Genomic DNA, 72089 nt, shown 5'->3' with positions numbered 1-72089 from the left:
TCAAATTCACATTGCAACTCCCTTATATACCCTCTGTTTTTTTGTTCTCTCAGCCATCTTTCATAAAACCATGCTCTCAACACTGCACCACAGTAAATAATTTAATCCAACATGCTTGTTTTACGTCACATCCAACATCCTGAACTCATTTTCTTTAAAACCTCCCTTCCCACCACTTCTTCTCCCCACTCCTCCTGCTTTCGAGTAGTTAAACATCCTCTAGGTGAATTTTTGTTTACAGCTGGCAAAGAAGGCAGAAGAGCGGCATCCATCACCTCAAACAAAGTTTTCCTCATCAACAAAGGAAACTCAACCTAGTTATCTAGATTTTCTTTTTTACCCACCTTTCTCTTGGTGCCTCTCCTGATCTCTCTTAGAGTAGTCAAATCAGAGAGACAGAAAGTAGTAGTGGTCTCCATGGGCTGGGACGAGAGAGCCATGGGGAGTTAGTGTCTCATGGGTAAGGAGGTTCCGTTTGGGAAGATGAAAAAGCTCTGGAGATGGATAATGGTCATGGTTGCACAATAGTGTGAATATACTTAACGCCACTGTACACTTAAAGATGGTTTAAATAAATTTTTATATCGTGTATATTTTACCACAATAAAAAACCCCAGAAAACTTGCTTTAGTTCCCATGTGGAAGGAAGTTTGAGAGCTGAACTGTGAGGTTTGAAGGCACTGGTAGCTGTTCAAGTTCTGTGGCGGTCACCGGATGGATGGCGGCTATCCCTGGACTCTTCTAGCACCTCCCTCAAACAATTAAACAGGAATGAGAACAATTAAACATGTGTTTTGTTGTAGGCCAGACACAAATTCCCTAGTGTGCTTCTTAAGGTGTCTCGAAACTGGGCCTTAGCCTAGGAGACAGGAGGAGAGCATGGCTCCAGTCCATCTGAAGTCAGCATTGCCCAATGTCTAAAGCAGTGCTTGGTAACTCTCACTACAATCCAAATTAGCTGGGGCCTTGCAGATGCCTGAGGCCCCCATCCTCAGGGAATCTCATTTAATTAGTCTGGAAGAGAGCCCAGACATCAGTATTTTAAAAAACTCTCTCAGTGATTCTAACATGCAGAGTTAAGAGCCACTGTTTAGAGAAGACATACACTAAGGTGTAACGCTATTGGTTACCTTTTCTTCTGGATTTAAGAAAAGAATAAGTTCTATGTTTCTCATTAGGTAAAGCCAAATCTTTATACTGTAAGAGGTCATAACTGGGACAAGCTTGGTCATAGACGTGAAACAAATACGTGCCCACGATTTGCCCATGTTGGGATGTCAGGGGGATTTCTGGAGGAAGGAGGAAGATGCGAAGAGCAGAGCTGGGGGCTGAGAAAGTAGTGTGGCTCCTGCACGAGTTCCCCAGGGGCCAGCACACCACTGCTTCACAGCAGAGGGGAAGACACCTTGCTGCTGTCCCCCAAGACCCCATCACAAAATGACTCCCGGGCACGAGAAATTTCCCAAGTCAAGAGGGAGAAAAGAATCGTGTTCTGGGTAGTCCTGTTTGTGCCAATTTTATCTTATCATGTTAAGATGCACCATGTTTCACATGTAACTAAGAAAGAAAAAAATACGGTCACTATTGAAACAACACAACATTTTCAGATCACATAGATTTATTTAATACCTATTGCAAGAACTCTTTTTTTGTTTTTTTAAAGATTTTCTTTTTTCCTTTTTCTCCCCAAAGCCCCCTGGTACATAGTTGTGTATTTTTAGTTGGGGGTGCTTCCAGTTGTGGCATGTGGGATGCCGCCTTAGCATGGCTTGATGAGTGGTGCTATGTCCACGCTCAGGATCCGAACCGGTGAAACCCTGGGATGCTGAAGGCAGCGTGCGAACTCAACCACTCAGCCCTGGGGCCGGCCCCTGAGAGAACTCTGGGACTTACTTACATAGAGATTATCATCTCATATCATTCTCGCGCTTACACGAGAAGAGGAATAGAAACAAATTAGTTAAATTCTTAAACCTTCTTCACATACAGAGTATGATCATCTGACTAATATTTTCGACTCAAAGCTGTCAACGTCCATGTTTTTCTGCACACAAGGTCATCCCCTGGGCCACCAAGAGGAGACCACTGGTGAACAGAACTTCTTAAAGAGGGCTCTGCTGTAGTCTCCAGGACTCTCTCTCCAGTCTATGACCCCCACTCAGCGAGATATGATTCTTGCTTCCCTCACCGCCTCTGGAGGTGTCGGTGGAAGGTGTGCAGACTTCAGCTGGACTCACATTCCTTCCTCAAACGCACTTAAACGTTTGGTTGACTGCAACAGCGAGCTCTTCGTCTAGTCACCACATCAGGAATAACCAAGTGTCCTGGAATGACAACTCATGGGCAGGCGATGGCAGCCACGTCCCCCAGTCTCCTGGCCTGCAGTGATTATGAGATGTCATCAGCAGCAACGTGCATCCTGATTTCAGAGATAGGAAAATGTGAAAGGAAATGTGTATTTCAAATTGGCAAACTATGGTATTAATATCCACCATTAATGGATGCCCATTGTGGGTCAGACATGATGTTAAAATTATAGAGGTGATATAATTCACTCATAATAACCTCAAAGGTGCACATTATTATATTACTTTATAGAAGGGTAAACTGAAGCTCAGAGAGGCTAAAAAACTCATCCAAGTCACGTTGCTAAAAAGAAGCATGAACAGAATTTGTACTAAGGGCTGAGTAGTTGTAAGACCTGTGTCTTTCCACTGGACCACGGTGCCTAACACTTGTCAGTGGATGCGAATGTGGGAAACAGAACCTGACCTTCAAGAAGAGGAGACTGTAGGGTGCCAGGACCACACTCAGCGGGGCGGTGCTCCGGATGGGACTCTAGCCCCAGCAGGGCACTGGGGGGCCAAGTAAAATGATCCAAAGAAAGCAAGTGCCAGGAGAGAGACCGCAGTCCAGGTTCATCACATCCGACCCCAGGCTCAACTCCTTCATCCATCGAGCCCTGGCAAGGAGTGCTCAGGACTGGGCCTGCTGGAGGGCCCTTATGGGAGTGAAGGCCAGCTCAGAAGAACAGGGAAGATGGTACGGGGGTGGAGGTACCGACTCACCTTCTTGGTTTCTTATGTGGCACAGGATGATAGGAAGATCTCCATTTAATGCAGTTGAAAATTACTTGGAAGGAACAAGAACACTTTCAGGCTGGTCCTTCACTCTGACTCCCCCGGCCAACAAAGAAGTGCCATCGGTCAGAGGTCTGAGTGGGTGAGAGGTCTGAGTAGGCAGATCCACTGCGCCGAGTGTGATGCGGTGCCAAGGAGGAACCATCGGGTTTTTCTTCAGTAGCTTAACGAAAGTTGAAAATTAAGAAGACAAACGGAGCTATTAATACTGTCACATTATACATGCAGATGCCCATGGAGAATGAGAATGCCTCATCTGCGCTTGAAGACTGCTGAAGGAGTCCTGATTTGGTTCAAACGCTGGGACGGAAAAGGATCTGCCTTAACTCCATTCTTGGTTCTTAAAGCTCCTGGGAAAGGAGCAAACTTGGTGGTTAAGGATAAGAAAGGACGTGAAGACAGCGGAGCCTCAGTTTATCAGGTCCTTCCCTTATGTTTCTACCCAGTGGAGACTGGATATCATCTGCTTGTGAGAAGAAGGAAAGAAAAGAGTTATTTAAAGTCCACTGATAATTATAATACTTAATATTTACAAACACTTATTGTATGCCAGGCACTGTCCTAAACACTTGGCATCTATTAGTTCCTAAAATCTCTGTGAGCCCAATATTATAACCCCCATTTTATGGATTTGAAAACCTTGACTCTGAAAGATTGAATAATTTGCCCAAGCCCATATGGCTAGGAATGATGAGAGGCAGGGCTGGGATCTGAACTCCAGCATCTACATTCTTAATAACACAACAAATAAACTCAATTATTACACATTGCAATTATTTTCATTACAGCTTCTCTCCTGGAAATTTATATTTGTATAGCATTTTAAGCTATTTGTGAAACCAATTTGATTTATTATAAGTTTGATGAATTTTTACAAATATACATACCTGTGTAACCAGTGCCATAATCAAAATATGGAATATCTACATCACCATAAAAAGTCCCCTTACACTACTTTGCAGTCAGTCCCCAGGCGACCACTGCTTTCTGTCACTGTAGATGAGTTTAGTAGTTTCTAGAATTTAACACAAATGTAGTCATGCAGCACATGTTCTTTTGGATCTGGCTTCTTTTGCTCATCGTAATGTTAGTGAAATTCATCCATGCTGTTGAGTGTAAGTGGTTCATTCTTTTTTTATGCTGAGTAGTATTCCAAGGTATGGACATACCATAATTTGTTCATACATTCACCTGTTGCTGGGCCTGTGGGTTGTTTTCAGGGTCTGGCTGTTTGAAATAAAGTTGCAATGAACTTTAGGTACAAGTCTTTGTGTTGCTCTAGGATAAATACCCAGGAGCGAGATGGCTGAATCATTTGGTAAGTGTATGTACCCTTTTTCTTTATGAGAAACTGGCAAACTGTTTCCAAAGTGATTGCCTCTTTCTACATTTTCACCAGCTGTGTATCAGAGTTCTAGTTTCTCCAAATCCTTGCCAACACTTAGGATCTTAATTTTAGCTATTCTTATCGGTGTGCAGAGGTAACTCACTGTGTTTTTAAAATTTGAGTTTCCCTAGTAACTAACGATGCTGCACACATTTTCACATGCTTATTGACCATTTGTTTATCTTCTTTTGTGACATCTGTTCCAATCTGTTATTTGCTCCCCCCTTTTTAAATTTAAGTCCTTTGTCAGATATATGTATTGTGAATATTTTCTTTTATCCTGTGGTTTGCCTTTTTGTTTTCAAGAATTAGAGATTTTAAATTTTGATAAGGTTAAATTTATCGTATTTTTCCATTTGTGTCTATTTTTCCTTCCCTCTTCTAAAGTTGCAAAGATATTTCCCTATGGTTACTTCTAGAAATTTTACAGTTTTAGGTTTTACATTTAGGTCTATGATCCATTTTGAGTTAATTTTTGTATTTGACGGAAGATATGGTTGAAGTTCATTATTTTGCACATGAACCTTCGGTGGTTCTGTGACCATTTGTTAAAAACACAGAGCACAATCTTCACAACATTGACTTGCCCTGGCACCTTTGTGTGGGCCTATCTTTGGACCCACTTCTCTGTTCCATTGATCTATTTGTCCTTCCTTATGCCAGCACCAGGCTGTCTGGGTTACTGTAGTGTTACCATAAATCATAACACTTTATAGTTTACAAATGTCTTTTGCAGGTAATAGTAGTGTCCCAGCCTCTCCATTTCCTCATAGGATACTGATGACAAATGATCCATCCCAGGTCACACCACTGGGAAATGGCAGTCAGAAGCTGAGTCCTGGTCTAAGACTCCAACTGCAGGGCTCTCACCCCCAGCAGACAGGTCTCCTAGAATTCTGCAGTAAAACTGCAGGGTTAGACTGAATTCTTGAAGCTGAAAGCCTGGAATTCTGTTTAACAATACCCAAAAAACTTCAGTCAGCACCAGAGTGGAAATCACGCACTAATTGGAGTTCAATGATGCAGATAATATGGAATGGAGCACACTGTCGACAGAAAGCTCTCTCCAGCAGCTGAGGCATTTCCTCTACGTTTCAGCACTAGCAGCAGAACCCAAAACAAAGAAGGTAAGAGAGGGAAGCTGTTGGGCAAATGGCGTTCCATGTATCTATGCTTTTCATATCTACCTGCCATCGTCTTTCCTGACGCCATCTTTGAAAAACCCAGACCACGGCAGAATTCATTGCTAGTGGTCTTCATTAAAACTAAGACTCACAAAGAGGTCTTGTGTGCTCCTGAGTAAGGGGCCAGTTGGACCAGCAACCATTGCTAACGAGCGTCTGCGAATGCGTCCTCAGCTTTGGGAGGAAAGTCATTCTATTCCTATTCCATGCCAATGCCCTAAACATTACATTTGGCTAAATGGTTTAAAAAGTTGATACTGCTTAAGAAATAACCACAGCAACTGAAGAAGAATCCATTTTTTCCTTCAGTGCTTAATCTTGAAAAGAAATGGCTAACAAAAAAGATTCTGTTAAGGAGATATAGTTAGGATTGATCCCATTTCCTGAAAAAAATTCCTGTATATCATCATCATATTTTTAGGCAATTAAAACAAACAAGAAACTCACCTATTTACAAGTGAATGATCAAGTTTCTATATAAACATCTCATCAACGTAGGTAGCCTGTAACTTCAAAATTAACTCAATAATTCTATTTAGTTCTGGTTTCAAGTAACCAAATCCTTGGGAACACCATGGGAGAAAAATACATAGGAACCAATTCCACTATTTTTTTCAAGAGAATTTGATATTTTCACTACTTATGATGCATAACACTGCTTAAATTCAAGAGTAAACTGTATAATGAGTTACGTAAATTAAAGAATGATTCCAGGGACTGGCCCCGTGGCTGAGTGGTTAAGTTCACACACTCCATTTTGGTGGCCCAGGGTTTCACCAGTTCATATCCTGGGTGTAGACCTAGCACTGCTCATCAAGCCACGCTGAGGTGGTGGCCCACACTGCAGAATTAGAAGGACCTACAAGTAGGATATACAACTATGTGCTGGGGGGCTTTGGGGAGAAGATTTAAAAAAAAAGGAACATTGGCAACAGATGTGTTTGAGAAAATTCAAGAAAGGGGCAAAACAGGAGAAATTTCAAATTCAAAGATCAATTCATAGGGTTTTTTTTTTTTCTGTTTTAAAACATGTCAGGTTTTAATTGACTCATTAACACATCCTATGATTTAAAAGGGTAAAATCCTGATGAGGAAGATGCCACAGAGGATATCAACACACATTATGAGACCATCAGAATGGGAAGGACACAGCGCAGCCTAGCTCTCATTTTAGAGATGAAGAAACTGAGGTGCAGCCTGATGAAGTGAGGACGATCTAGGTGTCCCGTCTTGAGTGGGCAGAGGGGAATTTCAGGTGGGGGTGGGGAAGGAATGAATAGGGAGAAGGAAAGTTGCCAAATTTAGTGAGTAGCAATAAAAGGAGTTAAGTTTGCAAATTTAGGGCAAGGGATACCTCAGTGTGCCTTGTGGGGAGACAAAGAAAAAAGAATGTAGAATGTTTTGTGTTTTTGCAACTAAGAAAGTGAGGTAAGCCAAGAACACAGTGGGCATGTCAACAACTAGGGTAAAGTCCTTAGTAGCGGTCAGACTGGGCATAACCCACCTTTGCTCATTATAACAATAGGTTACATTAGAATGAAGGAGAAAAAGCAATGTAAAGTGATGTTAAAGTTCACTGAGAAGGAGCAACATTTGCCTTACTTAGCTCCCTGCACCTTGGGGGGAAACCAGGGAAGAGTTTGGGAGGGCTTTGTGCCAGCACAGAATGAGATTACAAAAGGAAGAATTTGACTGATGGATAAGAGTGGACTTGAGTTTATGATCCAAGAATTCTCAGGACCTAGCCTCCTTGCACATAAGTGGGACCGTGTGGTCTGTTCCAGCCAATGGACCATGAGTACAAGTGCCAAGGTAAGACTACAATGACCCCATGTGACTTGCTAGCTATCTCTTCCTCTTCTGAGGGGGTCATGGAGCCAGGAGATGGGTCAGGACACAGGGAATTAAAGAAGCCAGATCACTCTGTCTCCAATCAAGGTGGGTCATCCTTAAGAGTCAGTGGACTTTGCATGAAGGAGAAATAAACACTATATTTGAACTCACTGTGATTTTGGGGTTGTTTCTTATAGCAGTATGTGCCTCGCCTGACCTGACTACTACAGCCATCTCCTGCAGTTGCGTATCCACACTGTCTTGCCCATTCTACTTAGTAGCACCACTGTCTAAAAGGAACCTTGGTTTGGGAAATTGCAGTCCATTCTCCAGTTGATCCTTGTAAGCTGATTTGGGATTGAGCAATCATAGAAGCCAAAAGGGTGGGTCCCATCAAGAGTGTGCTTGTGGATGTACAATCATCCTACATTTCACTTTGTGAGGTCAGAGGTAAAAGTCAAGCTTTGCTGAAAACAGGAAAGTTCATGACGATTTGGGTGAAAGAAAAGAGATTTTTAGAATCTTTAGGAATCTTTGAAATTTGCTAAAACTGCAAGAGAAATAGCATGAGCGCAATGTTTATGCAGTTCGTGCACTGAAAGGAAGCTGGCGTGGCAGACTAGCGGAGGAGAAACCCAGAGGAACCTACGTGCAACCGCCTTTGGGGGGTCTCTCAGACTTCCTCCCGAAGTGTGCAGTGCAGAAGGTGGGAGGAGCAGCTCTACAGTGGAGAAACCTGACGACTGCTCCCTCAGCCAGGTGCTCAAGGTCAACATCAAGAGTGGTAAATCATGTTCATGGTATACGTTTGATATGATGTGACAAGAACAGCACTTAACCTGCATGGTCTCCCTCCCAATAACCAGAACCCCAGTTTAATCACAGTAAAAACATCAGGCAAATTCAAATTGAGGGACTTTCTACAGAACGCTCCACCAGTACTCCTCAAAACTGTCCAGGTCATCAAAAAATAAGGAAATAAGTCAAGAGGAACCTAAGTAGACATGACCACTAAAGGTAATGTGGGATCCTGGACGGAATGCTGGAAGAGAAAAAGGACGTTAGCGAAAAACTGAGGAAATCAGAACAAAGTCTGCACTTTAGTTCGTAGTAATGTATTGATATTGATTCATTGATAACAGATGTAATCATACTAATCTAAGTTAGAGGGTGAACTGAGCATGAGGTATATGGGAACTCTCTACACCAGCATCTCGATTTTTCTGTAAATCTAAAACTGTTCTAAAAAATAAAGTGTATTAAAAATGAAAAAATAATAAAAGGTAAAAAATTAAAAGGCAATTTTGCCTGAGATAGTCTCTGACGAGCTTGCCGCAGTCATGGCTGATCCTGAGTTTTGCTCTCCTAGGTGCATTTTTCCCTGCTGAAACCAAAGCTGGAGATGGAGATTTTGAGCTGTTGTGCTCCTAGGAGATGTGCATTCCTCCATTTTTTTTTACTGAGTTTATCTTCTCTGCAAAAGTTAACCAAACTCATTTTATTTAATGGAAGTCCAATGATATAGTTAAAAAGAGAAAGGGAAGGAAAAAAATTATTGACTTCAAGAGGTAAATATTTGTTTCCCCATTTTTCCACAAAGGAAACTGGAGCTCACAGAGGTTAAATAAAATATCTCAAAGTTGTAGCTGTCATAAATGACACAGCCAGGGCCTGAGCCCAGGACTGTCTGCTCCAAAACTCCTTCTTTTTCCACTCACTGAGCTGTAGTCGCATGGACAACATGCGGTTGTACGTCCTATTTCCAGACAACGCCAGCCCAGGGGGATGGTAAGTCTGGGCTGGGAAGCAGCTCTGGGAGCGGCCGCTGGAAATGAGCGAGTGGAGCAGACACTAAATAAATAAACAGACGGCCAGGGCTCAGCAGACACAGCCACTTCCTCCCTCACACAGCATCCTCGTCTCTCAGCCGCCCAGTGACATGATTTGCCTCCACTCTTCTTGGTGCTCTTTTCAATCTCCAGGGTGGTTCTCCAAGTTTTACATCTTAAAATTTGTTTAAGAGAACTCACCTGTCCGACAAGCAAGACTAGAGGCGCTCTGGTTGAGATGAGGCTGGTGTGGAGCCCCAAACTCTCGGCCCCTCCTCGGGCGCTAAGCCTACCGCGCCTGGACCCCTAATACAGTGTTGTGTCAAGAACTTCTGGTCTGCTACACTCATGAACACGGGGGGCAGATCGGAGGGGTAGAGAGAAGGGGGTGGCGGGCTCACACTGAGACCCTTATGGGTCCTGTGCAGGGAGCTGCCCTCACAGCAGCCACAGGTGCAGAAATCCATGTGCAAAGGAGAAGCTCTTGGAAACCCTTCAGAAGGCAATGTGTCGGCAACCGGCAGCCCAGGTTTTGCTCAGGATTGGAGCAGATTGGGTCTTTTATTGAGTGCCACCAAAAGAAGATGATTTCAGAACTCCGTTGGAGGTTAAAGACTCTCTTCAGCTGATGCGCAACAGAGAGAACCTGGCCGGGCCAAGGTTTCCCAGTTCCCTGTGGTCCTTGCACTTTCTGGCTCAGGTGGTAATTTTCGTCTTTAACGCTGGAGGTGGTGATTCGTTTGTTCTTGTTTTCACACCTCTTGTTCAGGGTCATCGGTGCAATCCTAACAACCTGTGAGAACCTCGGGGTTTATCAGCTAATCCAGGTTTGTGGGGAGGGGACAAAGACAAAGAGGGAAAGGAAAGAAAAAAGACAAGGGTAGGGGGTGAGGGGAAATAGGGTGCTCTATCCATCTATTTTAGTCCTTTCCAAGTTAACTAAATTCAGTAGTTGACTTGCATCTGTGAAATGGAAAACATGCACTGTAAAAGCTGGGTGGGAGACGAACAAACTTAAGGCGCGAGAGAGCCTGCCTCACAGAGGTTGCGGCTGACGCCTCTCTCACCCCATCGACCCCAGAGCTGTCTCGACAGGCGAATGGCTGGGCGGAAGAAGGGTCTGCCCTCTTTCCCTCCTTCCTCCTGACCTTTCCTCCTCCTCTTTCTCCTTCTCTTCTCCCCTTGCTCCCCCTTTCCCTCCCCCCTTTCTTTGCGCCTGTGATTGGTTTTGAGTCGTTAGATTAATGAGGCAACCCCAGGTAATTCCTCTAGATTAGGCCTTCTTTCTCTGGTCATTCTGTGATGTCAACTTCTGCATTTCTCATTTTCATAAAATAAAATAAATAAATAAATAAATAAAATTAAAATACAATAAAAAGTAAAACAAAAAAAATTGAAAAATAAAGCCAAGTGCGCCCACAGTTTTAGCTTCCCCTCCTCTCCTCCCTGGCTTGCTCATTTCTCTCCGCCTGGCGACCCCTGTCACCATTTTTTGCCTCCATTTCATTGGAATTGTGACTGTCATCTCGATGCAGCCACTGCCCCTGAGTGCTCACCAGAACCTGCCTTTGGAACCGAGCCTCTCTCATCTGGGCCAGAGGCCCCTCCGCAGGGGACGCTCGTGAAGCCCTGTTCTTGGGGGCATGTCGAGAGCTTTCCCTCACTGCAGTCAGAATGGGGGTGTTCTCCCCCGTCTGGAAGAAAGCTCAGGGGAACACAAGGCTGAGAGAAGTGCAACTGGAGCCCCTCTTTTCCAGTTATTCTCTCCTACCCGGCAGACCCCAGGACAGCTGTCAGCTGGGGGCTGGGAGATAATCTGTATCCTGAAACCAGTGCATTTGCTTCTGTTCTCATTGACATCAGGGCCTACTGCCCTGTTTCAGGTATTGTCAGAAGAAGGGAAAAACCACAGAGAAGGCGGAAATTGTGGAAGAAAAGCTTCAACCAACAGTGCAATTAATTAAATGGTAATAAATAATAATTTGAGAAATTAGATATTTTGTGGTTGATTTTTATGGCTTTTAAAATACTATAAGTGGTGGCAAAGAACCCTCCAACATCCAAACCACAAGTCACATTTTGGTTGTGGTTTTCATTCTCTACAAAATACAAAACACTTGGAAAAGATCATTTGAACTGTATTTCCCCACAGAAATTGAAATTCTCTCCTTTCAATAACCTCTGGACAATTTACACACCTTTCTACATTGGAATCAATGTTTCTGCTCGAAGACTTACCTTGGTGATAAGAATGCTAATTTGTGAAAATACCTTACAGTTTTCAGAGCATTTTCACAGACATTGTCTTATTTTATCCCCTTTTTGTTTGGTACGCTGTCCGACTTATGTTCTCAGAAGGGAAAAGGCTTGTCCAACGTCCCTCATCCAGAACATTCCAGGATCTTCTTCATCAGGGCTCAGGAAATGGCAGCCATGGACCAAATCTTACCCACCTCGTGTCTTTGTATGGCATATGAGCTAAGAATGGGTTTTACAGTTTTAAATGGTTGAGGGGAAAAAGAAGAAAAAGATTTTATAAAAGAGCAAAATTATATAAAATTCAAATTTCAGCATCCATAAATGAAGTTTTCTTGGAACTCAGCCAGGTTTACATATTGTTTATGGCTGCCTTCTCGCTACCAGGGCAGAGCTGAGCACTTGCAACAGAGACCACATGGCCTGCAAAGCCTGAACTATTTACTCTCTGACCCTTTACAGAAAAAGTTTGCCAACGCCTGTCCTGGACCAAGGACTTATTCCATCGCACAAGCGCTGTCTTTCCAGAATCCTGGCAGACCCATGGACAAAGGCAAGACCCGCAGGGGTCTGGTTTGTAAGCCCAGTAGAAGAGGCTTAGAAATCAGCTTGCAGTAAGAGGCCTGTCCTCTGCATCCTGAGTGTCTCAGGCCTTCCCCTGCTGAATCGCACGCAGGCGGGGATCCCAGCCTCCTGGCTGCCAGGCAGCTGCCTCCTCCAGGGGGGCTGTTGGAGGTGAGTCCTCACAGGACCTTTGCCAAAATGCAAGGGCAGTATCCCTGCTTCCCCTCCTCCACACCCTCTCCTCCACCTAGGAAGAAGTAGTTCCTTAACTGACGGGCTGTCCTTAGAGTTAGGAAGGGCGAAACATCCCAGCTTAGAGGCTGAGGACACACATGGGGAAGCGAACAACAAAATGCTCCAGTGGTTGCCTGGTTTTTAGTGCAGTTATTTGATTTACTGTTCCGCTGTTCCTGTCTCCCGTTTTCCAGATGCCAGCTCGTGTCTGCTGTAGATAGAGCGATGGGCTTAGGTGGTATGGGGAGGGGTAGAGGGTAGGTGAAGTCAGGCACAGGAGGCTTTCTCTCCTTTCAGCAAAGCCTCATTCATTTTTACTCCTTATTTTTTCTACCTGAGCCCACAAAATCTCCCCTTTTCTGAGAGCCCGTCACATGTCATTCAGTGTAGCTTGAAACAGATGATCTCGTGTACTGTCTCCATAACCCCGTGGTGTTTGTAGACGAGGGAACTGAAACCTGGGTTGTTTAAATTCCTTTCCTGCTGGCGAGCTGGTACCTGATCTCTATAATGCCAACACCTGGCTTTCCCCCCCAACCCCAAGAGCCCCACAAAGTCATCGTGTCCCAGTCACAGGCCTGTTTTCGCTCTGTGACACTCTTGACATCTCTACTGTAGAGAAGCATTTTTCCAAGTGTATTTCCTCGGAGCACCAGTTCCTGGGGCCTTCTAAAGAATCTTTTTAAGAAAATCTGTTTGGGGAACAATGGGCTAAAAAAGCTTAATCAGGTTTCTTTCCTCTAGGACTTCTCAGAGCCTTTATTATGCAGCATTTGCTGCCACTTCCACGTCTAAGATTTTAAGGCATTTTACTTAACCTCTCAGAACCTTAGTTCCCTCGCCCGAAAAATAAGAATAATGCCTGCCTCTTGAAATAGTAAATGCTGTTTCCTTTTCTTTCTGTTTTTGGCCAGGTTCACTAATTTCTATTACATGAAGTGAATTCTAGCAACCAGAAGGGAATCTGAATAACTGCTGCAGAAAAAAAAAAATCATTCCGATAATAAAATCATGCACGTCTGCTAAGAGCAGAGCACAGCACACAGTGTTCATTTGTTGTAATGGTTTTCATAAAGGAAACGAGGTCTCTAAGGCAGAGAAACTCACGGCAACCATTCTGGGGGCAGAACCGCCTCGATGGAAGCGGTTTCGGAGCTGTCGAGCTGCCAAATGCTGCCAGTGCGCCTCTTAGACGCACTCTGAGGGCGACTGTTCTTCCACGAGTGTAGGTCAGGGGTCGGCAAACTTTTTCTCTAAAGGGATAGAGAGTAAATACTTTAGACATCATAGGTCATGCAGACTCTGTTGCAACCGCTCAACTCTGCTGTCCTAGCACAAAAGCGGTCATACGTGAGCAAATGGACATGGCTGTGTGTCCATAAAACTTTATTTACAAAAACAGGTGGCAGGCTGTATTTGGGCCAAGGGCTGTAGTGTGCCAACCCCTGGTCCCGATGCTGGACGTAGGTGGAAAAGGCTTACAGCAAGACATTTTGCTCAGATTTTGAAAAGATTTTTGTTCATTCATTTGTTCTGCAGAACACTCACCATCTTTCAGAGCTAGTATTCTAAAGAACACGAGTTTGGGAAAACAACAGAGCTTTGAGTTTCAGAGTCATTTCCTCAGAAGAGTAGATACTGAAGCCGTAAAGGAGGGGTGACCCGGGGCGAGGGAAAGGGGTCAAGTCTCCAGGGGACTGGGCTTTTGGTCGTGTAAATTCAAGTCCTCAGACAACTGGAAGATGTCCACGACCTGGGACCAGGCAGGCGGCCTGGCCAACCGCTCACAGCAGACAAAGCTGTCTCAAAAGGATTTGTTTTATTCAGTTAGTCAGGAATGTCTGCAAGTAACCAAACCCACCTGAAGACCCTTCGAGAGATGGGAGAACATCAAGATCAAGAGCATGGCCTGTGGAGCCACACTGTCTGGATTCAGGTCATTGTTCCACACTTGCCTTGAGCAAATGGGCTAAAATATCTGTGCCTCAGTTTTCTCAGCTGTAAAATGAGAATATCTAACTCATAGGTAAGAATTCCGTGAGTTACGTTTCAAGTGCTGCTACAGGGGAAACACTATGTAAGAATTGATGCTGGCATTATTCTTGTATTATTATTTGTTTATGCTATTGTTATTTCAGGCCTTACTGAATCTCCTAGCTTCATAAGTGCTAAGAGGTCATTATAAAACTTCTCTCTCCACATTGTTTTCAACTCTTTCTCTTTCTGCTCTCCCACTTTTCTCTCTCTGAGGGCCTGTTTCACTTCATTATGCACATGGCCCATCATGGAAGCCCCGAGCCCCAGCCCACATCCTTCACTATGCCGCCAGCCCACAGACAGCAGACTCGGTCTCTGTGCCCAGCTGTGTAAGGGGCCCACCACCCTGATCTCAGGATCCCTGGAAGAGGTGGCATCTTCTAGTCCTCAATGCTACCCTTTCCATGTCTCTGGGAAGCCCCTGGCCTCCACAGAGGCCTCCATTTCAGCGGGTGGAAATGATGGGCATGTCTGGTGCTGTGTCCTGAGGCTGACTTCACGCCAGGCACAGTGGACACCAGGTCAGGACAGCAGACATTGGCTAGACCCTGAGTCATCAGCGGAGAGGGAATTTCCATTCCACCTAACATCCAGGCTTCCACTGACTCAGGATCTGGACAAGAGGCAGCACACGGGTAAGAGGACCTATGGGTGGGCCTGGGGTGCTTGGGAACTGACACCATGTACAAAAATAACTATAAAACATGGAAGAATTTGCTTATTTCCATCCATCTGCTCACTGGTTCAACAAATATTTATTGAGTGACTTCTAAGTGCCAGGCTAGGGAATATGCATTTTTTATTAAGAGAACAAATACACATATTTTTAAAGAAATGAGGAATATTTTTGTAATTTCAGAGACACTCTCAACTCAGTCCTCTCTATGAATAATTCACTTTTTAATAATTTAATAATAATCCATAGTTTTATAATTTTCCTTTTAAGTCTTGCACATCTTTTGTGACATTCTCTCCTAGGTACCTTACCACTTTCTTGCTGCTGTCATATGTGACAACATTTTTTAAAGTTATGGAACATAATTGTGTTTTGAGTGCCTCATTGTAAGCTGTATCCTTACTGTGTTGCATTCCTCTTCAAGGACATGGAGGCAGATGGACTCACACGTGTAGACGGCTCTGATTTTCATATCCTTGGGTTTGCTTCCTGTTTTTTTGTCTTCTTCATTTCTGTATGTTGTGAGGCAGGGATTCAATTTCAATCTTCAGCTTAACATGCGCCTGAGGAACCATATGAAGTTTATCATAATTACAGGAAAAGTAACAGTAAATATATTCTGAGACATTTATTTAAACTGCTCAAGACCCTATTATTTCAAATTTCTTCAAGATTTTCAAATAGTTGCGCTTGCAAATAAAACTGTATCTGGATAAGTAAGCTATTATTTTACTAGTTATGAATTATTTGCATCTATTTTAAATACTTATATTACTATAGAAAAAATAATTATAATAAAGTGAAAAAAAGTATGTTCTTTGAAGTCATAACTCAGAAAGCATTGTCCAATGGTTGCAGCCTAATAAAATTTTACGTAGAATTCTTAGGACAAAATGAATAATCTCGGAAGTATTACTTTTGCAAACCCCAGTCAAGTTATGTGTGCTAACCTCACATACTTGATGGCAGTCAGGTTGTGTGTGTGGACATGGCATTTGGCTAATTTCTGTCTTTATAAAATTCTACGTTTCTAATTAAACCATGTCAAAAACTTAGAAGAAGTGGGTAAAATGTGAGTTTAATTGAGTGATATTATTTGACTATCTAGAGAGAGAGCCATCCATTGTCAGGATAATTCGTGTATGATATGTAATGGACTTAGAAGGGCGTTTACCGAAGCTGAGAAGTAAGGCCAACTAACCATGAAGAATGGCTAATATCTCCAAATTACGAGACTGTTTAGACAGGACAGTGGTGCCATTGGCGTTTTCATTTTCAGAATGACCGAGTGACATTGTGCAGGATCACTGTTCTTCTCTCCTGCTGGAAATTTTAATCCTCACCTCCTTGAAGATAGGCGTGGTCCATGTGACTTGCTTAAGCCAGTGAAATGTGAGCAGAAGTGGCAATGTCACTTCCAGGTAAAGCATTTCACTCTCTGTCCCTCTTTCCCTGCCTTTCGGGGCAAGGAGGAGCGTCACCAGCCTCTCGTGAGAAACAGCTGCCAGGAGTGCCTCTTGGACATTCAGTGGGCCTGCGTGAACAAGGAAAACACTCTTGTCGATTGAGATGTCAGGTTGTCTGCCCTGCAGCACAGCTCAGGCGCTCTGCATGCTACAGGTATCCACCCTGAGGGTCGGCTGTATGGGGGTCAGGAAATTGAGAAGCAGCAGTCAGGACCCCGGATTTCAGCGTCGAAGATCTTGGGTCTCCCTCTCCTCACACGAATCCTGCCAAACTGGAGGCCGATGGGACTTGCTATCCATTGAAGAAAAACTCACAGTTTGCGGACAAGGATGTGACAGAGAGTGAAGTTATATAACCAAAAGGATTTCATTCCTTAAAACTATAATTTGATCATCTTTCAAGTATTAAAAAAGATCTGTATGCGTACGCACTGTATTATATACCTATAAACATTTGATATGAGCAGCTGTGCATGCTCTGTGCCTTCTATCAACTTCTCTAAGAGCTGTTGGCTCTGGAAAATAGCTGCTTCTCAAAACACAGCTCTGTTCTTAACGCGCCCTTACATCTTACAAGCACCAGTGGCACAGAATTTATCAACAAAAACGCAAAATGTGACATGAATTTAGTGGCTTCCCTTTGAAGCTGGTAAATCTGTCCCCCCTCTTCATACCTCCCATCTCTTGCCTTGAGAGAGCTGTCACTCCACTGGAGACTTTGGCCCTTGGCATTTCTCACCCCTGATACTCTTTTCTGAAGCTCTCACCTTAAATGGCCTCTGTCCTTGCCCTTCTAGAACCCATAGCCTACACACTAAAGCTACCTTCTTCCAACCCTTAGACAAGTAGCCTTGTCTGCTCCCCCAAAAATGAACAAACAGGACCCTTCAAAGCTCGTGGGATCATACCATATCCCTGTCTGATTTGTCAAGGAAGGGAAAATTTGGCTTCCCTTTTCATCTCTCCCTATTTTTCACCCCTGTCCATTCCCCTCTCCTCCTCCACGTTCACGCCTTCACGCTTCATCTCTGCAGGGACTCCCCGCCCACCTGTGTTACTTCTCTGTGCTACAGCTATGCTGCAGGTGGGCACAGAAACACTGGCTGTAACACATAAACAAAGTGGGGGCTGAAATTCAAATAGTCCCAGTTCACAGGATGACAGGAAGAGCAGGAATGGGCGGCTAGGTTCCTCACACCGTACACGCATCGTGGGGGAGACCTCTTGGTGGCCTGCACCAGGACTCTGACCCCACAGGAGACACCAGGCTAAGCGGGCCAAGGAGGACTCGGGGTGTGTTTTTCACTCAAAGCGCTTTTATGAAGCAATAGAGAGAATAAAGTCACTGGCACTAGCAAATACAGTTTTGACTTTTCCTTTAGATGAGGCGAGTCTCAAAGGTTAGGGTCTGATGATGTTGTAGGATTATCTATTTCCTTTTAATTTTTTGTTTCTAAGTATCTAATATTTTTCTAGAAACTTTGATTTGGAATCCAATACACCCCCCATGATTTCTCCAACGCTACAGTTATTATTAACAGCAATGTCATAATAATATCATTTAAGATTTGTGAGTGCTTATTGTTGCTAATAGTTGCATTAGACACTCTAAATTCTCACAGAAATGCCATGAGTCAGGTGCCATGATCTCAGCTTACCAACGAGGAAACAGCCTTTAGAGACAATAAGATTGGGCAAGAGTAACGTCTGTGAACAGTAGAGTGGGGACTCGGTCCTAGGCCACCCCATCTCAGACCCCAGAGCCTTCACCCCAGTGTGTGCCTCTCCTCTGATTCTGCGGCTTTACATGCCTCTTGGAAGAACTTAATATATTTGATCTGGCTCGTCTTGAATTTTTTCTTAGCACCAAAATACAGGAGTGGAACTCAGGCCCTCTGGATCTCGTTCTTTTTCTTTCCATCAGTCCAGGGCCTTTGACTTTCCTGTGATGACAAAATGGTGCTCACAATCACCAGATCTCCAGGAAGAGGAGGCCCACGCTGGGAGGGGTGGCCTGCCGTCACTGCAAACCTGGTTTCCTCACCCAAAATTTGAAGAGTTGGTGGAGCTCATAGGTTCCCTCAGGGGTCTCCTCCAGATGCGAAATCAGGAGGCTCTGCACTCTCTGTGCCTGGCTTTTATGTGGTCTCACCTCCGAATTCAGAGTGACTTCTCTTCAGGCATCTCCCTTTGGTTCAGAGAACATCAACAACATATATAGCATTTGAGGGGCGATTCCAGCAAGAAGACCGGAGTCCTTTACCTTCAATGGCCTAAAAGCTTTTTACTTACACAGCTTTTGAGCCAGTTGAAGTCAGTCCATTCCTGGAAGCTCTCGTCCTCCTTTTTCCCCTAGCTTCGGGCCTGCTGGAGCTAGGAAATTAAGACCTTTGCCTTTGACATTTGGGCCGGGAAAAAGTGAAAACTGATCTAATAATAATTAGTTATGGTTTAATATGCGAGATTGGAGCGTTCTCATTTTTCATTCTGGAGCCTGGTGAGAAAGAGCCAAGGGGAAGGCGAGATTGATGGCAGAGCATAAACCCCTGGAATGTTCCCATGCCAAGAGAAGTAAGTGATCCTCAGGCACCTTCTTGTATCATGTTAAGAGCCCAAGACAGCTCTAAAAGAAGTGGAGAAACCCAGCAAAGGTGGGGGGAGAACAGGGTTTTCTTTATTGTTCTCTTAGGCCAGGCCCCTTGGCACACAAACCTCTGCCCACTCACTTTGTCAAGACTGGTGTCATGCCAGCCTTCCTCTCCAGGCTCCAGGAGGAGGGTTTGGGTTCAGATAACTGGCTCTGGGTAAATAGCAGCTTGTTTTTGTAACACTAGAGATGTATTTACTTTTCACTTAATGAAGCGGAGTGATGTCTTGGATAAGACATGACCCGACACCAACTATAAATATTAAGTCCAAACATTATAGATCAAACTCTTTCCAGAAATTTCCAATTTGTTACTATGTAACATCAGTGTTGATGGTTTTAGTTGCCTTGGGGATATTTCATTAACTTTCTGGAGGGAAAACACTGTGGAATGGAGAAGCAAACGTAAAGACATTCTGGTGTGTGTGTGTGTGTGTGTGTGTGTGTGTACAGCACAGCTGGGATTTGACACGCTCCAGTAAGATCAGCTTGTTTCTCACTGGTGGAAAATTCAGTATGGCCCAGAAAGCTGCAGAGGATCAAGGGTGAATCTATGAATTGGTTGAGCAGGAAAGTGTTAAATAATTCTTCAAGTATCACTCCATTCTAGAAAAGAATGACGATTAGGAGAGAAAAAAAGGCTGTACAGGAGAGGAAAAACAGATGGTGCCTTGCAAAGAATGGTCCTGAAGTTCTTCTTTGTCTCCCGACAGGGCTTAAAATGTCCATCCAGAGTTCGGGCTGAGCACGGAGCAAGCACCCCACTGGGGCCAGGCCAGGGATGGCCGATGACCCAGGTGTGTCAGAAGGCCTGAAGTCTGATGCCCAGTGATGCCTGAGGAAGGCTGGGGGTCAGATGCCGGCAGCCAGGAACATGCATCGGAGGCCAGCAAGGATGCTGAGGCAAGAGCCTACTCTCACCCATCGTGAGTGAGCTGGGGAGGGTCCAGTGAGGAAAACTTTAGCCGAATGGTTCAGCGTAAGGAAATCAGGATAGAACATGTGGGGCTTACCACAGACACCAATAACAGAACACAAAATGTTCATGAATGATTTTTAAAGACTTCACAAAGTTTTAAGCCTTCTCTCTACTACCCTTGTTGTCTCTTCAAGCTTTCTGAACACTTCCCAGGCCCCCCTTTGGCCTGCAGAGACATATGGAACCAAAGGCCACGTCAGGGACAGGCAGCCCACCAGCCCCACTGGGGTCCTTCGATGCCCCTCAGCCTCCAGGGGTCTCTGTAGATTTGAAGATAGTCATGAGCATTTGCCTGAAAGTGAACCGTCTAGTCAGCTCTAACCAACACGGCTCTCACAAGGGAAGAATAGGGGTTAGTGGCTGACATGTGGGATTTCATTCAATTCTGCGATTTTAACATAAGGAAAGAGAGATTCTACTAGGACGTTTAAAAAATAATAACATTTCCCTAAATACCAAAGGGTCCACTGGCAAACTGTTGGTAGATAAAAACCATCCAGCCACTGCAGAGAGGGCGTCCGTCCCGCAGTGTTGGGGGTGCTCCGTCAGCAGGGAGGGCCCAGAGCAGCACAGCACAGATCGTTTTACGTTACTGTGATGTTCCGGGAACACACAGATGTAAGACCTGGTGCAGTGGGTCTCAAACTGGAACAGACATCAGAATCAGCTAGGAGGCTTATAAAAACACAGAGGGTTGGACCCCGGCTGCAGAGTTTCTGTTTCAGTGTGTCTAGGGTGGGGCTTCGAACAAGTTCCCAGGTGCTGCTGCTGCTGCTCCGGGGGCTGTGCTGGAGAACCACTGGCCTAGTGCATTTAGGATAAAGATACACCCTAAAATACAGTTCTATTTACCCATGTCCACACCTGGGTTCTGGCAGGAAATGTAATGGACTCTCATAAAGCCAAGACTTGTTAAGCCGAGTAGAGATCATGGCTGGTAGTGAGAACCAGGTGTTCTGGATTCCTGGGGTGTGCTGCTGGCCGAAATGAACTTGGTCTTGGGAAAAGGGGCGTGAAATACTAGAATGCTAGAGTGGGAAGGGAGCTGGGAGAAAGCATGCTGATTACATATTGACGGCGAGTCAGAGAGCTTTGAATTCCAACTTCAGCCGTGACACTTACCAGCTTTGAAAACTTAGCAAATTGCTTAACCCCTATGCAGTTTCCTCCTCGGCAAAATGGGGACCCTACAAGGCTTGTATTTCAGTCACGATTCTTAGTTACAATCGACTGAAGTCCATTCTGGCTGATTGAAACAGAAAAGGAATTTATTACAAGGATATTGGGTTCTACAGGAAAAACGAAGTTTCACCAATAAATCAACAGTACAGAAAGAAAATAAGAGGATGCTGATGTTGAATGAAAGAGAAATAACAGAAGTAACAACCAAAGGCAACTGGTGGGCTTTATCTGGATCTGGATTCAAGCAAACCCATTGTACCAAGACAACTGGAGAAAGTATCACATGGCTGGGTAGTAGAGGACGTTAAGGAATTACTGTGACTTTTGTTAGGTGTGATGTTGTCATGGAGGGTAGGATTCTTTTAGAGGCCTAGACAGGAGCTATTAGACTCTGGTATTTACAAGTGAAATAACACAGTTTCTGAGATTTGCATTAAAAAAAACTCCAGGGAAAGAAGTCATGGGGTGGGGGGAGCATAGGGGTGTCCAAGAAACAGGATTGGCAAAATGTTGGTTATTGCTATGAGTACATGAGGAGTTTACTTTTCTGTTCTTGTGTGTGTGTGCTGGAAATTATCTATAAAAAGTGTTAAAACAGAAATCAGATTCTCCATGAGGGCTGGGGAACAAGGCTCCAACATGTCTCACCACCGAGGAGAGCTGATTTTATGGGGACATTACTGTCATTGTCATCAAGCCCTGGGTGCTGGAGCTTGCATTGCTAGCAAGGGAGACTGGGACAATGATTATCCGGCATTGTCAAATTCTATAGTGGGAGGTGTCTCTGACACTAAGTCACACAAGGTATGACATTCTCCAAGCTCAGAAAAGACATTCAGGTGGTGGGTGGCCAAAAAAACGAATAATGTCCACAGCAGGCACATGGTGCTCGGCACACGCTGGTGCCCCCTCCATCCCGTCCCTGAGATGTTTCTAAACTTCCATCTGACGTGAGACTTTCTTTCTCAGCATCCTAGATAGCTGGGTCTCCAATCCAAATAATTTGCCAATCTCCTTTTAAATGATCAAATTTATCCAAATACCAGAAAATTAACTCTCCACTTTAAGGTGGAAATTATTCAATTAAGGGACATTCCCAACAACTGGAACAGATTTCTGTATTCTGAGTGTAAAAGCCATCATTTCCAGCCATTGTTCTAAATGCAGCACCTGCAGAACATGTCAAATCCATTTTCTACGTGGGGACTTTTCAGATACTTGAAGATTCTGGTAACATGCCTCATGTGCACCATCCCTCATCCAAGTTCCCTTTTCACCAGATTAAACATATGTAAAGCAGGCCAAAAGCTTAGTCCATAACTTCAGGTGTAGGAGAAGAATGACTTGTTTCTCTAAACTTCAAATTAATTCCTCTTGAGCCCTCTTTCCACCAGTGTTGTGGAAACTTTATCTTAATCAGTGTAAGGTTCCCCCATATATTTCTCTGAGTTGTGCTAAATCCCAAAGGCCTACATAATGCTGAGGCATTTAGCAGGATGGTGGCCTCGTGTCTTTAGAGTCATGTGTTCTGGTAGACACCTCCTAGATATTCACGCCTTCACTCGTCCATCCATCCGTGTGGCCACTCTTTGACAGCCTGCCTAGTACCAAATGCTTTAAACCATGTCCGAGCTCCTCTTCTCCATAAAGACTTCCCTGCTCTGAAAGATATGCTTCCCCTGGACACTGAGCACTACCAAGTCACAGATGGGGATCCCTGACCCGTTGTTGGTGGCCAAGTAATATACCTGCTGAAAGTTCTTAATACATGCTTGATGTTCTGACTCCTAGGAGAGTTTCAAAATAAACAGAGGTTTCAAAGAAACTCTTGAGGTCTGCTAGTTCCCAACTTGATCCACTTTCCATGCCCCTCACCCACTGTGTTCACCGCCTTGCATCACAGACAGCCCCTTCTGAGGGAACAGAAAGCCAAGTGTCTGGACATCCCCAGTGAATTAGGTGATCCAACCTGGCTTCCATTCAACATCCCACATCCCTGGGCCAGCCCATCAGGGCAGAAGCTGCCCCAAAGCAAGATTGCATCAGAATACGTTATTTTGTACCCCTCCATCTTCCCTCCTCCATCCTATTTCCCCCAAAACCCACAGGAGCCCCCGCCAACAGTACTTTATCTACCTATGTCATGGTTGTCTCCGTGATTTTTTATGCTAACCCCTTGGCATGTTGGTTCTGTTCCAGACCCCTTAAGTCCTTTGGTGGTGCGGGCTGAAGTCTTCCTATTCGTAGGTAGGCACACGTCTCTCACCAGTTCCTTCCCTAGGACCTTGGAAGCTTCACATCAGGGTGTAGAACCAAAATTAAATGGAGTCACTTATGTTGGGGACAAAACAGAGGTGGCCAACGCAGGCACATTAAAGAGAAATGAAACTTAACCTTACCTAATGTAAGTTGCGTGAACTTACAGCTCTTTTTAGAAGTCAGCAGAGGCCGCCAGCCAACCCCCCAATGCCAAGTCTGTTCACGCCATCTCTGGACTCCTTGTTCCCCTGACTCAGCTACCCTGATCCAAACAAGGAAGAAGACCAGCTGAAAAACCCAAACAACTTGCACCTTCATCCCAGAAAAACCCCTTAGTCTGTGAGCAATTCAGAACTCATTGCTCCTGCGGTCTTGAGTTTCCCAGCTTGCAGGTTGAACCTCTTGCAATAAACTCATCTTTCTGCTTTGTTTTACTCAGCGTGCTTGGTTTTTGGAAGGGCTTTGTATTCTCACGCCACCTTAAGTTTTCCTCTGCCATCCACCTAGCTATGGGAAAGTAAGCAGGTCTTTAATTTTGGGGTGGGGGTCCAAGTTCCCTGGAATAGGGGCTGAATTATATCAGAACAGTCATTCTAATGAAGGAAAGCAGAAAGCGTTTCCTTGCTGTGTTCCATAGCGCCTACTGAAAACTAGGGCCTTAAAAAATAAGTAATGGTAAAGATCACTTTCAACCAAAAGGAGGTCTCTAATGGAGGGAATTTTAGACAGGCTGTGGGGGAGGAAGACATGTTTTTGAGCAAGTGTCCGCCACATCATTTCACAAAGACGGTTACTTACTTCCTCGGATTGGCTCTGGGAAATGAAGCCTACGTGCTGATCCTGGTCAGACGTGAACGCTGAAAGCTCCTCTACAAACTGGCTTGGGCGTTTTTTTTTTTTAATTGAGTGAGTTTTAAATGTGGCCTTGAGCAATAGACTTATAATAGCTTTGAAAATCAGTCATGGGCTGAAAGAAATCAGAGTAACTTAATGAGAATTATAAACCAGGTCTAAAAGAAATGTGATATGTTCAGCCTTTCTCATCCATGCCAATTTACAGTAGATGCGTATGAACTGAGATTCCGACAAAACGTCTTGACAGGGGCAGGAGCTGCGGCTGTTGGTTCATCATCCCCCGACACCCAGTGCCTCGCAGGGCTTGGCACAGTCGAGGCATGCAATAAATAGTTGTTAAATAAATGGCTGGGGGAAGGAAAGCCTTTTTCTAGATGGCGTGGGTTGGACGTGGTTTCGAAAGGGCAATATTTCATAGGAACCACATGCGCTTCCTTAACACGCTACGGACCTTGCAGACTAACGCCCTCAGTACAATCCCCCACCCCTCAATCACGATTCCAAATCCAAAAGCTCTGGAAACCAAAAGATCTCCGTTCACTTGTTTGGAAGCAAACCTGCCTGACCTGCGGGCTCCTAACAACTTTCACGTAGACCACTCGCTTTGATTATTCAGATCTGTTGCCATCGACCTGATAATATGATTGATTATGGAGGCAGCCCCAGCCTCTGTTGAGGATTCTGGGCAATACACAGTCCATACCAGTTATTGACTTTCTAAAATCTGAAAAAATTATTGATTCGCCAAAACCTCTGACCCCGGGGTTTTGAATGGGGAGCATAGACCTCCAGTCAGGAAGCAAAAGCCTCAAAGACCCGCCCAGGGCGGGTGTGACTGCCGACACCTCGAAGGAGACAAGCCACGGCCATTCTAAAAATGCTCCATCAGCCACAAATTCACCTCTACCAGCGGGCATTCCTCTGTTCAATGCATATTAGACTTTTAACTCTGCTTCAGTTTTTACTGACACATGTTTTTGCATAGAAACCTGTAATGTGATTGTGCCAAGACGGTGCTTGTGGTTTTCCCAGCTTGGGCTGTTTGGGCCAGCTGAGGCGCTGTGGCCATCTGAGTCGAGAGACGCTGGCGGTACAAAACACACTAGATTTCAAAGACGTAGTGAAAGAAAAAGAATGCACTACCTCATTAATAATTTTTTATGTTTTCTATGTTGAAATAATATTTTGGATATATTCAATTAATGCTATATTATTAAAAATAATCTCACAATCTTTTTGGTTTTTGAATGTGGTTAGTAGGACGTTTATCATGACCTGTATGGCCCTCACTCTCTCTCTACTGGGCTGTGAGGCCTCTGAGACATGGGGAGGGGGGCTTGGAGGAGCAGCTGGTGGGAAAGCAGAATCAGTTCCAGCCGCTATGGGCGGTCAGGCCCGACTTCAGGCTGGACGTCAGAGCTGGGAGAGACAAACAGGCCATCTCAGCTGATCTCCTTTCGCCTGTGAAGAGACTGCTCAGGTGGGCCGCTTGTGCTGTTCTCGCTGACCTACCAGAAGTCAAGACTGACGGAGAGGGCCAGGCCGTGGCCTCATCCAGGCTCCTTCCAGAGGTCCCTTTGTCTAACTCATCTGCTTCAAGGAGTCAGTGACCACATGTATTTCCCTCTCAGGAGCATCTGCATTTCTAAAAACTTTTTAAATTAAAAATATATATTCCAGGTAGATAATTTAGAAAACAAAGAAAAGATACAGGAAAAATATTAAATATCCATAATCCTATCACCCCGGAAAAATAATAGCAAAGATTTATGCTGCACTTACTATGCAATAGTTAGCATTTGAACTGCTACACATACTGTATTTCATCAAAACTAAATCACCAATGATTGTAAGATGCAACTCGTCTTTATGGTCGACCAAGAGAAGAGAAAAAGAGCTGTCAATTGGACTCTGACACAATGCCTCCTTGTCACTTAGAATTTCTTTTTTATACTTAGTACAGAAAAAAAAGCTCTTTTAGATTTACTTAGGCATATGGGTACACTATGAATTACTACTCACATGCAGAAAGAGAAAGGTGAGCAAAATGAATAAGGAAGGTATGACCGAACTTTTTCGCATCCAGAGTCCCAACTGCTTTTTGCTAAGTAATCAACATTTGCTTGCTTTCCCCATAATGTCTTCTGTGCTAACAAGAGGTTGGGGATGCAGTATTTCTTGAGGGGAACCGTAAAGGAACTAAAAGTCACTGGTGCTGAGCTCTGAAGCTGGCTTTGCAAATTATGCAGAAATAGTCTACTTTTTGTTCCTGCTTCTAGAACTTTGCAAAACACTCCTGGCTCCACCCCTCCCCCACCTCCTCCCCACAGCCATCTGGTTTCTAGGAATTAAGGGCGATCCACTGTTGTCTCCAGGACTTCCTCCCAAGTGCTGATATCCATTCTGCAAATGTTGTTGCTGGAAATTTGTTGTTGTTGTTGCTGGGAGTTTTGATGTTTTTCCAGGTGTAGGAGTAGCTGAATGACACCTCCCCAACAGCGAACGCGAGACTCCATCAGCTGGGAGACGCGTGGGATTTACAGATGTGTAAACACGTGGAAACGGTGTGCCTCAGAGTCAGTGAAACGGGGTATAACTCGTTTTACTCTCGCAGGAACACGCTTAGACAGTGCTGTTGTGATCACTGTCCCATTCTACAAATGGAAAACTCAGGCACAGAGACGTTCAGCAACTTACTCGGGATCACAGTATTTAATACTTATGAATAAATCTCAGAAGTACCCCTATGTTTCTATGTGTGCTAATGTTTATCATAGCATTTTCTTGCCAACCAGAAAGATCATGTTTCTTGAAAGATCTAGAAGACACTATAAGGAAAAAATGAGGTTATAAGCACTAAAGTTATGAATAAATGTATACAAACTTTATAATATTCCTTATGTTCACTAAAGTAAAACAATGAAGACAGCATATTCTCAATATCTGAATCCTCAACAGTTTTAAGTATACTTTAAAACATTTATTTTACCTGATTGCAGATAAAATGTCTGCTAAGAAGGGCTTTCTTTTTCTGTCTCCCTCCATCCAGATGTTCACAGCTTGTCTGACTTAAGACTCAGAACAACGGAAGATATCCACCTTTTGGACCACCCTACGTGCCTTGAAATGCAGAAGAACTTAGATATTTCAGAATTTTTTTTAAAAAGTGTTTACCTGAATTTAATCTTCCCAGTTTGCCACAGCAGAATTGATGTTTCCCAGCTAGCCCATCTCCAGTACTTGATTACAAAACTTTAAATCAGTTCTGCTTTAGAAGTTTTCTCTTCCCCCATGAAAATTCTGCTTCTGGAGCTCTTTTTAAGCCTTGGAATATTGCACAGCATGTTTTAACAAAGGACAATGTTCTTCATCATTTCTAACCTTAGAATTTTAAGTTGCATGAAATTTCAGCAGGAGAGATTTTTGGACAGTTGTTCTGCCAGTGTTCTCAAATAACACTATGTGAGTAGCTGTTGGATGGATAACAGACCAAAGACAGAAGGCTTGTGAGCTGCGTTTTTTTCTGATGGGGAGGGGTAGGTTACGGAAAGCCTCTACAGGCTGGGTCCGCAGTGGAGAGGAGGACGCAAGGTGAGTACTTCATCCCCACTTCACAGGTGAGGGCAACGGGGGCTGGCGAGGTTGAGTGATGCGCCCGAGGTCACAACCCTGAGCAGTGGAGGGTCTGGGACTGAAAGGCTGCAGCCCACCTCCAGAGTCCCTGATAAGAAAGTAGTGCCGATTAGGGTGAGGAAAAATGAGCCCCAAAGCGTTCCTGAGGGGTGGGAGGGCACTGTACAGAGATTTATTTCTCTGGAAGACAATTTATCAGCATGTGACAATGAGGAAGACTTTGGATCTCACACTCCGCTTTTGAGAATTAGTACCTATCAAATTATCAGGAATGCTGCTCAGAGGTACGTAAATAAGATTGTTCATTATATCATTGTTTAAAATATTGAAAATTTGGAAACAACTTGAATGTCCAATAATCATAATCCAATAAAATTAATTAATGGTACAACCAATAAAATCTCACAGAAAAATGCTTAATGGCATGAAAATCTTTTCATCATATTTTATTGAGAGGGGAAAAACGTACAGGAAAAATAGGGACAGTGTGATCAAACCTGATTTTTTAAATTACGTGGCACTGTAACTCTGCCCTTATTAGGTAATTACCAAAACATCACGGTATTACTCAAAAGTCTTGGTGGAGAGGCCAGCCCCATGGCTAAGTGGTTAAGTTTGCGCAATCTGCTTCGGTGGCCCAGGGTTTCACAGGTTTGGATCCTGGGCGCGGACACGGCACCGCTCACCAGGCCACGCTGAGGTGGTGCCCCACATCCCACAACTAGAAGGACCCACAACTAAAATATACAACTATGTACTGGGGGGCATTGGGGAGAAGAAGGAAAAATTAAAAATAAAATCTTTAAAAAAAAAAAAGTCTTGGTTGCAAGTAACAGAGGCTCAATAAAGAGTGCTCCAGCTCTCTGCTCTTATCGTTCTGCTACTTAACTTTTCTGAGGGATGCTAACAAGACCTCTCAGTGCTAGTCTACTGTGCAGAACACCAGCAGGATGCAGAATGTTTTCGTTCCTTTCCTTCAGTAACAAGTTGAAGATGCTGTGCTTGGTCTGTCCCTTGCCGTTTCTCATAACCTCCGTCCAATCTGTTGACAGGCACTGAGCACTGTCTCTGGGCCCAGCACTGTGTGCAGAAAACATGGAGGAGAGAAAGGAAACCTGTGACTTGGTCTTCAAGGAGTTTACTGTCTCTTTGGGAACACACGATCTGTAGCCACACGTGTGTGCTGGGGTTTGTGGAGGACAGGTAGGAAGCACAAGACTCAGTCCCTGGATTGGAGACATAAATACACAAAGAACCTGAATATTCATGTAACGGGCTCTCTGACCAAATGCCACAATGAGGGCTGTGGCCTGCAGTGCCACGGAAACAGAAGGCAGCAGGCAACATGGAGACAGCGACTGAAAAAGGCTTCCTAGAGCAGGAGAGACGGCTTGGTTGAAAGGATGAGTGGTTGGTGGAGTGAGGCTTTAGGGGAGGATAGAACGCATGCCAAGCAGATGACGGGATGAGTTAAATCAGGACCATGGGTCACGTTGGCTCTCTTAGAACACCCGTCTTAAGTTCTAAACATAACGTTTTATTTGTCTTAACAATCCCTGTGTGCAACAAGAATCCATTATCTTACTCCTGTCACTTGCCTCAGGAATGAGATCGATATTTCTAATATAATAAGAGTTCTTACAAATCAATAAGAAAAATATGAAAGGATTGGGATGATGGATGCTTCACAGAACTAATCAACGGCACTGGGCAACAGAAATAAGTCAGGCTAGGTCAGCCACTGAAGGAGACTTCCTAGATTTGACTGGTAAACCCCAAAATCTAACCAAGTGGGGGATAATTATCTTCTGGTTTTTACTATTCTCTCCTAAAAGTACAAATGCTAAAAGCAACATAGTCAATGGTCAAAACAATATCACTAAGTTTGCAACAGGAGCCATTACCCCAAAAGTCACATTGATGAAATTTGTATTTCTCAATCTTGCTAAGTTGAAAAACAAAAATAAAACACTGGCATAAGAAGAAAATTCTTTATAACTAAGAATAATAAGCTTGTTTATATGTTTCTCAAACTTTCGTTCCTAGTAAATGCATTCATTAATAAAATAGCAGGCATTGTGAAGATTAATAATTGGTTCCAGGCAGTGTGTCAATTTTGTTAACTTCAGGCAACTTTGACTTCTGTCACTTCTCAGATAACAATACTAATTATATTGTTTTCTGGTTTATTTTAACCAATTCAATCGAGTGAACCAAAAAAAAACAAAATCAAAATTTATTTTTGCTACAGGAAGCATATCTGCTTGTTCCTAACGAGGCTGCCACGGCATATTGGTACTAGGAGCAGAGCGGAGCCCCTTCTGGCTCTGGGGGGATCTCAGGCTGACTCCGTTCACCTGCAGACACAGGTGCACCCACCATCATCCCCCTGCCCACACACAAACTCACCCACACAGGTACGCCCACCAGGTGCCCAGGCCCGTGCTCTCCCTCCTGTTACATGCAGAGTGGTGTGAGTGCGTGTGGCAGATTGTATGTGTGGTCACTGATATCCACTCCCCTTCCCTGGGTACGCCATTAAATCAGATTTAGCACAGGATATGCTTTGGCCAATGAAATGTGAACAAAAGTTACACCGGTCGCATCTGGACAGAAGCCTTACAAGACATTTCAGGCTTTGTCACAGTCTGTTTCCCTTTGCCCTGGGCCCAGACAGTGACTAGTGTATCACCCCGGGTCCTCATTGAGAGCACCAGGGCGACAATGGAGCAGAGTGCCCAGCCGTGCACAGTAGATGAGCACTACGAGTGAGACGTAAAGCTCCAGGGAAGTTTGGAGCTACTCACTGTCGCAGCATAACTGAGCCTGTCCAACTAGCTGCTGAACAGGGAGAAAGAAAATCTAGGGGCTCCGATGGGTGTTACTCCTACAAAGCAATCCCTGGCTGATATTCTGGTTCCTCAGTCTCTGAGTCCCACCCAGCACCTGGACACTGAAGCAGAGCCTCCCACTGTGGCCTTTGGGATGGTCCTTGTTCCTCCGCACTCAGTCCCCATTAAACTTGCCTTGTTCTCTCTCAGCCCCACCCACCTGTCTGCTCTCATCACCTTCCTCTTCTCTCATTCCACACGCCCTCCCCCACCTCAAGCCTGGGGCAGTCGTAGAAGTCCTGGGTGAGGCAGAAAGCTTTGCTCCCAGTCATGTTTCCCGAACAACCTCTCTTTGCTGGAGCCTCTGTATTTCCCTGAGGGATCAGGATTTAGGAAGCTAATGCCAAGAGAACAACGTTTTTTTCTGCATTAGCCCTGTGACATCTCTCCCTGAAGGGAGATCACAGAGCTATTTGGATAGAGGACAAATGACACATTGCTTATGATTTCACGATGATTACACTGTCACCGATTTTTGAAACTTCTTCTTTGGAATAACGCCTATGGCACGTTATTTAAAATAACCTTAATTGTGACACACTTTTCTTCTTTGACATTGATTTTTGTTAACAATCTTTCTAACTCTGACCTTCTAGGCCAAATGTGCTGAAAAAAGGGAGTGATCATGGTGGGACATAAATCTACTTGGCAAAAAAATGGGTCAAAAATGGGATGTCATGTTTCTTCAATGCTTATAAATTCTTTCTGGTAACAATAATAAAATAAAATTTAAAAAACCAAGAAAATGTTATGGTGTCAAATGAACATCTCAGACAAACCCGAGCCCCGTGAGAGGATCATCACACATGCAGGCTCGCCACCGTACACCGTGCACAGTGCCCAGCACAGAGTTGTGCTCAGTAAACTGTTGTTGACTGAGTAAGCAAACGAGGACTTCAGGAAGTGAGCAGAAAGGAGAGAAAACTGCCAGCTGGACTCTTGAGAGAAGGTTTCCTACAAGAACACGGACTCCAGCTGAGCTTTGGACGAATGGAGAAGACAGCAAATTAAAGTTGATTCCATCTTTTCCTCACCTTTTGATCAGTTTTTTAAACATGGATTGTCATACATTTCTGGCTTAGTTATGCACATGTGCCATTGCCTAAGTACAAGCCCAGTTCAGACAGATCGCTAAGGATCATTTTGCGTGAACTTCGTTTTGCGCGTGCCCGCTCTCTGTCCCTTACTCTGTTAGAATTGCCACCACATAAGGCCACTTGACAATGGTTTGAGTAAAGTGCTGAAGTCATTTTGTGTCCTCAATTTCTAGTCAGTTCGCTGAGAACAATTTTAGTAAGTTTCCTGTGTGGCCAATGGGGTGCTTTGTTTGGCTAAGTCACACGTACGTCAAAGTTTTATAAAATAAACTCATTTGGAAATCTTGTGACAAACTTTAAGTTTTTAGGATTAACAGAAACATAATGTATGTGTATGTTTGTGTGCCCACATGTGTGCACGCACACCTGCAAGATTATAAAATCTAGCTGTTTTAGAAAACCTTTGTCTTAATTTGCTCTCGGAAGTAGGTAACCAGTCTAGAACTGCCTTTTTCGCCTCTTTTGCAATGCTTTACAAGAAGAATCATGTGACCATCAATTTTGCTTTTTTATTCATTATTTTTTGTGTTACCTTTTTGAGCTCAATTTTGCTTAAAGTCAAATATTCAAAACTTTTTAGAAAGTGCTGTCGTGAATTATCAGCATGCAGGATTCAGTGCAACTATGGTTCTATATTTCCTTCAAGGGGTAATAGAAATTTCACCAACTCCTTTAGCAACACTGAAAATTTGGCCTTACACTTGTGGCACCTGTCACATGATACATTAAATAATCTTCCAAATGTCAGCTGTAAATTTCTCTCTCTGCTAAGACAATGAATGGGCCCAAAATTAGCTAGAAAAAGACAGCTGATCCATCAGGGCTTCTTCAAGGAAGATGCCAGAAAATTGTGATTAATACCATCGTTCCCTCTGGAATTAATTTTCAATTCTCCCATCAGGTATGTTGATGGAAAGCGGTCATACAGTTCTAATAATTGCCTTGGATTCCTGCGCTCTCCTTCATCAGGGCCCCTAATGAAGTCTGAGTTGTAGCCTGGGGTTGATGCCAGACTGGAATGCAGGGAGGCTGAAAGCTGACACCAGTTCAGCCGAGCAAAGGCCCAGCCTGAGGTTGTCTCCATGGTGACCTGGGCATTCTCCTGACGACACATTTACACAGCCGGGTTAAAGTGCTGTGAAAGCAACAGCTGCTGTAAAAACAGTATATTAAATATGTTTAGGACTGTAAAATGTGCATTCTTCTCTGTGGCGTTTCATTTGGGGAAATTCTCAAAGCGCAAAATGTATTTAAAACAGAATTACTAAATGGTGGGATATTTCTTTTGACAAACCTCTATTTTATTCTTGTTTTTGAAAGGAAGTATGAGAAAATTTTTGATGATCCTTTTTTCCTGGCATTTATTTTTTTTTAATTATCTTTTCATACCAAAAAATCCAGCCTAGAACCCTGATCCCTGTGTGCTGACTAATATGTCTGCAATAAGTCACTTAGCAAATAATTTGGGAGAAGAAAAGCTATACGTGGGCCCTGTAACCAAAATAATTTGTCACGCTTCTTACTTGATTTTGTTCTTTTCTACTCACAACGCTTTAGTTTTTCACGCTAACTGATTATTCTGACAGGTATTTAAAAAGAGAAACAACGCATTTTTCAAACAGTCCAAAAAACAATGATTTTTTAATAGAAAGCTTTTTGTTTGTTTGCTTTTTGCAAACCTTGTACCCCCCTATTGATGAAACTGATGCTACACAGATTTTCAACAAAAATAAGTGAAAAAAAAAGAAATTACACATCTTCACAACAGTGAATCCAAGGTCAAATAGTCCTTGGTCTGTTCCCATCTCCACTGGTAATTTAGTGGAAAAACTGCAGTAAATCAATTTTGGTTCTCTACCTGTGTGTGCACATGTCTGTAATAAGAGATGATAAAGGGTACACCTTCATTCATGGGGTCTTGTGAGCCAAGGGCCTGTCAGGTAAGTGTATGGTGGTACCCCTTTCTGTCCCAGACTGCCATCTTGGTTGGATTAAAGGGGGCATCTGCCAATGGCCTCTTGATTTCCTCTGTCATTATACGAGCAGAGCCCAGCATCGGCCAGGGACGTCTGTTCATGTGGTACTCTTCCTGGGGCCTGGAGATGGAGAACACAAGAGTCCATCTATCCTGGCTGTCCATCTATCCTGGCCAAATCATGACAGATCCAGTAAAAGGAATCCTGCGGCATTTCATCCTTGCTTAATTCCATTCAGGGATTGAGCAGAAGGAATCTTTTTTAAAAAAGCATCTGTGGACTCTTTAACCACAGAGAATATTTGCTGGGAATACTTTGCTAAATCAAATGAACCAGGACGTATCTCTTGCCTGGCTACTCTGCCTAACGTAGGTAGCCCTGGGAAATCCAAGAACACGTGACACATTCTCCCTTTCCTTGAAAGTAAGCGCCATAAAATTGGCCTCGTCCCACTGTTTATGAGTAAGGGAAAGGAAGAACATAGCAAAGCTTCTAGAAACACATCTCATAAATAAACGTGGAAGCCAAAGAGGTGCACATCTTGCTTTGTACTCTACTCATGGAGATTTCAAGAAGAAAATCTCCCAGCAAGGCTGACTCTCCCAGCAGGGTGTTCCAACAGTGGGAATGGAATCCCCAGCGAACCCCAAGTCGTAGAAACTCCATGCTCGAGTGTTCATTGGTTCCTTCACCAGGCATCGTGGAGGGTCTACCATGCATCAGGCACTGATCTAGGTTCTGAGAATAGGGCAGCGGGTAAAAAAGGACCAGGTTCTTGCCCTCATGCAGCTTATATTCTAGTGAGGGAGAGTAAATTAAAACTCCATCAACACACACAGGTGTTTCTTCTCAAATAAACTCTCTAGAATGTGATTATTATAGCGTCCTCATTTCAAACAACTTCTTCAGACGAGTTCACCGATTAGCGTTTCCCCTCAAATTCTAAATTATGGTATCTTGAGTAATACTCTAGATAGGTGTTTTGTTTTTATCCCCAGAGAGTCATAACAAGCATAAATATTAATGTTATGTTACAGTAAAACTAGCAAGTAGGTATTAAGAACTGATCTATTAAAAATTGTCTAAATTTAGTATACATGTGAGCACAAAGTGGAGCTTGTTACATTTGAGGCCCTTATAGGAGAGGTTAAAACTCACCTGTTTCCTTAGCTGAATGAACTAATGTTGATAAGTGGATGAACTTAGCAATTGAAGCACGTTGTAGAATTCTGGAACAGAAATTTTGCAGGTAAATTGGACCTGCTCTGATCTTCTCAATCAATCTTGAAGGTGGTTGATATGGACTGCTTTTTGGAAACAAGCTTGGCCAGCTAATTTGTGGCTGGATGGAGCACATACCACCTGAGGGTCACACAACTGGGTGGTTGTGAAGATGTGTAATTTCTTTTTTTTTCACTTATTTTGTTGAGTTCATATTGGTGTATAACACTGTGTAATTTCAGGTGAACATTATTATATCTCAGTTTCTGGATAGACTGCATCATGCTCACCACCAATAGTCTAGTTTTATCTGTCACCACACATATGTGCCCATTTACCCCTTTTGCCCACTCCCCACCTTCTTCCCCTCTGGTAACCACTAATTTGTTCTCTTCATCCATGTGTTTGTTTAGAAGATCTTTAATTCTTAAGGGACACAGTAATCCCAAAGAGGAAGTGTTCTTCACCCTTGAATCTCAAGGTTGTGCTAAGAACAAATTTCTCGTGGTGCGTTTTTCTTTATTTTAAGACTTCCATGTCTTTAACTCAGATACCACGAATTGATCAATAATATCCAATTTACCACTTAAACAATTTTTCCAAATATTTTAGTAGCTTTCCAAAAGATTGATCAGAAGTTGGAGCCCATGCAAAGCACTCATTTGCGTGCATAAACTAATGGATCTTGAGGATAGGTGACTGTATTTAATACCAGATCCTCTGAATTAAAGTTAATGCAGTGCTTTGTTTATGACAAGTGCTGTCTCTCAGAATATGCCTTTGAATAAAGATAAGGTATAATTTTAATAAGTACTATGTTCCACATTTAATACTGTCAAGTATTTTTTTAAGAATCTTTTCCATTCCATAGTCAGGGCAGGTGATAAGATTTTTCTTACTTTCTTACTTTAATGAAGTAATAAAATAAGATTTTTCTTACTTTAAAACAAAGCTCCATTGTCAAGACCATTCTATTTTGAGTTATTTCCTAGGCAAGAAAGGTTAAACTTTTGTACTTTATGAAATAGAAGCACTTTTGAAAAAAGAACAGCTACATCTCTTATATTCCTGATAAGACTACGACATAAAATTTGACTCTGATTAAAAATAAAATCATTTTTGGAGGACAGCCGTGAAATTGAACCTGACAGGTACCTGCCAAGTAATCTCCTTGGGGGCCGTGTCTGCCGTGGTGGTAAGCATCTGAAAAGCCCTCACGATTCCCACATACAGTTAATGTTCCTAGAGGGCCAGGGCATGCAGAGACGGCTTGAGTCTGTGGCTTGTCTCAGAGGTTTGGTTTGGATTTACAGTCCACTCTTAGATGATAGATGTAAATATTTTTTAAATCGCAGTTTCTGGATTTTGGAGGGCAGGGATGGACCACGAAGTCCTGGACTGAAAACCCATGTCCTAAAACTACCCTGCTGGACCAGTTTCAAAATGGAAAGGGACCTCCAGAGGGGGCTTCTAGAATTGCGCCCCTTGGGACTATCTAAACAGACTCTCCCGGTGCAACAGACTTGAGACGGCTGTGGACCAGAAGGCAGGAGATAGAGCTTCTCGAACAGGCTTTCTCATTAGCTGATTGGCTGTGTTTCCTTAGGAAAATTATGTGACTTATCTAGGAGTCTGTTGTCTCATTTGGAAAAGTACGAGTCTGCTGTGCTCCGTTTCAGCCCCTCGCTTCTACACAGGCGGGTGTGGCTCCGGCTCCAGGGCTGGGCCCGCCTCTAGGATCATCGAGCTGCCTGCACTTGGCACAGAGCAGTCTGCCAGCTTCTGAGAGAGGAGCTTCTCCTCTCTTAGTGAATCCTTGTAAACTGTCAACCCAGCAGCAGAGGCGAGCACTATCTGATACCTGTCTGAGCATAGATTTAGGACCTTTCTACATGGGGGAGTCCAATGATCCTTTAAAAGTGAGCCTGAGGAAGAAAGCTCGAAAAGAACATATGCTGCTTTCTCAAAAGCTAATTTTTCCTAAACTATAAAACGTTTCTAGATAGGTCAATTTCACCTATGTAGCAGCTTGTTATTTTGAAATATATACAATTGGCCCCTTATTGTCTAATTCACTCAAGAATTTTTGGATGTAAGTTTTTGTAAGTTTCCAGGGAGCTACCTTGTAGTATAGCCAGTTTCCCAGAACCTAAAGCAAATTAGATTAATCATGCTAGAAACTAAATAGAAGTGCCTTGTTGGGGCCTGTTTGAGCAAGCCCTAATGCTCTCTCCTGTCGGCCAAGGGGAAAAGAGCACCTGGGAGGGCTTAGCTGCCACCCGCCCTGCACGAGAACAGTGATGAGACTCTGAGCCTCAGCGTGGCTTCCTTTCAAGGTGCTCTTCAATTATTCAATCAGATGCCAAAATCTGGTTCTCTTGTGGGAGAAAACAAACAACAGACACAGCTTTCGGTGACTCTCACTTATGGATAAGCGTGATTTTCCAACGCTCGAGCTCAGACTACCAAGGCTTTGTTTTCTTTAACGGTCATCGGGCACAGCTATTTTTGCTCCTCTACCTGACTTGCTGGGCATCTTTCCCCGCCGATCCTGCTGTTCTGCAATTCTGTAGTGCACTGGTCTCTCTGTATGTGCAGGGGTATTTACAAGCCTTGGAGAATGCATGGTCCTGACAGCACCTGACGCTTGATTTGTTGTTGTTGTTGATTTCTTCCTTTGAGCTGCATAAACTCTTCCCACATGTCACAGAGCTGCTGGAGGCGTGCCTCTCATGCCATGTGTTCCTAATCGCCAGCTCCCAGCCTGCTGTTGCACGAGGCTCAGTTGACTCCCAGGCAGTGTCACTTGATCTCTCTCCTGCTCTCACCAGCATTCGGGAACTGAAAATATTTACTTTGTGTTGGCTTGACAAAACCCAGTAAATAGCAACCTTTGCAGGGACCAGAACACACACCAAAGGAGCAGTGGGAGGAAGGTCGAAAGAGCTCCGATTATGCTACAAGAGGGGTTTTCTGAGCTGGGATGCAAAACCAGAGGCAGTTGAGTCTCAGATTTCTTTTGCCTCTAAAGTCAGTATTTACTGACCAGGACTTTGGACCCAAATAAAATATGATCAGCTCCCCATTTTCATTGCTAAGTCTCTTTCTGGGAAAAGTAGCTGAAAAGGATTTTCTGATCGTTTTCTCTATTTCTATTATGAGATTGCTCACTCAATGAATAATTCAATACATTTTTACTGAGCTACCACCATTTTGCAGGCTCTCTTCTGGGTGCTGGAGATTCAATATTGAACAAGAAGACTCTCCAAACTCAAGAAAATAAATCAATACGAATTTCAGATTGAGACAACGGAGATGAAAGAAACAAACTAGGGGATTTGATCGGGAATAACTGCGGAGGCTGGTTCGATAAGGGATGAGAGCAGGCTTTTCCAAGATGCGAATATTTGACTCAAGCCTAAAGGAAAAGAGGAAGCCATGCAAAAACTGGTAGATTTTGTTTAAGGCAGAAGGAACAGGAAATGTAAAGACCTTATTGCGGCAGGAAAGAGCTTCACATGATCAAGAAATGGAAAGGAGTTGGAGCACCAGTGCTGAGTGAGTGAACAGAGTGGGGTAGAAGATGTCTATATCACCATCTCACTCCTGTATTTTTTCAAACTATTGACCCTTAATGCCATTGAATCCATTTTTCATTCTTCCACATGATGCTGCACCCATTTAATCTCCAGGAACATATAACTAATAGTTGATGTAAGCACATGAATTTCTTGAAGTTAAGTAGAAGGAAAATGAAGTGCGGCTAACATCCTCCAAAGTCATAGTGAAGTGGTGAGGCCCAGGGGGCGTGGCGACCCTAGGACACATGGCCACAGAGCAACCTGCTCTAAATCCTAGGTAACTGCATCCTATGTTTCTTTGGAATCCCGGTCTCATGGGAGTCCGAGTCATCAGTGCTCTGCGACTCTCCAAGTGAGCCCAGGGTCAGTGTAAGTGGACTTGACAGTTGACATCACACAAGATGGCAAGTGTAGGGTTGGAGGCTGCTGGTTCTGGCTGGGAGTTCTGACTCTGCCCTTTCTCTCTGTGTCCTTGGGAGAGTAACTTGCCTTCCTGAGCCCCAGCTTCCCTGTCTGTTAAATGGAGATGGTCACACCCAGTTCCTCATAGAGACAACATGAGATAAAATTTTTTAAAAATCTCTAATATAATTTTTAAAACTGCATGGTAACTTTCACATTTCATTAAGTGAATAAAGTCTTATAAATTACAATTACATGCAAATAAGGACTTGGGGCATAACCAACCCAAATGATAGCTTCTGATCTGAGCACTTGTCATTTAAGTCAATTCATTTTAAAAACAGGAATAGTATGTGGGGAAGATGAGCAAAATGCCCTGAGAGCATAGCAGGGAGGATCCCAGTCAGAAAGGAGAACTGCCTCTGACTCTCGGGGTGAGGTTGCTGGGAAAGTAGGGACACAGGCAGATAAGGCCGGCTCAAGCAAGGGCGCCAGGCGCCTGGCAGCTCTCAGGAATTTGGTCTCATGGTCCCCACTGGTCTCCAGCAGCATTTGCTGGTGCAGCCATGCCTGCTGTGATTGCACCCTGGGGGCTCCTTAAAGATTCCTTATGACAGCTTCTGGTGCCACCTATCACATGAGAATCATGCTGACAAACGCCAGGGACCTTGTTACCATTGGGCTCCAGGGGTCTCAGTCTCTTCTTTTGTAAAATGTTGCATGCTCTGAAGAATCATGTGGGTTTCTTCAAACTCCAAGATTAAACACTCTTACAATTCTATGAGTGTAATAGCTTCAGGTACACCTTGCTGTTGTATGTAAGGAATTAGACGGCCCAGAGAAGATAGTTAATTTCTTCTGCTTGTCTTGAGTCAGCCACCAGAAAAAGGGTTTTCTTTGGATTAAGAAAGCAATAGATCTTCCTGTCTTAGAGACTTTAAAACATCAGCTAGATTATTATGCTTCTTTTCCCTGTAAAGTAGAATATTTATTAAAAATTAGAGAATAAATTATTTGGTGGCTAAAGAAGTAACAACACAGGAATATTTTTATAACAAAAATTTATCAAAATACTATGAGGAACGATGTCTATTTGTGTATTTTTTTGCCAATGCATGTGGTTAGCCTTACTGTAATTTTATAATAATTCTTGTCACCTTGTAGTACATATATCTTCTTGTTTTTGTTTTTAAAGGTTGCCTTAGTTCTTCTTGAATTTCTTTACTCTAATATGTGTATTTTGTTTCAAGTTCCACAGAATATGTTGCTTGTATTTTTAATAGAATTACAGTAAATTAATAGATTAATCCAGAGGAAGATTAACATCTTTATGATGTTAGTTTCTTCTCCAAGGACTTGATATACCTTTTCATTAATTTAGGTACTTAGTAACATTTTAGAATTTTTTTTTTTTAAATTTTATTGCAGTAAAATTGGATTCTAACATTATATAGCTTTCAGATGTACATCGTAATATATTTCAAATTCTGTGTAGATTACATCATGTTCACCACCCAAAAACTAATTATAGTCCGTCACCTCACATGTGAGCCTCATCGCCCCTTTTGCCCTCCCCCCTCCCCCCTCCCCCTATGGTAACCACCAATCCAATCTCCGTTGCTATGTGTTCGTTTGTCTTTGCTTTTATCTTCTATTTATGAGTGAATGATACGGTGTTTGACTTTCTCCCTCTGACTTATTTCACTTAACACAATACCCTCAAGGTCCATCCATGTTGTCACAAATGGCTGGATTTCATCACGTCTTATGGCTGAGTAGTATTCCATTGTGTATAAATACCACATCTTCTTTATCCATTTGTCCCTTGATGGGCACCTAGGTTGCTTCCAAGTCTTGGCTATTATGAATAATGCTGCAATGAACATAGGGGTGCACGTATCTTTATGCATTTGTGTTTTCAAGTTCTTTGTATAAATACCCAGCAGTGGGCTAGCTGGATCATATGGTAGATCTATTCTTAATTTTCTGAGGATACTCCATACTGCTTTCCATAGTGGCTGCACCAGTTTGCACTCCCACCAGCAGTGTATGAGGGTTCTTTTCTCTCCACATCCTCTCCAACAACTGTTGTTTCCTGTCTTGTTAATTATAGCCATTCTGACCGGAGTGACGTGATACCTCGTTGTAGTTTTGATTTGCATTTCCCTGATAGCTAATGATGGTGAGCATCTTTTCAGATGCCTGTTTGCCATACATATATCTTCTTTGGAGAAATGTCTGTTCAGATCTTTTGCCCATTTTTTAATTGGGCTGTTGGTTTTTTTGTTGTTGAGGTATATGAGTTCTTTGTATATTTTGGATATTAACCCCTTGTCTGATATATGGTTTGCAAATATCTTCTCCCAATTGTAAGGTTGTCTTTCATTTTGTTGATGGTTTCCTTTGCTGTGCAGAAGCTTTTTGGTTTGATGTAGTCCCATTTGTTCATTTTTTTCTTTTGTTTCCCTTGCCCGGTCAGACATGGTACTTGAAAATATGCTGCTAAGACCAATGTCAAAGAGCATACTGCCTATGTATTCTTCTAGAAGTTTCATGGTTTCAGGTCTTACATTCAAGTCTTTAATCCATTTTGAGTTGATTTTTGTGCATGGTGTAAGGTAATGGGTCTACTTTCATTCTTTTGCGTGTGGCCGTTTAGTTTTCCCAACACCATTTATTGAAGAGACTCTCGAACGGAGAGTCCATACAATGGAATACTCCACTGTATGCTCTTGGGTCCCTTGTCGAATATTAGCTGTCCATAAATGTGTGGGTTTATTTCTGGGCTCTCGATTCTGTTCCATTGATCTGTATGTCTGTTTTTGTGCCAGTACCATGCTGTTTTGATTACTATGACTTTGTAGTATATTTTGAAATCAGGGAGTGTGATACCTCCAGGTTTGTTCTTTTTTCTCAGGAATCCTTTGGCTATTCAGGGTCTTTTGTTGTCCAATATAAATTTTAGGATTCTTTGTTCTATTTCTGTGAAAAATGTTGTTGGAACTTTGATAGGGATTGCGTTGAATCTGTAGATTGCTTTGGGTAGTGTGGACATTTTAACTATGTTAATTCTTCCAATCCAAGAGCACGGAATATCTTTCCATTTCTTTGTGTCTTCTTCAATTTCTTTCAACAATGTTTTACAGTTTTCCATGTACAGATCTTTCACCTCTTTGGTTAAGTGTTTTCCTAGGTATTTTATTCTTTTTTTGCAGTTGTAAATGGGATTGTATTCTTAATTTCTGTTTCTGCTACTTTGTTGTTAGTGTACAGAAATGCAAGTGATTTTTGTATGTTGATTTTGTATCCTGTGACTTGACTGTATTCATTTATTATTTCTAAAAGGTTTTTAGTGGATTCTTTAGGGTTTTCTATATATAAAATCATGTTGTCTGCAAAGAGTGACAATTTCACTTCTTCTTTTCCAATGTGGATCCCTTTTATTTCTTTTTCTTGCCTGATTGCTCTGGCTAGGACTTCCAATACTCTTGTTAAATAAGAGTGGTGACAGTGGGCATCCTTGTCTGGTTCCTGTTCTTAGAGGCATAGCTTTCAGCTTTTCTCCATTGAGAATGATACTAGCTGTGGGTTTGTCATATATGGCCTTTATTATGGTGAGGTATTTTCCTTCTATACCCATTTTATTTAGAGTTTTTATCATAAATGGATGCTGTATCTTGTCAAATGCTTTCTCTGCATCTATTGAGATGGTCATGTGATTTTTATTCTTCATTTTGTTAATGTGGTATATCACGTTGATAGATTTGTGCATGTTGAACCATCTCTGCATCCCTGGAATGAAACCCACTTGATCACGTTGTATGATCTTTTTAATGTATTGTTGTATTCGATTTGCTATCATTTTGTTGAGGATTTTTGCATCGATGTTCATCAGTGATATTGGCCTGTAATTTTCTTTTTTTGTGTTGTTCTTGTCTGGTTTTGGTATCAGGATAATGTTGGCTTCATAGATGGAGTTAGGAAGCTTCCTCTCCTCTTCAATTTTTTTGGAAGAGGTTGAGAAGGGTAGGTATTAAGTATTCTTTGAATGTTTGGTAGAATTCACCAGGAAAGCCATCTGGTCCTGGACTTTTATTTTTTGGGAGGTTTTTGATTGCTGTTTTGATCTCCTTACTGGTGATTGGTCTATTCAAATTCTCAACTTCTTCTTGGTACAGTTTTGGAAAGTTATGTTTCTAAGAATTTATCCATTTCTTCTACATTATCCAATTTGTTGGCGTATAGCTTTTCATGGTATTCTCTTATTATCTTTTGTATTTCTGAGGTGTCTCTTGTAAATTCTCCTCTTTCATTTCTGATTTTATTTATTTGAGGCTTCTCTCTTTTTTTCTTGGTGAGTCTAGCTAAGGGCTTGTCAACTTTGTTTACCTTTTCAAAGAACCAGCTCTTGGTTTCACTAATTTTTTCTATTTTTTTTAAGTCTCTATTTCGTTTATTTCTGCTCTGATTTTTATCATTTCCTTCCTTCCACTGATTTGGGGATTTGTTTGTTCTTCTTTTTCCAGTGCCCTTAGATACATTGTTAGATTGTTTATTTGGGATTTTTCTTCTTTGTTGAGGTAGGCCTGAATTGCTATAAACTTCCCTCTTAGAACCGCTTTTGCTGTATCCCACATATTTTGGCATGTCGTATTCTCATTTTCATTTGTCTCCAGGAATTTTTTAATTTCTCCTTTGATTTCTTCATTGACCCAATCGTTGTTCATAAGCATTGTGTTTAATCTCCACATTTTTGTGGCTTTTCTGGTTTTCTTCCTGTAGTTGATTTCTAGTTTCATAGCTTTGTGGTCAGAAAAGATGTATGCTATTATTTTGATCTTCTTAAATTTATTGAGACTTGTTTTGTGGCCTAATATGTGATCAGTCCTGAAGCATGTTCAATGTGCATTTGAACAGAATGTATATTCTGTGGTTTTTGGATGGAATGTTCTATATGTATCCACTAAGTCCATCTGGTCAAATGTGTCATTTAAGGCCAGTGTTTCCTTATTGATCTTCTGTTTGGATGATCTATCCATTGGTGTAAGTGGAGTGTTAAAGTTCCCTACTATTATTGTGTTACTGTCTATTTCTCCTTTTATGTCTGTTAATAATTGCTTTATATATTTAGGTGCTCCTATGTTGGGTGCATAGATATTTATAGGTGTTATATCTTCTTGTTGGATTGTTCCCTTTACCATTATGTAGTGCCCTTCTTTGTCTCTTGTTACAGTTTTTATTTCAAAGTCTATTTTGTCTGATATAGGTATTGCTATCCCCGCTTTCTTTTCTTTGCCATTTGCATGGAATATATTTTCCCATCCTTTCACTTTCAGTTTGTGAGTGTCTTTAGGTCTGCAGTATGTCTCTTGTATGCACTATATATATATGGGTCTTGTTCCTTTATCCAACTGGCCACCCTATGCCTTTTATCGGAGCATTTAGTCCATTGAAATGTAAAGTAGCTATTGATAAATATGTACTTATTGCAATTTTGTTACTTTTTTTCTGGGTGTTTTAGTAGTTCTTCTCTGTTCCTTTCTTTTTCTCTTGTTCTCTTCCCTTGTGGTTTGATGGCTTTATTTAGTAATATGTTTGATTTCTTTTGTCTTACTTATTTGCTTTCTTATTATAGGTTTCTGATTTGTTATTACCATGAGGAACCTATATAATATTCTATGTATATGACAGTCTATATGGAGTTGATAGACTCTTTAGCTTGACCGCTTTCTAAAAGCTCTACTTTTTCACTCTCCTTCTCCCACATTTTATGTTTTTCAAATCATATGTAATCTCTTGTTTTGTCTGTGTCTATCCATTACTCTCTTATCATTGAAATAGATAATTTTAGTACTTTTGTCTTTTAACCGTCATATTATCTACACAGGTGGTTGATCTGCTACCTTTACTATATTTTTACATATACCAGTGATTTTATTGCCTGATTTTGTGGGGGGAGGGTTTTTTTGATAATTTTTTATCCCTATTTGTAGTCATTCCTTTCCCTCTTAAATAAATCCCTTTAGCATTTCTTGTAGAACTGGTTTCTTCGTGATAAGCTCCTTTAATTTTTGCTTATCTGGAAAGCTCTTTATCTCTCCTTCCAATCTGAATGACAACCTTGATGGATAGACTATTCTTGGCTATAGGTTTCTTCCTTTTAGCACTTTAAATATGTCATGCCATTCTCTTCTCACCTCTAGGGTTTCGGCTGAGAAGTCTGCTGATAGCCTTATGGGCTTTCCTTTGTATGTCACTTGTTGCTTTTCTTTTGCCGCTTTTGGGATTCTCTCTTTATCTTTAATTTTGGACATTTTTATTATAATGTGTCTTGGTGTAGCCCTCTTTGGGCTTATCTTGTTTAGAGCTTGCTGTGATTCTTGTACTTAAATGTCTGTTTCCTTCCTTAGATTAGGAAATTTTTCATCTATTATTTCTTCAAATAAATTTTCTGCCCCTTTGCCTCTCTCTTCTCCTTCTGGGATGCCTATAATACGAATGTTAGTGTGCTTGATATTGTCCCAGAGTTTCCTTAGACTGTTCTTATTCTGTCTAATTCTTTTCCTTTTTTTCTGTTCTGCTTGGGTGATTTCCTCTAGTCTTTCATCTAGCTTGCTGATCCATTCTTCTGTATCCTCTAGTCTGCTATTGAGTCCCTCTAGTGAATTTTTCATTTCCAGGATTGTATTCTTCATTTCTGATTGGTTATTTTTTATGTTTTCCAGTTCTTTGTTTATGAGCTCACTGTGTTCATCCAGTCTTCTCCTAATATCTGTGAGCATCCTTATGAGATTTTGTTTGAACTCTTTGTCAGGTACGTTGCTTATTTCTGTTTCATTTAGTCCTTTTTCTGGGTTTTGTCCTGTTCCCTTGCTTGGAAGGTATTCCTTTGTCTCCTCATTATGCTTCTTTCTCTGTGCTTATATCTATGTATTAGGTGAGTCAGCTATGTCTCCTGATCTTGGAGAAGTGGCCTTATGTAAGAGATGTTTTTTGAGGCCCAGCAGTGCGCTTCCCTCTCATCACCAGTCCAAACGATCCAGGAGTGACCCCTTTGTGGGCTACTTGTGTCCTTCTGCTGTGGCAGGGTTGCTCTTAATGCAGGTACCCAGGGAGTCTAGTCTTTCCTTCCCTGGCCAGCTGATTGTAAATCCATTTTGGGGAGCCTCAGCACCATTGGGTACAAGGTCTAACAGCACAGTCTGGTTGCAGTTTTCTTGTTAATTGGGTAGGTACCCAGTGTAGCTGGTTGCTAGACCCAGGGGCTTACAGTTGCAATAGGCCTCAGGCCTACAAGGCTGTTGTCAGTTCTCTCAGGGGTGCAGCTGAGTGGGGCTGGCCCTAGGCACTGGAGCACTCAACTGTTTCAGGCTTTGGAAGGTGGGGCTGATCCTTTTTATGAGTATTTGTGAAGCACAGGTCTTCTGCTGTTGATAAGCTCACCCCCACCCCCAGGACCACACACACTGTCAACACAGTCCTGGTCCATGCACACTTCCCAACCCTTTGGAGTGTACCCCAGCACCCCACTGCAGAGGGCCCCACCTCTCCATCAATGCCTGCCACAGTTCACCTGGTCCTCACACAGGCTCTACCCCACAAAGGTGGACACACTCACCTGCCTGTAGAGGATCAAGGCACCCAGTCAATGCAGGCTGACAAGTAGCCTGAGGGCTTGCTGTTGGGCCAGGTGGGTCCCTAGGGAAGGCTGCCTGCCCTCACTGAACTGGATTAAATCTTCACTTTAGTGGATGTAGCAGCCCCCTGGACTAACAGGCCAGGGGAAGAACCTCAATGGCATCTGCCAGGGTCTGTGTCAGCATGCCTGGACCAGGTCAGACCAATGACCCCCCACCAATGTCTCAGTCTCCAGAGAGGTCCCTCCTCTCACCAAGATGCCCCCAGAGCCCACCAGGTGAGTCTCTTTTCACCAAAGGACTGTCAGCCTTCTCTCCAGTGATTTTAGGTTGCTGAGACAGGTGAGTTTGTGTGTGGGCCCTTTAAGACCCAGATCTTTTCAGCTTCTGTCCAATAGCTTTTCTGGGGTATTCCCCACTGCAGTTAATAGCCAGTGGAGCCAGATTTAGTAAGACCCTCGTCTCAGTTGTGCTGAGTCTGAAGGATGCTTATAGCAGTATCAGCCCCTGCTCCTGACCTCACTCCTCCAGGGAGGGCTGCACACCTTAGGGTGGCTACCGCCTGGCCAGCTGAAAAACTCTGCTGCTCCTGAAGGTGACGTTTTTGTCTCCAGTAGGAATTTCTCCCCCTTCTGCTTTAGTCAGGACTTTCCCTTGTTGTGGGGGTTCTTTTTATCCAGTTTCCAGTTTTCTATCGAGGGTAATTTTTCCAAAAATAGCTGTAACCTGGTTGTGTTCGTGGGAGGAGATGAGTTCAGAGTCTGCTTATTCCATCATCTCCACAAGATCTCCTAAAATTTCTTTATATTTCTCAATAAAGTTATTGTTAAGTATTTTGTATGTTTATGCTGCTTTGCAAACGAGGCTATCATTATATTTTCCAACCAGTTATCTCTGTATGTGAATTAATGCTGTTAGTTTTGTTAATGAATGTTATGTATATTATGTATATTAATATAAATATACATAATCACATCAATTAATTACATAATAAACATTAATTAATATACATAATATGCATATGCATTATGTATATTAATTAATATTGTGTATATTAATACATAATATACATGCATTATGTATATTAATAATGAATGTATATTAGTTTGGTGGTTGCCCAGCTTACTGAATACATACATATCTTAGTGTATATATCAGATATATACTGATATATACGTATGTATATATGTATGTGTATATATATTAGAATCTAGAAACTATAAATAGCTACCACAAATCAATAAGGAAAAATGTAAAAACCTGATAGAAAATCCAAAACAGGATAGAAGCATGGAGTTCATAAAATAGGAAAACCAAATGGTCAGTAAACATGAAAAATTATTTAACCTCATTAGTAATCAGAGAAATAGTATTATTTTGTGTGCCAATGTGAAAAAGGAGATGTCACTCAGTAACAATAAGGTCTACAAAACCAGATGCTGGCGAGAAGGGGTGAAGGAGGAGCTGCGCTCTCCTGATGTGACTACAGATGCGGACGACCACTCTGAGAGCAATTTGGCAATTCCTGGGACGCTCAGTGCACACCCTCCCCCAACCTCTGTCTTGCAATTCTACTTCTGGGTATAGTTCTTAAAGAAACTCTTGCATCTGCGTGCAAGGGGACGTGGTATAAAAATGTTTAGTGAAGCACAGTATGTGACAGTAAAATCTGTCAAAAATCCAAATGTCCGTTAATGTAGCATCGGGTGACTAAATTATGAAATATGATAGAATACCGCATGGCCACCAGAATGAATGAATTAGATCCATAAATATTGCCTTGGATAACTCTCAGGACAGTGATGAACAAAAAAGCAAAGAACAGAATCTTACATCCTGAATGATGCAATTTGCATGCATCTAAAAAACAGAAAACGATGCTCTTCTAGGGCAAGATTCATGTCGTAAAAGCAGAACACGTGGACGGGAAGAACAACACACCAATGTCCTGACCGTGAGTGCCTCCAGCCACGAGGGAGGGACAAAGGGAAGGGAAGGGAGTAGAGAGGCCAAAGAAAAGGAGAGAGAGAGAAGACTTCAGCTGTAATATTCTCATTTCTTTCATTTAAAATAAAGTGAAGCCCAAATGACAATATGTTAGCGTTTATTGATTGTGAATTTCAGGTATGCAGATGTCTGTTCATCATACCCTGAACCTTTCTGATCATTTGACTTAAAAAAGTGTTTCACGTGCTTGCACTGAGTAGCAGGTAGCCCTCTGCAGCACCCCTGGGAACGTCCCTCGCAGACCCTCTGTGACCACAGGCTTCTGAGCCGGCCCTCTCCCTGCTCTGTCACACTGTCCACTCTAAGGCCCACCTAGCACCTACCACTGTCAGGAAGCGTGCTTTTGGCTTCTTACCTTTCAATCATCGGCCCCCCCCCCCCCACCCCGACCTTTCCATTAGAATGGAAGCTCTAGGAGGGAAAGGCATAGCCAGCCTTCCTCACTGCTCTGCTATAAACTGCAGAGCCGTGGTAGGCACACAGTAGGGACCGTCTGTCGAATGAGTGACTTCCCCACTGCTCTAAGCTACAGAGTTGTGCTGGGCACACAGTAGGGACTGTCTGTTGAATGAGTGACTTCCCCACTGCTCTAAGCTGCAGAGCCACACTGGGCACACAGTAGGGACTGTCTGTTGAATGAGTGACTTCCCCACTGCTATAAGCTACAGAGTCGTGCTGGGCACACAGTAGGGACTATCTGTCGAATGAGTGGCTTCCCCACTGCTATGAGCTTCAGAGCCACACTGGGCACACAGTAGGGACTGTCTGTTGAATGAGTGACATTCCCACTGCTCTGCTCTAAGCTGCAGACCCGTGCTGGGCACACAGTAGGGACTGTCTGTTGAACGAAGGGAAGCTGCGTTGGGAAGCAAAGAGCCGTTTGCTTCCTTGGCTCTTCTATCAGCTTTTGATGCGGCTCCCTGCAGCAGTGCCCAGCTTCCCGTCAGGGTCAAGATGGGAAAGTCTTCTGTTTTCAGAAGGGAATAAAGACGACGTTGCACACTCTTCTTTAATTTTCATATTACCACATTTTTCCTCCTCAAGAAAAAGGTCTTCGAGAAATCGTGCTGTTACATCACTCCAGCTGACCTGACCTCTCTTCCCCGGCCAGGGTCTCCATCATGCCGTGAGGCCTGCTCTGCACAGCGGGCCCCAGCAGAGTCTGGCAGTCACTCAGGACTGTTGCCTAAAGTCCCAAGTATCCTGGCTCTGCTTTTCTCTGAACATTTATAACATATTCATTTAAATGGGGGGTTGGAGGGTGGGTGAAATGGGTGAAGGGGGTCAAAAGGTACCAACTTCTGGTTATAAAACAAGTAAGTCCCGGGGAAGTGATGTACAGTGTGGTGACGGTAGTTAATAACACTGTGTTGTATATTTGAACGTTGCTAAGAGAGTGGATCTTAAAAGCGAGCATCATAAGAAAAAATCTACATATGATGACAGATGTTAATTAAACTTATTGTGGCACTCATTTTACAATATACTCAAATATTGAATCATTTTATGCTGTACACTTGAAATTGATATCATGTTTTTGTCAGTTATATCTCAATTAAAAAATAAGATAAAATAGGAAACTTTTTATAAGCTTAATTCTGCGATTTTTATCTCATAAAACAGAAATCACATATTTGCTAAAAATTGATTATTTTATCAATGTTTGCCTTTACATTATTTTTCGTTACTCTTTATTAAGCTTAGGTGGATGCCCCACTTGTTCCACTTATATTTTTATTTTTAAAATCTTATTTAAAGTGAACCATCTGTATAAAACATTGGACCACTTTTTAAGGATAATATTCTCAAATAAATGAACAACGTCATTATAATAATGATGCCATCAAGATATTTACCCTTTTTATCTCAGTCCCCTAAGATTTGTCTCAAAAACACATGCTAACCAGAGCTCTATCTTTACAAATGCCAATGTGAAGGTACTTTGCATGAAGTGTATAATTTTTCTGGCTTGACCTTTTGTTTTAAATACCAAGTTGTAAAATTGCAAGTAGAAAAAGTAGCATGTGGCTCTTTAAAGCTTTCAGGTGTACAACTGTCCAGTTTCCATTGTCGGGACCATTGTGGTACGTGTTTCTGAAAGACCCTGTCTAGAATTCTCTTCTGGCAGGAGGGAGAACAGACCAGAGCCCACTTGCAACCTGGCCCTGAGCCAGTGAGAATGAGGAAGAGGCTGGAGCAGAAGGGCCATTTGTCTTTGTTATTAGGAAATAAATCAACCTTTGTTTTCCTGGCCAAGCTCAAGGAATGTCATTATTACCAAATAAATTGTGTCGTTACAAATCAATCAAGCCACCTTTCATTTAAATGTGAATCACTTTAATTGTCTAGGCTTCAAGCTTGATTCCACCCCATGGAAACAAATGATTCGATATATAGATCATCCAAACTCTACATTTGGTACCAAATTTTCTACAAAAGCAATTTTTTTTTAGGTTAGTCAACAAACTCACTCATTATTTGATATTCTTTTCTCTTAATGAAAGCGATATCACAAAGCTTTCCTTGTGAGTATAAGATCAACTCGGCATAAAGTTAAAGGCTGTCTTTCTCAGAATATGGCACAAATGACATACTCTGAGAGAGCATGCATGAGGTGTTTATGTCTGATTACCATCTGCCTATGGTAAGACCTATCCTCAAATAGAAATCCGATAAACAGAAATCCGAGGTTATAAGCCTGTTCGGAGGAACTTTCCTGAGACTCAAAGACAGGGTGGCTTGATACCTACTTTCAACGGAGTTTCAATCTACCTTTTGCCGGACAGAGACCTTGTCACTAAAACCGCCCTGGGTCTTCAGCGCTGCTCCGGGCCTCCTTCACAGGGCTGCGATTTCATCAGCGGACCGTTACAGGGCCCTGATGCCGCGCTAACATGCTGCCCATCCGGAGGACGGCCCCTGCCCTCAGCTCTTGCTCCCGGTTCTCACACTGTCCTTTCTCTGTGACCTCTCTCCCACCTCTGACCTCCTCCCCAGTTTTCACCCCTGCTTTAACAATTGATTTATGATGGGCCCATGGAAGGGTCAAGCCCACTTTTATGGTTTGCCTAAAATATTTCTTTTAGAGTGAGCATCAGAAGTGGTCTTCAATCCCCGCTAAACAGTTTCCCCCAGACCTCAAAAGAGCTTCCTTTACGGCCCCTCGCTGCACCTTATTTATATCTTTTGTACTTGGGAAGAGAAACTCATTAAATAAGGCAATTTCGAACTTTTACCAAAATGAATAACTTACGAAAGATGTGGGATTTGGGTTTGGTTTTTTCCCCCAATGAGAATGTGTGTGAATGCAAATATAACTCAGGGTAGGGAGGTGGGAGGAGAAGGAAAGAAAAAGCCACTAAGAAGAATTCCGAGCCCAGGATTCCTTCCTTGGGGATCCGGTTTCCCCGCGCCCCGCGGCGCCCTCGCTGGAGCCTAGAGTGTTGGCCCAGGCCTGCGCCCCGGGCCTCGGCAGCGAATTTCACCCTTTCCTTTAATTTCACTTCAACGTACTAAATAATTGCCAAATTTAAGAATGCTTTTTAAAAACTCTTGCTAATAGAACCGACAAAAAAATTCTTTTGTTCTTTTTACATTTTGAAGATTCTGAAAATAGAAGGAAACTTGAAAGATATAGGGGCTATTTATTTTTAAAATTATGCCCAACCCGAAAGACCAAACAGCGCCTGAAACCGGGAGGGTTGAAGCCAAGGTCTCCGGCCTCGGAGTCAGGGCCGCCTCAGGGTTCTAACTTGGATCGGAACCTCGAACCGAGAGGCTGGGAAACGTGCCCCTCAGCGAGCGTCGTTAAGTGGCACCATATGAGATTTCTATGGCCGGCTTCCCCAAACTTATTGATCTCCCCGCTCCTCGGTCATTAAAAACGTGATTTATCAGTCTGACATTTTTAACAGGGCAAAGCTCAGAGGGTTACTGCGGGGCTTTCTCGCTCCCATGCTGCCTTCGCTGCTGCCAGGCGCGCGCACGCTGGCGAGGGCTCCAAGGCGCGCCCAGAAGCAGCCGGCTTGCTTTTTCTTTTTTTTTTAACCAAATGGCAACCTCTGCATATTTAAAGTGTTTTACACCTATTACATAGCAATGAATTAATTTTTCCCATTTCACTCCTCTCTTTCATGTAAAGCAAGGTGTTCCCCCTAATTAAATGCCGTCATTTTCTTAGTGTGAGTCTTGGCAGGATTCCAGAAGCGAGCAAACTGGAACTGAAGGGTCTGTGTAATCTTAGACAAAAGTGCGGGTCTCCGACCCACTGCCTCCCCAGCCCCGGAAGGAGGCAGCCGCGGACGAGGCGGCTGTCACGCGTGAAACCGCAGATCCAGCCATCTGAGCGTTGTTGACCCGGTGTATGAAAACAGTCCAAATTAAGGCGCCGTGGCCTATATCCCAACTTCCTACTCTTTGTGGTCTTGGGTCTTTGTGAATGGGAACAAATCGCTGTGGCTCCCATCAAATTTAGCTTCATACCTCTGGATTCTGGCTGGTGCCCAGCAGAATTTTGAGGGCAGGGGGTGGTCAAAGGAACGAACGGTGTGGGGTGGATTCCTGCCCCGGATTTGAACCTTCGGTCGCACTAGAGTCGTGCAGCTCTCTTTCCTCCAATTTCTTCCAGTCATGTATATCTAACTTGCATCTGTTTTATTAGTAGGTGCTGGCTAACAGGAGGAAGAGGAGAAGAGGAAGAGAAGAAGTAAGTCTTTTGAGAGAAAGAGCCATGGTTCTTTTGATTTTAGTCCGTTTCGTTAGCCACCACATCATGTAAATGGCACAAACCCAGAACGTCACCCTCATCTGGTCCACAGGCTGTTTAAACCAGAATCCTCCCCTTGGCACTCATTCAGGGGCAGGCACAGGTGCACGGCCAAAGAGATGCTACCAGATGAGAAGAATCTGGTGCAGGTCTCCAATGAGGAGCTCTCCTTTGGACGATTAGTGCTGCATCTGAGAGCCGTTATGATGGGTGTGTTCTGTGATACCCGGCCTGCTCCTGAACTATTTTTGACTGAGACTTCTGGAGCAAAACACGTGGTACCAGTACTCATTTTATGACGGACTGTAAAACGCCTCACGTGCCTTTTACTTCCCGATTCATTTTCCATTTTTACTTCCTTCTGGCCAACAAATGTAATGGACATGTCCGTGGTCACCGTGGGGAAGCAGGTGCTGACCAGACACCTCCCTTCTGCTGCATGGGCCTCCCCCCAGGGGATTCCCCCAGCAGGAGGCTGACCGGCAACGACCCTGTGTCTCAGGGCCAGTGGTAGTTAACACCTGTCGTCCCTTATATCGAATAGCAGCCTCTCTTTTGCTCTCAAAGGTGTCCTGGTTTAGACCCGGATGTGGTCCTCCGTCAAAGGGGCCTTCACAAATGGGAAGTGGGAATAGAATTCCACTTTGGGTTCACATTCTGGCACTTAGTGGGGAAGTATGGCCACAGGGAGGACTAATCGTGTGTCACACGTGTCGGTCATGCAGACCTGAGTTTGATTTTTGGCCCAGTTGACATTCTTTAGATACATGAATTTGGACAAGTTACTTAATCTCAGCCTCAATTTGCTCCCCTGTGAAATGGGAGGATGATAACCGTTTATAACAAATGATTAAAGTCCCCAATATCACTGCTGTAAGACAGAAACTCCATTAATATTTCCTTTCCTTCGTTCCTATCTCCTAAGCTTAGTGGCAAAATTTCAATTCTGAATTATGCCTTTCCAGCTACACATCAATTCTGAAAGAAATAATAAATCTATGGCGTAATGAAGGTCAGAGACTAAACTACTGTTTCCGATTCTGCCACTGACTTGATCCCTGCAAGCTGCTTGCCAGTTGTAAAAGTTTCTAAGAAGTCTGTGTAATGAGGATCATGACAGCCAGAAACAAAGAATATTGAAAGTTGTCTTTTTTCCTTTTTAACAGAACGAGTATTTATCGATCACTTTTTATTAAATTCCACCACTTGTGCCAGGAAGTGTACTATGAGTTAGAAAGAGAGGGATGCCCGTGATCTAAAGTGATTTGACATCTAGTTGGAGAAGTTGTAAATGGACCCAGTGCCACAGGGTTTATCAGCCTCAGCACCACTGACGTTTGGGGCCGGATGATCCTCCGCTGCGGGGGTCGTCCTGTGCTTTGCAGGATGTTTAGCTGCATCCCTGGCCTCCACCCACCAGGTAACAGTAGCACCCCCCATCCCCGGACCAGTTGCGAAGATCAGAATTGTTTCCATTAGGGTCAGCTACATAATTTGCATAAAATGAAAATGTGGGTCCCTTATTCAAAAAGCAGGGGAAATGTGACATTAAAGCTACTAACATATATTTAGTTCTTTCTTTTCTTCCACAGTCTCCCTCTCTCGGCTTGCCATGGTGTTTTTTTAGGTTTCCTATTTAATATCATTCTAACAAGGAAAATAAAAACTATAAATTGTTAGCACGAATTTTACTGTTTATTTTTATATTGCAGAATACCAGTTTTAAGGCAAATATAAGATCATTTATATTATATGCAGAATCACCAAAATTACACAACTCAAATTTTATTCCTGCTAGAAAAGTGAATATACTGCACAAAATAGGTGCTCTTTCCACCCGTACTCTCTGCCTTCAGCTCATTGCTGAGTAGGAAGGACTGCACGGAGAAGAACTTCTGGATTGTTCTCTATTTCCCTCTCCTACATCAGCATTTGCAGGGGGAGTGGTGGGCTAATACAGGGAAGTGACATGAGTAGGAAAGAATATGGTAGGGTTCCTTGGTTATTTCTGTTGCTTAGAATGCCGTTGTCTTCTTTCCGCACTCACAGAAAGTTCTGGTTCAAACAGAAAGTGTGGCCTGTTGGGGCTACACATGCCCCTGCTTCCTCAGTCACAGGTGAAACAGGCTTGACTTGTGGAACTCCCCCTCATGGCAGGCCCACCAGAATTCTGTGCTCATGGGGCATGGTGAGTACTGTATGCCGATGAGGTGGCTAGGAAAGGCGACCACCCGTATGAGGCCCACCTCCTCTGCTCTCACGCATGCTCCATTGTCCCACCAGACCTCACTGACAGAATACAAGTTCAAAGATAAAATTATTAGGAGTTGTAAAGGATGACAGCAGCGCATGAAACTAGGCATGGGGCCCTTCTGAACATGCAGCACTGTGAGAAGATGCATATGTTGCACGTTCATGAAGCTGGTCTTGGGCACCAGACATTACCAAATGTTCCCTGGGGGACAAAATTACCCCCTGTTGAGAACGACTGGGATGCACAACACCGTAGGCTGTGCTTAGGGCCACGGTGAAACAATCCAGTCATAGTGGATTTGAAATGCATTATTGCAGACTGAGAGGAGCAAGGAAATCTTGACCAGAGAGGTAGAATTGAGCAGGATCTTTGAGGACAAAAGTTTGGAAATTCCCTGAGCTCCTTCATTTCTGATATTTCATTTGTTGTCTTTGGCGAAACATGGTTTTGAAGGTGTTTTAAATTTTTTTTTTTTGAGGAAGATTAGTCCTGAGCTAACCTCTTCTTCCTCCATATGTAACCCATCTTCCTCTATATGTAGGATGCCTACCACAGCATGGCTTGCCAAGCGGTGCCATGTCCGCACCCGAGCAACAGAAGTGGAAAGCGCTAACTTAACTGCTGCACCACCAGGCCGGCCCCTTAAATTATTTTTAGTGCATCACATTCACGGAATGTTTTTAATTTTTACCTTAAAGAAAATTTTTTGTCAGTTTGTACAACAGCAATTGAAAAAGAAGTTATAACACAACTTGGTTAGTTGTACTTAGGACGACAAATTCTGAGCAATTCTCCACTTTCCCAGGAGATACACTGCACTGTACAATCCAAGTTTCTGTAGGCGTCGTTGATCATAACACAGAGCAGATGGAGTTGCGCAACCTGCCTCTCTTTACAACTGAAGGGATAATAATTAACATTAGCACAAGAACCCAGGCCGTGCTCAAGGCTGGGCGTGAATATCGAGTAAATAAGTTGAAATATGCATGTGAGAAAATAATCAGATAACTTAAAATAAGCATCCTTTCACCTCTTTGAGGATTTCCTGCTGCACATGAACAGTGGTAGATGAATAGGGGCCTAAATGAGGGTGCAAAATACTCCAGTTTCAATCCCAACTCCCTCCATTTACCTTTCTTCACCTCTGCTTCCTAATTTGTACCAATGGTCATAACCCCGTTCGGTACCCTCACAGGGTTGCATTGCCAGCATTAAATAAAATAGTGTATTAAGGAGCTTTGTTAACTACAAAAAGTATATGATTATTTAGTAGTCTGTTGTTACTAATTACATCAGAACAATCTGAACCACCTACCTGAGTAATCAATTATTTTCTAGACTGTCTCTGAAAAGGCAAGTTGTACGTCTTAGTTAGGATAAGTAATGCTGATTGCTGTAACAAACAACCCTCAAATCTCGGTGGCTTAACACAAATATGTATTTCTCACTCATGTTCCAGTCTGATGCAGGTCAGATGGCTCTCCTGTGTGTTTCTCCTCCAAGCTGTGACTCAGAGACCCAGGCTCCTTCCATCTTATGACAACTCCATCCTCAACACGGGGCCTTCACAAATGCTGTAGCATGGGAATACAGGGTTCATGCAGGGATGTCTACAGCCAGTCCTGGAATAGTGTGCGTAACATCTGCTCACATTCTGTTACCTACAAGGCAATCAAATGGCCTCAAACTAACCTCAAAGGAGACCAGGAAATGAACTCTTTATGTGTGCCTAGCAAGAAGGAATAATATTTGGTAAGAATCCATATACTCTCTGCCACATGTGAGGAATAATATGATGGCTCAGTATAAGAAACAATCTTATTTTTACTTCTTTATGGACTAGATCTCTCCAAGGAAAATCTGACGAGTCATTATTTATCACTTTGAGTAACATTGAGTTAGACTTGGGTTGGAGTCCAGGCTCTGTCCTACTAGATGAGAGTAGTAGTATGTATCTTTGAGCTAGCCTTCGAGGAGAAGTTGATTTCAATGATACTTGACTATACTAATGAAATCAACAATATTGACCATACGTTTATAATATATATTGGTCGCGAAGGTAGATACTACATGGAAACCAGTCGCATACACGCACATACACATATATACTTATCATATATATTTGTGAAACATTTGTGTATTTACCCAACCCCTTATTCCAAGTCCCAGCTCCAAGAACTATAAAGAGCAGGGGAGTCAGACTAACTCCCATAAAACAACAGTGAACAAAACTGGGAAACCCACAATTAGGTGCTGAATTGTAAGGTTCTGACCATAAAGCAGGGGCTGCAAACTCTCAGCCCATCTACCGAATTGATCTCATTTTGTTTGGACCACACAGTATTTGTTTTAAAAGTTTGAACCGACAGTTTAAAAATTGGAAGATTTTACTCCAAACTTCTCTTTGACAAATAGAAAATCTGGCAACACTGGGCTGGCCTTCTCCCACGGTGAAAACCGATGGAGCTGTGCGGTGGCTCGCCCCTTGAGGTGGGCATGCTTCTCCTGTCCGCCACAGGCTCCAGCACTCCCCACGGTGTAGGGAATCATTGACTGCCATTTGTCATGTGATCACAATACTTTTTCCTCTTATTTAAGAAACAATTTCTTTATACTCATAGCTATCAAAATTAGGAAATGAAAAACAAGAAAATCTTGTGTTTCATAAAATATGGAGGAAGCTATCTCTTTGTGGGGTTGAAGAAGGATATTCTTAAACATTTACTGTTCAAAAAGAGTGTGTCTGCATCAAAAAATATAACCTGCACCTGCCTTACATTACCAGCCTGGCCTGGTAACACTCTTTGTTAAAAACCTGCTTTATTGAGATGTAATGTATGTATCAAAAGAATTCACCCATAATAAGTATACAATTAATTCGATAATTTTAGTAAAGTTTTTGAGATGCACAACCATTACGATAATCTAACTTTTTAGAGTGTTTCCAGCCCCTCAGAAGTCCCCTTGAGTCTATTTATAGTCATTCTCTGCTCCCACCCTCAGCCCTAGACGCCACTGACCTGCCTCCCTTCTCTGTTCAAGACACGTTTGAGCTTTCAAATCATGGTCTGTGAGCCACAGGGCGTTCAGAGGAGAAGGACGTGTTCCACCTCACGTAGTAAGAACTGCTTCACAGAGAAGGTGGGATTTCGACAGTTTGTGTAGATGATGACAAAAGGGAAAGGTGTTCTGGGTTACTATCAGTTTTTGCTCACAGCTGTTTGCAACACCAGATTGTTCCATAGAATGATGTCATTAGTGGCCGTAAGATTGGGTAGGTAACTTTTCTTTGAATTTGTGTTATAAAAAGTCAAAATTTGAGGAAAAAAATACACATCACATCATATGACTACATTTACGTTTTTCATTGTTCCTTATCAATAAAACAAATGAAAAATGGATAATATACAATTGAACGTCTCCCAGTGGCCTTTTCTTCTCCTCCCCACCTAGTTGGGGAGCAGAGGGCTTTGAAGACCCAGAGCAAGTCGTCCATCTTCATAGAACTATCAAATGTTACACTAACTCCCAGTAACTCCTGTCTTTTCCGATCTCAAAACATTTATAATCCGCATCCCTCGTTAGAGCAATTCATTGATTTTCTCCTGTGAAAATTTCTCCTGTTGTTTCTTGTGCTATTCCTTTCTTGTCTTTATATAATTTTGTTTGACATGTGTTTATCATGTCACCCTGAAAATCCATTTCCTTAATGTTTAAGGACAATTATAGTTTCTTAGACATTTTTGCATTCTTTGCACAAAACCTTAATCCTCTGCCATTTCTATAGTAGATGTTTAATAAAACTTGTTGAAAAATAAATGTCACTTATGAAGTACACTTAAGGATTATAATTTGGTGATTCTGCAGCTTTAAATGCAATAAAAATAAAATGAATTGGTTGAGTCAATATGGACAGGATTTAGCAAGGAGTTTTTTTCATAGTTGCAATGAAGACCCCTGAAACAGCCCCCAAACAGAGGTTAGTCTGCCCATTTTAGTATCTTAACAACTGAATTAGATCAACTCTTCAATTTAATCCATTGCTCAGAGCTCAGCCATTCAGTCAGTTAAACAAGGAAGTCTGGGCCAGCCACTTTCTATTGCTTTTGTTTGTTTTGTCCTCTTGCTATCTTGGTGTCCCTCTGTGACTTTATTTGTGTCTGTCTACCTTTCCCATCCCCCTCTGAGTCTCTCAATCTCTCTGTCACATCTCTCTCTAACTCTCTCTCTCTCCCCCCTCTTCCTCTCTCCCTCTCTCTCTCTCTTTCCTCTCCCTTTCTCTCCCCTTCTTTCTTCTCTCCTTTACCCCTTTGTCTATTTGCATTTCTGCTGTGGCCTCTGTCTGGTCCTCGATCCTGCTGCCTCTGACAGTGTGAGCAGCCTCCAGGTTCAGGGACATATTCGGAGTGCCAGCACTGGTTTGCCTCACATAGCAAGCTCAGCAAGTCATTTGTGGGTTCAGACTGGGGCATATGAGACATGCAGGCAGCCTTGAACCTCCCCCAGAGATAAGATATTTGTGCTAATAAAGTGAAAAAAAGAAAATGTGAAGAGCAAAAGGAAAAGAGGTAAATTCTCCAAACAGAAAAACTAAAATATTTTAGAACATATGGAAATGCCACATCATAAAATCTTAATCTTTCCTTTGACTCAAATAGAATTTAACGAACCCCATCACTAAGGACATTTACTAAGAAAGAGTCCATCTATTTGAGTAAGCTGCTATTCTTCCGTATGAAAAGTATGTAATGCATCCTTTTTTTATAGACAGCATGATGTTTCTCAAAATGCAAGGAAAACACTTTTTCAAAATCTGTAAAGTCATTCTTTCATGTCAATTTTATAACCTGATTAGAGAAACTACAATTTAAAGAGGACTTATCTTTATTTTTTTCTCCTGCCTCTGATCTTCTTCATCAAGACAACTTGGGACCTTGAATAAAAGATCTCTAAAATATATAACTGTACCTCCCTGGAGAAAAGTAATTATACAGATGTCGCATCCTCACCCCACAACAAGCCTGTCCCCCCAAAACCCTCCAGTTTTCCTCCTGCTTCATATTCATTAATTAGTCTGAGGTTTCCTCCGTGTTTCGTTTACAAAGCCACTTAAACCCACGCACCCATTTAACATATTTATGACCCCCGTTTTCTTTCTGCTCTCTGAGACTGTACCGTAATTGTTCTCTGGACCCGGGGACTGCAGCGAGCCTTCTCTGCTGAAAAGAGACAACATAAAGAAGGAAATGAATGTGTGCGGGTTGAATACCTTCAACAAAACGATTGGGTGCAGCCGGGCCCGCCGCCCTCCTCCCGGGGCACTTTAATTGAGTGCAGCCTCACCCGCTATTGAGTGTATGGGAGACTATTAACTCTTAACAACGCTCCGTCTCAGGTTATTTATTTATTGCTTAAATGATTTGTTATTGCTACTTGAATTTAATACACCCTCTGGGAACCAAGATGGCAGCATCATGTTACAGAAAAACTACAGGTTATTTTAAAACTGTAATTGACGTTTTATGAGAGCCATAAAATCTTTCTGAACAAATAACTTACCATTAGTCAGAAACTTCAGCAGGAGATCTGTAAAATTAAGGGTATGGTAGAACAGTACTGTACTTGTGTGTGTCTGTCTGCACGTGTGCTGGGAGGATGGGGCAGGAGGCAAGCAGGGAAGCAGCAGAGAAACTCCAATTGGTTATTTCACCTTGCTTCCATCCGTCTTGATTTAAACCACCACACTCTGAGTGTGAGGGATCTGGGAAGTGGTGCAAAAGATTCCCAGGAAGGATGAGCTGTATCCGATGAACACGTTTCCGGCGACCAGTCTGGGTGTTTCAGCTTTTGTGCTGTGAATTGGAACCACTTCCCAGCCGGGCAGGGCTGGGGCCTCCTGAGGCCGTGTTGCCCAGCTTAGCTGAGTCACCAGTCATCTCCTGGGGCCACGAGTCCCAATCATACGTGGATTCTTCAGACCTTCATGAGATCTATGAGAACCTGTCATTGAGAGGTTTGAACCATCCCATTTCCTGGCCCAGCAGAGCTTAATATTTTGGCATTGCTTTCAGATAACAGGAAACATTTTGGCTGAAAATCCACAATTCCAAAAACAGTTTGTGTCAGTTTTCTATTTCATGGGATGCTGGATGGATACTGGCGTGTCACCCAGGCCCCTCCCCACGCGCCTGCCCCATCCAGGACTGAGATGCTCCTTCCCCCAGTTGTCCTGAGTGTTGGTCCCAGGAACTGCCTTTGGCAGGGGTAAAGTTGCCTCCCCCAGGTTATGCACTCTTCCTCAAGGTCGCTCAAACCCATCAAGGAAGTACAAATGCCCAGCTTCCTTGCCCCGATTCAGGACAGCTCTGAACAGCCACCCCAGTCCCAGAGCGTCTGTAGGATCAGCTGAGGCCTTGGTTGCAACCACATCGCAGTTCGACTTCTCCCTCTGCACAGCCCTGCTTCCCTCGCCCCCGTACAGATGCTGAACCTGAGAGCACTCTCCAATTAGCCTCTTGCACACTCAGAACATGTGCTGGGGGGAGCCCCACCTAAGACGGCGTCCGCTTTGCCTTCATTGACCCTTTGAACGAAACTGACACCCTCAGGAACCACACACCCGCCAGCCAAAGGAGCCCCAGGGTTGTTTCATAAATTGCATAGGAATGTATTTATCTGGCTTCTAACCTATTTTTGTTCTGATCTCCTCCCTATTGGGTTCCAAAGGCTCAGCTCTGAAACTCCCACCAAATCCTACTCTGGCTCCCAAACTCCAGTCACATTTTTCTCTTGTTTGTACTTGGGCTTTTCCAACTGGCTTTGACTCAGAGCCCCCATCCTGTATCTTGGAGGGGATTTTTGTAACCAACAGTAAGAAGCCCCTCACAATAGTTCCAGATGAGAGAAGAATCCAGCCCCGAATGCTAATTAACTTAATGCTAGTTAAGTCAACTTGCCTAGTTAATGCTGGCCTCCCCTCCCCACTGAGCTGTCCACTCCACCAGGCCTGCCAGCTTTTGAAGGCAAGCATCCCAGATAAAGGGAGATTAGCAACAGTCACGAAATGACACACTATATGCTACTCATGACAGGAGAGCGTGATATTCAGAATCTGTTAGACTAATCTTTTAAAAGTACTAATGTGCTAGGCACTAACCAGAACATAGCATACAAAACTGGATATAAGTGCATAGGCACAGACATAAGTAGCATGACCTAGTCCTTATACTGGATGTGCCTGAATATATAGAACAATACACACAAAAGGAAACTTAGACATTGTCTCTGACACTAACTTCCTCCCCTTTCCCCAGTGTGCACACACACAACCTGTCAAACTTTATTTTCTGCACTGATGGCTTCTGACTACTCTTCTTCAGGACAGAAAACTGCTATACCTATGGAGGCATGTTTCATTGCTAAAGAGCTCTAGTGATCTGAAAGTTCTTTTTAAGGGATGTTTTCAAATGTACCCGAGGCTTATTTTAATCAGGTATGATAAGACACGCAGACAGAAACGACTGTCATGAAAGAAGAAGTTCTTATACTCCTCAATCCCTAGAAACGGGAGGCATGGCACACCATGCAGGGCCACATGGAGAAGCACCAGGGTCAGTAAGGAGGCAGAGGGAGCGAGGGGGAATGTGGGCAAGAATCTTTATTGTGGTTTCCACTGGAAGGAACTGCAGGGTAAGCAGGCTTAGAGTTGGCTAGTTTGAATGACTTCAGGGGGCTCTGGGGCACAGGTGCGTCCCTGGTTGTCAGTACCCGGCCCTGCAGTGAAAGGACAGATGGATAGTGGTCCAGGGTGTGCGAACCCCATAGAGGAGGGGGTTGGGGTGTGGGCTCTGGATTGGCTGGCTTGCACACGAAAGGCATAGTTAGCGCAAATGTTTGCCCCCTCTAGGAGTTAGTTGGCCCCGGGAGGCGCAGTCCCTCCAGTGCCCCACTTGTCAGAGCACCAAATACAGAAATTGGAAGAAATGCTTATTACAAGAGATGAGCTAAAATTGCTTCCCTGTTGGTTCTACCCAAGAGTCCTGGTTCAGACCTCTTGTGCTGTGCAGCAGTAACCTGGATTTCTCTTAACTGCCTCTTAGCTGCTTGAAGTCAATCAGCCTCCTCTCTCTACTCTTCTCTTCCCTCCTGGGCCACGACTGCAAACCACCTCCCCAACTCGTCTCACTCGACAGACACCAATTTCTCCTGCTCTCCTGTGGCCTGCGCATCGCCCAGCGCAGAGTTGGCAACACTCTAGTTACTTGCCAGTGCGTTTCGAGCACTTCCAATTATGTCTATAAGATGCCTTCCTAGAGGGAACGGTTCTCTCAAGGGAAATGTGAATTTGTAATCCTGTAGATACTGAAGATTTTCCTGCCATGGAGGTTCCTCACTGCTTTGTTCTTAATCTATTTTTCATATATTCCACACCTTGTAAATTATTGTTGGTAATCAGTCATTCTCCTATCTGTACTTCGGTGACGTCTTCAAATAAGAAGTAGTAAAAGCAAATTTTCCTTCCACAATCCCCTGCTCCTTTTACACATTTTACACAGTGAGTCATAATAATGTTCACTTGATTCTACTCATAAAATAGTTGTTGCCACTTTATTGTCTAGAAAAGCAACCACAAATCATTAAAAATCTGTGAATTAGTGAAAAACATAAATGCTGAAAGTATTTTGATTAAATGGAAAATGATAGGGCAACCTCAGGAAAAAATTATAGGAAAGTCAATAATGTGTTTTTAGTAACAGAAGATAGAAAAGCCCAAAATGGAGCTTAATCATATGAAGTTTAGGAACAGTGGCAAGGATTTACAGCATTCGTATTTTACACCTTGTGTTGGAGATCTCAGAGCACTTCAGGAAAAAGAAGTAGAAAAAAAAACTACTGACAATAGGACACATTCTCCTCGATGTAGATGCCATTGAACTTTTGGAAAGATAATTGTTGTGCTGGGAGAAGAAACATAAGTCCGTACCCTGCTTGACCTCCCCGTTTGGCCAGCCAGCCCCAAAGACGGTCAGTCTTTGAAGTTCCATCAGCTCAGGGAATTTCAGGAGTGGAGGAAAGCTTCAAGTTGGTGCTTAATGGTTATTCTGCAAGAGGACTAATAAATGGGTAACATTTTAATTTTTTGAAGCTTAGCCCTTTAGGCAGGTCAATAGCTTATTTTGAACTACTGTTTGTTTTCTTATATTTTAAAATTCTCTTTTCTACTGCAGAGGAGCAAGAGAAAAGCTCATACTATTCACGTTTTACCTAACACTTGGAGGTGTGTGACCTGTAAGCCAAAACACCTTTTTGTAGCCAGTGATTTATGACTAAATGATGAAGCATGGGTATCACGGACGTGCCCCAAGGAAGTGCCTGACGTGGAAACTTCTCCAGCGTCTTCTAGGTTGTGTTTGTTGTGGTCACAGCACTGAGAAGGTAAGTGGAGTGTGTTCCAGCTCTTTTCAGGCCTTTAGAGCCCATTCTCATGGCCCTCCAGGACTAGCACCCCAACATCACCTTCGACTTCTCCTCCGTGAGGAGTTATCCTCCCATCTGTCTCCACTCCCACATGCTCTGCAGATTTTATCAGTCCTGGCATCAACACTCCACTCTTGGGCTTTTGGACTTGCCTGTTTCTTCACCACCTCCTCCCTGATACAGCTTCCTCCCAAGCATTTATCCTGCTGCCACTGCCGTCTTTTAAAACGAATTTCTTGATATTGCTCACAGCACTCCCCTGCTTTAAAGCTTTCACTAATTTCTCACTCCCTAACAATGGATACCATTGACTCCCATGGGCTGACCACATTCTCTGTGTCAGGCCCTGCCTTGGTTCATCCTTACAACTGCTTCCCCAGACAGACAGACTCATTGCCTCAGTCACTGAGCTGAAAACTGATGTGGCCCAAATCTATACAGGTACAAAGTAGCAGCCCCAGGCTTTGGTCTCCGATCTGTCTGATGTCAGAGACTATGTTCTTAATGAGTGTATGTCCATCCGGGGATTTAAGGTGCTAAAAAATCTAGACTTTATTTCTCACCAGTTGAGCTCTCTGTCTCATCCCAAATTAAACTCTTTCTCTCTCTAAATAAGCCTCATAGGTGCCCTTGTTTCTATATAGTCAGAATATTAGCTCCTAAAAGATGGGTGCATTGCCTTACACTTCCCATTTCCCATAGCACCATCTCTTTCAGATTAACAAAAACATTTGATTATTTTGGAGAAACTTGTTCCTGCTTCAAGAGATCAGGGTATTGGGTATTGCATCTCAGGTTCTCAAACTGCTTTCACAGCTGTACTTCTGGGCTCTGTTCCTTTGGAATGTCAGAGATGCTTTCTCCTGCTGAGAAAATAGATATGATGAAGCTGCAGGCTAGGCGGAACCTTAAAAGCAGGTAGATTTATGCCATGGCTTGAAACATTTATTCACTTGCTTTAAAAGAAGATGAAGGATGTTTGTATAAAAATATTAGTGCATAGAATGCCAGTGTGGGGCCATATGAATGCAGAATTATGGGGAAATAACCAGCTACCCATGAGACTTTGGATTGCTTATGTAGAACCCCTCCAGTCCCAGTTGGATGTTTTGTAGACGGAGGAAAGGAAACATTACCACTGCCATTCTTGATGACTGCTTCCATATGGCAGGGAGCAGAGATATGTTGGGCTACCTAGGCTGATGGTGATGAGAACAGAAGCAGATGCCTCATGGAACCAGAGCATATGTTCAAGAGATACAGGGTGTGTAGAAGTCGCATCCTCAGAGATGGACATCTGGGCTCCTTTCTGGCACTCAGAGATGGGGCTAGTTCAGCGTCTGCTGCTTCTCAACCACCAACTCACGTCTCTCCCAGGCAGTGATTTTCAACTCGGCTGCACGTTGGAATCTTGGGCTTTAAGAGGCTGATGCTCAGGTCCCATCTCCAGAGACTGGAGTTTTATAAGCATCCCAAATGATTCTAGTGCACAGCCAAGGCTGAGAATTATTGCTTGCTACCAAGTGTGGTCTGTGAACCAGCAACATCTAGTGTCACCTGGGAGCTTATTAGAAATGCAGAGCCTCAGGCCCCACTCCAGAACTATCAAATCAGAACCAGCATTTTGACAAGATTCCCACATGATACGTTTGCACATTAAAGTCTGAAGAATCACAAGTCCAGGCTTTTAATTGCCTGTACCTTCTGACCCCCTGCATGTTCAGAACACTCGAGGCTACTGCTACTTTCCCTGTGATAGATTACTAACTCTGCCTACAGGCTTTGGATGCAAGATGGCCTCCCACGCCCTCCACCTCCACAGCTCCAACTGACCCAAAGACAGAGTCTCTTCTCCCAGTCTGGCAGAGCCGTCTGGGGCCTGCTGCCCAGCCTTCAGACAAGCTGCCTGGAGGAGTTCTCTCATCATCTAATCTCTTCTGCTGTGGTCAGATTCGTAGACACCTAGGACCCGCGGCCAGCTTTCCTTGGATGAGGCCGTGGGCTGGGCAGGTACCCACAGAGGCCCCTAGTCTCAAATTCTCTTCTGGTCCAGAGTGATCATCCTGGGAAATTACCATCATATCTCACTTTGGAGATTAGACCTTGCGGAGTGTTGTCCACAGCTAAAAGATGCTTTAGAGGGTGGAGGGGGGTTCTGGTGTCAATGAACCAGGCCTCTGAGGGTAAAGGGCCCCAGGAATGACTCATCTTGTGAAATAGGCCCCAGGGCAGCATTAAAGCAGCATCTCAAGTGTTCTTACCAAAGCCCAGCAGATATTTTCTGTTTCTACTCAGGTCAGAAAAAGAAGATTTGGAAATAAGCTGCCGGTTCATTATAAAAGATTTTTTTTCAAAGTATGCCTAAATCTTTGTTTATCTAAATCCAACACATATCACAGTAGCAGTTAACCAGGCTGTTATCTTCAGAGACGAATGCCACTTGGAGGGGGTGGTAAACCATTAAGAGTCTTCAAGGAGGACGGCTGTGGATTTTGTCTCAGTGCACCCATCTCCCACTACCACCCGACATCCCAACCCTGTTACGATTCAGCATCTTCACCCAGCACTTGAAATCATCCACAGCGAGGTGTTAGCACCCTCACTGAATACAATTCTCCCCATCCCCTGTATTTGTGTTTGGAAGGAAGACTCTAAGGAGAGCCCACCAGAGCACTTCAGAAGGCCTTCTTGGCTGGTTGGTTTGGATTTTGGGTGGCACAGGAACAGAAATCTTTTCCCTGGATCACTTCAAATCATTCTCCTCATTGGATCATCCTTTGAATAAGGATTTGTTCCACATCTTTTAGACCAGCCAAACACAGCACAGGACTACCACTCATTAGGTTTTTTTGAGTTTTACCTGAGATGACTTACTGTAAACAAATGTAAGAATTTTTGTCTTCATTAATATGCCAGAGGTTGTTTGCCAGGGGTAGATTTATAATCAGTTAACTCTCCAGTCATCTTCAGATTGACCTATAGATGTGCTTGCTTTAGAAAAATGATAATGTGAAAATGGAGAGTACAAGTCAAATGAGGCACAGACTATGCCGTAAGATTTATAGTTAAATAATACAAGCCTCTGAGTTATCTGATTAAAGATAAATAACTACTTGGATGAGAAATCTGTGGGACAGAAAAAATTAAAAAGTCAGTTGAAAAGAAATATCAAAAGAAGAGAAAATATCTCTAAATATTTTCTATACATCATTATGCGTAAATATAATTCTATGGACGATTAGAGCAAACGTTTGATACTGGTGTACACTGAAGCAACACGAAGCTATCTGCACACACTGGAAAGTATAAGAAGTGAGATCAGTTCGCCCAATTCTAGTCCAACACCCTCTCTCATGCTGGGCTGGTGCCAAACGCGATCTGCCATGTGGGGGTGTGGCAGATTGCATTTTCCAGGAGTCGTCAAAGACTGCCAGTAACTGCTACATGCTACACTTAGAGTGTGGCTGTGACAATCTTCCCATCGAGGGATGAGGTTGATGTCCCTCCCTCTGAAGCTGGGGAGGCAGAAGTGACACCCTGTGACTTCCGAGGTTAGGTCTCCCTGGGTCTCTTGGGACATCTGCCTTGGGTGCCAGCCACCATGCTGTGAGAGGAAGAGGCCCTTTGGAGAGGCCCCTGTGGAGAAGATCTGAAGATCCGAGATCTTAGCCCACAGCCCACTAGCAGAACTCCCAGCCAACAGCAGAACCAGCTGGTCAGCCATGTGAGAGGACTGTCCTGAAAGTGGACTCCCCAGTCCTAAGTCAGTTCACTCCAGGTGACCCTAGGAGGAGCACAGAGGAGACCAACCTAAACTGCAGGCTCATATGCAAAGTAAATGTTAGTTAAGCCACTAAGTCAGGGGGTGGTTTGTCAGGCAGCAACTGAGCATTAACAGCAGGCCCCCAGCCCCTGCAGGGTGCACAGACATCCCAGGCATCTCAAGCAAAGCTAAATACCAAGAGGAAGGTGCTCTGGTATCTGGGATTCCGGTTACAACTGAGGTAGCACCTGCCAAGCCAGTGAGTCTTTAGCTCCTCCTTGGGGAGGAAATAAGCTGGGGGTCTTGTCTCTTCCCAACGAGCCACCCCTAGCCATCCTTTCACCGTCTGCCCCGCCCCCACCACAGACCCCCTCACCTCCATCTCTCTCCCTTTCGTGGCCCTATCCCCTGCATCTTCTTTACTCTCTTCTCCATCCTCTCCCGTGGGCCAGGGAGGCAGAAGGCCTTCTTGGAACAGAAAGGGAATGATCCTGAGATGGGAGACAACACACACACACACACACACACACACACACACGCACACATTAATTAATAGCTCAATAATTGACCTGTCACATTTATATTTTGTTTGGGAGGTCACTGAAGGAATAGAATGGTTACAAGAAATAGACAATAGTATTGGTAATTTTAGGAGTTAAAAAAAAAAAAGAGCATTATGGGCCAGGCAATTTTTTAATTTTTTTGTGAGGAAGATTAGCCCTGAGCTAACATCTGTTGCCAATCTTCCTCTTTTTGCTTGAGGAAGATTGTCACTGAGCTAACATCTGCGCTCATCTTCCTCCGTTTTATGTGGGATGCCACCACAGCATGGCCTGATGAGTGGTGCTGGGTCTGCGCCCAGGATCCGAGTCTGCGAACCCTGGGCCGCTAAAGTGGAGCACACACTTGTAACCACTACGCAACTGGACCAGCCCCCAGGTGGTTTTAAAGTACCATTCAGGGACTAACTATTTCTCAAAGTTTATGCAAACACACATTCCGCACACACATTATTAGAAAAAATACAAAGACTGACTAACTCTAGGAGACTAAAAATAGCCCAGGGAACAACGTGGTCAATTAGATTTAAGAAAGGCAAGAATGCTGAATTGGGGATTGGGAAGTTCTCATCCTTCTTAGCTTTACTATCTCATGCTGGGAAAGCAGCAATCTGTTCCACAGCTCAGTTTTCTCATCAGGGAGATGAAAGTTTGAAAGGGATCCTCTTGAAGCTCCCTTCAGCCCCCAATCCTCCTGTACTTCTGGGCTCAAGTCCTGCTAACACAAGCTGCTTCCAGGAGCCACCAATCTGTGTTGTACTATGAGAAAATTAGTTGGAATTTTGGTGCGAATATCAGAATTTTCTGCCACTCTGTGGAACACTGCCAAAAGTTAAATTAGTGTATATTTAATTTTATATATCTCTAAAGTAGCCAAGGGTAAACGAGATATGGGGAAGGAGTGCTGAACACATAGAGGTGTCTATGAATACTTGCTGACTGGTAATTAAAACAGTCCACGGGGGCCAGCCCAGGGTTTCGCCAGTTTGGATCCTGGACGTGGACATGGTACTGCTTATCAGGCCACGCTGAGGCGGCATCCCACATGCCACAACTGGAAGGACCCACAACTAGAATATACAACTATGTACTGGGGGGCTTTGGGGAAAAGAAGGAAAAAAAGACTGGCAACAGATGTTAGCTCAAGCGCCAATCTTAAAGAAAAAACACACAAAAAACAGTCTATCACATGGGCTCATTCCTTCTCGTCTTCTAGACTACTGTCCCGTGGGCAAATGCTCATTTACACGTCTTTATGCACGTGTGCGTGCACATGTGTAATAGTTATTGTGAGGTTTCATCAAGCAAATCATTCACGAATGATTTTGATGATCATAATTTATACATTCTATTAATAGATTATGAAAAAGTCTCAATTGCTTATATATAATGTTAGTTATTAAGGCAAGTAATTTTCTTAACTTTTTTTTCTTGTCCAGAAACACTTGTGTAACGTACACATAAGTGGGCAAAACCCCAGGAGGACGGCTAGTTTTAAGAGTTAAACATTGGGAATCTGGGAGGTGAGACGATTTAGCTGGGAGACGACCGTGGAGTGCAGACTTGCGGGGGTAATGTGGCTTGCAGGATAAGCAGTCAAATGTGAGATGGCATTGAGAGAGGAATGTTTTCTCTTCTCATTAAAAAAAATCCATTTAACAGTGATTTCCGGTATTTTAGGACAAAAGACAGCTTTAAAGGAGAATTTCTGTTTGAGGAACTTAATACCTTATGACAAAAAAATAATCTGGGGGAACTAAATTTGCCAGAGATCTAATGAAATACTCATAAATATTTCTAACATTCCTCAAAAATTAAGAATAGCCCACTGAAATGATGTGTCGGAATGATAATTATAGCATTGTTTACAATAGCAAAACATTGGAAACAACAAAAATGTTCATCAAAAGAAGATTCATTCATTCAATTATGACCCATCTGCACAACAATATACTGTGTAGCCGTTAAATGGAATAAGGGAGTTTTCTATGTATACTGTCCAAGTGCGGAACAGCGTGGGCAACGTGCAGTGGTTTTGAACGTTCCCTGCCTGCCAGGTGCTGGAAAGCCCCACAAAGCTGCTACTGACAGCAGTCGCTCCTGGAGGGGGAGCAGCAGGTGCCACGGCCCGGAGAGACGGAGTCCTGATTTTCGCAGTGCATTGTCTCATACCTTTTGGACTGATATACCGTGTGCAAAACAAAAACCCAGCTGTAAGCCAGCATACTAAATAAAGCCGACCCCCACGCCGTCTTACATGTGGGGAGTCATACGGTGAGGCGCAGTTAGGTTTCATG

The 72089-nt window shown here is 43.2% G+C and overlaps 1 long non-coding RNA gene across 1 annotated transcript; it reads left to right on the top strand.

Moving 5' to 3' along the window:
- The first annotated feature begins 38267 nt into the window (after positions 1-38267).
- LOC139078473 (uncharacterized) lies at positions 38268-59760 on the top strand. The gene is made up of 3 exons (XR_011531436.1): positions 38268-38904; positions 53634-53678; positions 57452-59760. It is a non-coding gene; the product is annotated as an uncharacterized lncRNA (long non-coding RNA).
- Positions 59761-72089: the final 12329 nt, after the last annotated feature.

Source organism: Equus przewalskii, chromosome 22 (assembly GCF_037783145.1).
Source record: "Equus przewalskii isolate Varuska chromosome 22, EquPr2, whole genome shotgun sequence".
NCBI lineage: Eukaryota > Metazoa > Chordata > Mammalia > Perissodactyla > Equidae > Equus > Equus przewalskii.
The sequence above is the reverse complement of the archived record's forward strand: the minus strand, read 5'-3'. Positions and strand labels throughout refer to the sequence as shown.